The sequence below is a fragment of the Chiloscyllium plagiosum genome, unplaced genomic scaffold (genome assembly GCF_037043375.1).
Source record: "Chiloscyllium plagiosum isolate Xiang-an unplaced genomic scaffold, Cpla_swu_hap1 HiC_scaffold_27, whole genome shotgun sequence".
Taxonomy (NCBI): Eukaryota; Metazoa; Chordata; class Chondrichthyes; order Orectolobiformes; family Hemiscylliidae; genus Chiloscyllium; species Chiloscyllium plagiosum.
In genome coordinates, this window is record NW_028270165.1 from 59,820,897 (window position 1) to 59,889,734 (window position 68,838).

The 68,838-nt window shown below is 45.7% G+C and overlaps 2 non-coding genes and 2 pseudogenes across 2 annotated transcripts; all 4 read left to right on the forward strand.

The window, feature by feature from the left end:
- Positions 1–26,101: 26,101 nt before the first annotated feature.
- LOC148144303 (uncharacterized) lies at positions 26,102–37,946 on the forward strand (annotated as a pseudogene).
- A 2,552-nt stretch (positions 37,947–40,498) lies between these two features.
- Positions 40,499–41,346, forward strand: LOC148144304 (uncharacterized; annotated as a pseudogene).
- Positions 41,347–53,921: 12,575 nt separating this feature from the next.
- On the forward strand, positions 53,922–53,995 carry trnan-guu (transfer RNA asparagine (anticodon GUU)). The gene has a single exon. It is a non-coding gene; the product is annotated as a tRNA-Asn (tRNA).
- A 6,588-nt stretch (positions 53,996–60,583) lies between these two features.
- trnae-cuc (transfer RNA glutamic acid (anticodon CUC)) lies at positions 60,584–60,655 on the forward strand. The gene has a single exon. It is a non-coding gene; the product is annotated as a tRNA-Glu (tRNA).
- Positions 60,656–68,838: the final 8,183 nt, after the last annotated feature.

Sequence of the window (68,838 nt, forward strand, 5' to 3'; positions counted from 1 at the left end):
TAAATATCTTCAAATGGCGAGTCTGGGTGTTTCATCCCGAAATATGAAATGGACGTGCAGTTAAAAACAAAAACTGAAATTGCCGGAGCAACTCAGCATGTCAGGCAGCATCTGTAGAAAGAGAATCAGAGACAACATTTCAGAAATCTTTTTTTTCCTTATCCAGGTACAGCCAAACCTGCTGAGTTTCTCCAGCCGTTTCTCTTTCTGTTTCGGATTCTCAGCATTCGTAGTCCTTTACGTTCGAAATTAAATCAATTCAGAAACCCCTTTGTGCTTCCTCAGTGGAGAAGATTTCCGTTTGGGAAACATTTTCCTGACACCATTAAAAACGCTCATCTTCGCAGCCAAGAAAGCGGTAGGAGCGAGAACAACAAACACTCCGTGCCTGGGTGGTCTCCAACCACCAACCTTCCGATTAACAACTTACAGGCTGGCCAATTGCGATAGAGAGATACGTAAAAGCACAGCTTGCACAGTCTGTTAGAGGAGGCGGTTCGTCAATGCATAATTCTGTCTGTCGTGCCTAGCATGTACACTGTCCTCTACAGTTTTACTTTTATATGCTAAAGCCTGGGCCATTCATTGTGAAGACATGGGGACAGTCTGATCCCACCATCTGCAGGCACATCCATATCACTAGGAACTAGCTTTCCTACACCGGGGCCATCGCCCTTTGAGCCTTTCAGTGTTTTGCCTGTTCCCGACTTTTCATAGTGACCCGGAACCGAGAAGGGGTTTGAATTCCTGATGTGCAGCAACGAGAATTTTTTCAATGTCTCAGTTCAGTTCATGTCCCGAGAATAATAGAGTCAATCTCCCGGCCTCTTAAACAAGGGGACGGTGTCTGGACTGTCTCTGCTCAGTCGGACAGTTCATTCCTTCATTCTCCTCTAATTCCATTTCCCAAAGAGTTTCTAAAGAGTCACAAAGCGGGAGACTGGGATTTCTGTTTTACTTCATGAACATTTTTCCACCTGCTAACTGACAATATTTTGCCAAAATCTCTTCCCGATTGTAACACTTGCATCATGTCCAGGCATGAGGTATTTCCACTTTTGGGAATGTTCTCTTTGGAGCAAAGAAGGTTAACTGGAGATGTCCAGGGGCTGTTGGCAATGATGGGAGAACAAGTGGTGGGAATGGGCAGGTTAATGATCAGAAGAACCTATTGCCACTGACGAGGGTCAGTTACTAGAGGAAAGGGATTGAAGTTCTTTAATGGAAAGCCGCATTTGTGTTGAACAAACACAGGGAATACTACAGAAAGCCAACGGGTCGAGCAGCATCTGTGGAAAGGTAAACAGAGCCGACGTTTTGAGTGTGCTGCGGTTTTTGTTCAGAACACGAGTTTCCTGCATGGCAATAAATTCCCAGACGTGAGAAAACGTGGCTTTATTGAGACGGGTTTTGTGAAGTTTGAGCGATAATGCAACCAATAGGAAGTCATTTAAAATCGCCAGCGAAGAAAGCATAGTCAGCAGGTTACCACACTGGGCGGGAGAACCCCAAAGGGTGTCTAAGGCAGCAACGTAAATGTTCGGTCACAAGTGGAGGCCTAATATTTCTCATGGAATGTTTCCAACAGGAAAGGTGAGTATTGGGCTTGTCAGCCTATTTCAGCTTCCCCTCCTCTGACAGCGCTGTGACGTGAACAAAATTAAATCTATGGTATTGAATGACATAGCGTCGGATGATGTGGAGTCTGTGTGTGTGGAATTGAGGAACCACAAAGGCAAAAAAAACATAATTGGAGTTGTGTATAGACCTCCTAACAGTGGTCAGGACCAGGGTCGCAACATGTACCGGGAAATAGAGAAGGCGTGTCAGAAAGGCAAAGTCACAGTGATCATGGGAGACTTCAATATGCAGGTGGACTGGGTAAATAATGTTGCTAGTGGATCTAAAGAAAGGGAATTCATGGAATGCTTACAGGATGGCTTTTTGGAACAGCTTGTCATGGAGCCCAGAAGAGAGCAGGCTATTCTGGACCTAGTGCTTTGCAATGAACCAGACTCTATAAAAAATCTTAAAGTACGGGAACCCTTAGGAAGTAGCGACCATAATATGGTAGAGTTCAGTCTGGAGTTTGAAAGGGAGAAGGCACAATCTGATGTAATGGTGTTACAGTTGAATAAAGGTAATTATGAGGGCATGAGAGAGGAACTGACTAAAATAGACTGGAAGCAGAGGCTAACCGGGAAGACAGTAGAGCAAAAATGGCAGGAGTTTGTAGGTATAATTGAGGACACTGTACAGAGGTTCATTCCCAAGAAAAGAAAGATTATCCGGGGAGGGATTAGACAACCTTGGCTGACAAAGGAAGTCAGGAAATGTATTAAAGAAAAAGAGAGATCCTATAAAGTGGCTAAGAACAGTGGGAAATCAGAAGATTGGGAAGGATACAAAAGCAAACAGAGTATAACAAAGAGTGTAATAAGAAATGAGCGGATCAAATATGAAGGTAGGCTAGCCAGTAATATTAAAAATAATAGTAAAAGTTTCTTTCAGTACATAAGAAACAAACGACAGACAAAAGTAGAGATTGGGCCATTTCAAACTGATGCAGAAAGCCTAGTGATGGGAGATAAGGAAATAGCAGGAGAACTTAACAAGTACTTTGCGTCAGTTTTCACAGTGGAAGACATGAGTAATATCCCAAAAATTAAAGGGTGTCACGGGGCTGAGTTGAGTATGGTTGCCATTATGAAAGAGATAGTGCTAGAAAAGTTAAAAAGTCTTAAAATTGATAAATCACCTGGCCCCGATGGGATACACCCTAGAGTTCTGAGAGAGGTGGCTGAGGAAATAGCAGAGGCATTGGTTGAGATCTTTCAAGAGTCACTGGAGTCAGGAAAGGTCCCGGATGATTGGAAGATGGCTGTTGTAACCCCCTTGTTCAAGAAAGGATCAAGGCAAAAGATGGAAAATTATAGGCCAATCAGTTTAACCTCGGTTGTTGGTAAAATTCTAGAATCCATCATTAAGGATGAGGTTTCTAAATTCTTGGAAGAGCAGAGTCTGATAAGTCAACATGGATTTAGTAAAGGGAGGTCATGCCTGACAAACCTGTTGGAATTTTTTGAAGAGGTAACAAGTAGGTTAGACCAGGGAAACCCAGTGGATGTGGTCTATCTAGACTTTCAAAAGACCTTTGATAAGGTGCCACACGGGAGGCTGCTGAGCAAGGTGAGGGCCCATGGTGTTCGAGGTGAGCTGCCGGGATGGATTGAGGATTGGCTGTCGAACAGAAGGCAGAGAGTTGCGATAAAAGGTTCTTTTTCAGAATGGCAGCCGGTGACGAGCGGTGTCCCGCAGGGTTCGGTGCTGGGGCCACAGCTGTTCGCATTATATATTAATGATTTGGATGAGGGAACCGGGGGCAATCTAGCGAAGTTTGCCGATGATACGAAGTTAGGTGGACAGGCAGGTAGTACTGAGGAAGTGGGAAGGCTACAGAAGGATCTAGACAGGTTGGGAGAGTGGTCCAGGAAATGGCTGATGGAATTTAACGTGAGCAAGTGCGAGGTATTGCACTTTGGCAAAAAGAATAAAAGCATAGACTACTTTCTAAATGGTGAGAAAATTAATAAAGCCAAAGCACAAAGGGATCTGGGAGTGCTAGTCGAGGATTCTCTCAAGGTAAACATGCAGGTTGAGTCCGTGATTAAGAAAGCGAATGCAATGTTGTCTCTTATCTCAAGAGGGTTGGAATATAAAAGCAGAGATGTACTACTAAGACTTTATAAAGCTCTGGTTAGGCCCCATTTGGAGTACTGTGTCCAGTTTTGGTCCCCACACCTCAGGAAGGACATACTGGCACTGGAACGTGTCCAGCGGAGATTCACACGGATGATCCCTGGAATAACAGGTCTAACATATGAGGAACGGCTGAGGATACTGGGATTGTATTCGTTGGAGTTTAGAAGATTAAGGGGTGACTTCATCGAGACGTACAAAATAATACATGGCTTGGAAAAGGTGGATGCTAGGAAATTGTTTCCGTTAGACGAGGAGACTAGGACCCGTGGACACAGCCTTAGAATTAGAGGGGGTCAATTCAGAACAGAAATGCGGAGACATTTCTTCAGCCAGAGAGTGGTGGGCCTGTGGAATTCATTGCCACGGAGTGCAGTGGAAGCCGGGACGCTAAATGTCTTCAAGGCCGAGATTGATAGATTCTTGTTGTCTAGAGGAATTAAGAGCTACGAGGAGAACGCTGGTAAGTGGAGCTGAAATGCGCATCAGCCATGATTGAATGGCGGAGTGGACTCGATGGGCCGAATGGCCTTACTTCCACTCCTACGTCTTATGGTCTTATGGTCTTATGATGTTCTCAGGGACATTTACTAACGAGAGACAGTGAAAAGAGTCTCGTTCCTGCAGATCAGGAATTGAAACCGTAGGGCGGCTTCAGGACAATGAGAAAGATTAATTGGGGTGTGTGAAGAAGGTGTGAGCTGCATTTCAAACAGGTAGCTGGAGTCAGATGCGTCATCCATTGCGCCCCCATGCTGCAGAGTTCTGACGTTAACACGGACATGCGCAGCAATGGGAACATTCACAAGGTGAACAGCCAAAGATAATCACCATCACTGCTTCCTTCCATCGTCCCAACTTTGTGAAGCAGTATATTTCATTGGGAAATAAAACACCTTTGTTCTTAGGTGCCTGCTTCATTTTGATCACGATTTCAAGCCTCTCACTGTTCTAGTCTCATTTCCAAACACTTGACTCATTGCCTCAAACGAAGCTCTGCGGGTATCTGCTTGTTCCACCCTGACAGGCAGTGGGTTGCAGATTCCTACCAGTCCCAATGTGAGTGAAATATCTTTCCCCCTCCACTGATTAGAATTTTAAAGAAGAAACCGGGAAACAGTCTCCCTTTCTTATTGACGACATTTCTCAACTCGAGTCGGCAAGGTTCATACCTGCGTGGGGAAACAGCAATAGATCTCAAGTCCATCGCATTAACCACTCGGCCCACGAATAAAGAACCACACTGACAGCTTCATTTCCCAGGTCACTCTGCCTGTGGAGCTGAGAAAGAGTGAATTATTGCTGGGTTTGTTTGAATCCAATCACTTCACAGGTTTCGAAAGGATTGAATATCTGCACATGGAGAGTCTGGGTGTTTCATCCCGAAAAATGAAATGAACTTTCAGTTAAAAACAAAAACAGAAATTGCAGAACTCTGTTTTCTCCGACCGGTACTGCCAAACCCGCTGAGTTTCTCCAGCAGTTCCTCTTTCTGTCTCGGATTCTCAGCATCCGCAGTCCTTTACGTTAGAAATTAAATCAATTCAGCCTCATGTGCAGGAATGAGAATCCTTTCAATTTCCCAAAAAAATCGGCAGAGATTTCAAGGCGTTTGGAAAAAAAGTAAAAGTGACACTAGGAAGAACATTTTCGCACAGGGAGTGGTTCGGATCCGTAAATCCCTGTCTGACCGTGACAAAGAGGCAGATTCAAAAACACAAAAGGGAATTCGGTGGTCATGTTCAAAGTAACAATGTGGAGATTTACAGGGAGAAGGCAAGGGAATGATACGAATAGAGACTCTCATTTACTTGCTGTGTAGAACCAGCAGAGCTAAGGTGGGCCTCCAAATGCGCTGTGACACGTGTTGTGATTCAGAGTGAACTCACAGTTCGACCAACGGAAGGTGGGAATTTAGAAAAAGTTTATATTTACACAATCTCCTCACGTCAGCGCAACAGCAAAATGGTTTAATTATCCACCAGTGGAGGGAGCCCTGTTCCTGGAGATGGGACAAACAGCTGACTCAGGGATACCAGTCCACATTGCTACCTTTGCTGCCAGTTCAGTGGGAGAACATTGGAGGGACAAAGGCGTGAATAACGATCTGTGTAGGAGGGTGACTAACTGTTAATGGAGACTGTTCCTGGCTAACAATAAGTCGTGTGTAACAACAGACTATGTGATAACAAGGCCTCGTGTGGGTGTGGTAAGGATCAAGGGCATGGGGGAGTTCGGGTCCAAACAATATTGAACTCGATGTTGAAGACTGGAGAGCCATAGGATCTTCTGCAGGCAGAACCAAGATAATTCTGCGAAGTAGTCACCCAGTTTATGCTTCATGCTACGTTGGGGAAACCACACTGTGAGCAACGAATGCAGTAGACTAGTTTGTGGCAAATGTGCAGGTAAAGTGCTGCTTTACCTGGAAGATATGTTCGAGCCCTTGGATATTCAGGAGGGAGCAGGTAAAGGGGCAGGTGTTACGCATTCGGCGGTTGCAGGGGAAAGTGCCTTGGGACAATGGGAGGTGGGTGTGGGATGTTGCGACAGAAGGAAGAGTGGACCCGAGGTGTAAGCCCTGCCCATTTACTTCCTCTCATATATAAATCCGTGAAGTTGAAAGAACTTTCCATAGAATGATTCAGTTCCACGTGACTCATGAACTAATTTGTATTCATGTTGCGGGGCCAGCATCATTATTGTGCAGCTGCAGGCCATCGTCGGCGGCTCGCCCTGTAACGTCACGGCACGGCTGGAAGCCCTCGGGCAGTTTATCAAAGAAACCTCCCTGTGGGTCAGGGCAACCTGCATCGGGAAGCACTGGGATGGTCAACCACCACCAGTTCACATGGGGAACAAATCTCCACATTACACAGCCCTCGAGGCAAACTTCCTTTCCTTCGACTTAAAGTTCAAGAGTCCTCAAATTTCTTCCAGGTGTTCGCTAAATATATCTATGAACACTTTGTTAAAGCTGGAACGTTGCGAGTGTTGAAATTTTGTGCTTTTGGCGAAATCACAGTTCGAAAAAATAGAATGTGGGAATTTAGACAGAGTTTATATTTGCACGACGGCGATATGTCTGTGGGTGCGTGATGGGAACATCACCCAGAAGGGAAACTACTTCTCCTATTCAGTCAATGTCGTCTTTACCAGCTTTCCCATATAACGGCGCTCTGTTCTGCACCCCGCCTTCTCATCTCTTTCCCAAAAAACGTCGACATAAATATTTCACATTGATATTCTGGCCCAATGTGCACAGTTGAGATGATACCCTCGTGGAGATCTGAGTGGTCTTCTGTTGTTCTCTGTACCCTATGTTGAGGAGGGCAATGCTTGTCACTGGTTACTCCGGTGTGAGAGAAAAGTTTAGAAATAAAACTGTTCAACTTTCTGCCAGTCGAGCGGGCCCGGGACAAACAGCAGCAGGGAGACAGAATGAGAAGCAGCTGTTCTGGAAACTCTTTGCCGCTTGCAATTCTCAGAGCAATGTCAAATGTATTTCACACTGAGCAAGACCCAGCTGGTTGAAGACGTGGAGTGGCAGTGGCGGCTTGCGATCTGTGTCGCTCGTTCGTCTAGGGGTATGGTTCTCGCTTTGCGTTTTCCCCTGCGAAACATCCCGGGTTCAAATCCCCAGCGAGCCCGCGTTTCCTGATTTGTGCAAAAGTGCCCGATTAACTTTCTCAACCTCGCTAAACGAGGTTGGAGAACGAATTGGGCAGAAAGCAAGCAAGGAAGTGAAATGATGGAATATTGCGTTGACTTCAGTGGTGCCGTGTTTAAGGAATGTCAGCAATGAAGCAAGATTGGAACATTAGGACAGCTCTCCTCGGAGAACAGAAGTTTGAAATCTGGCCTGATTGAAACTTTCCAAGTCATGCGGGATCCAGGCAGAGAAAGTAATGCAGTTAAAGTGCTCCCACGCCTGAAAGGATCGGCAATGATTCGGCAGTTTTAAAGTCACGAGGAAAAGAACTAAAGGTGACATGAGGAAGAACGCTTTCGTACAGGGAATGGTTGGGGTCAGTAAATCCCTAACTGACATTGACAAAGAGGCAAATTCAACAGACGCAAAAGGAAATTCGGCGGTCATGTTTAAAGTAACAATGTGCAGATTTACGCTGAGAAGGCAAGAGAATAGAGAAACACGTTTACTTACTGTGTTGAACCAGCAGAGTGAAGGTGTGCGCTGTGACACATGTTGTGACTCAGAATGAAATCACAATTCGACCAACAGAATGTGGGAAGTTAGAAACAAGTTAATATTTACACAGCCTCATTTTGTCTGTGAAACAGCATATTACACGACAGTAGTGGAGATTAGATTAGATTACTTACAGTGTGAAAACAGGCCCTTGGAACCAACAAGTCCACACCGAAGCGTAATCCACCCAGACCCATTCTCCTACATTTACCCCTTACCTAACACTGCAGGCAATTTAGCCTGGCCAATTCACCTAACCTGAACATTTCTTTTGGATTATGGGAGGAAACCGGAGCACCCGGAGGAAACCCACGCAGACACGGGGAGAATGTGCAAACTCCACACAGAGTCGCCTGAGGTGGGAATTGAACCTGGCGCTGGTGCTGTGAGACAGCAGTGCTAACCACTGTTCCACCGTGCCGCCCACTTTCGAACGTGCATGCCGCGTGTCAGACGAAAACCTGAAGTGTTCTGTGGAAACCGGGAGCGTGCTGGGCCCATAACCCAGCGGTCGATGGATCGAAACCATCCTCTGCTATTGCTCAATGTCTCCTTCAGCAGCTTTCCTTTGTAATGGTACTCTATTCTGTATCTTGCCTTCGCACCTACTTCCTGAATATCCTGTATCATACCGATACACTCAGGAAACTCACACGGTTCAAGTAACATGCTTTTTGGAGGTCTGAGTGGTCGTTTCCTGTTCTTCGTCGGTTTCCTATGAACTGATTCGCAAAACCACTTCTTTGAGGTGCCAATGAGCTGATAAAGTTGAAACACATGCCTTGCGGTTTCATCCATTCCCTGCAGTAATTCGCCACGCCGGTTCGGACGTGAATGACAAAAGGATCAGCATGTCACAAACCGTATCACCACTCAGACACAGCCCCTTACTATTAGGACAGATATCACTGATTGTGAATAACCTCAGAGAGAGAAAAGTGGCAGAGAGTCGCCGTGGACTCGATGGGCTGAACGGCTTCTGTCTGGGCGAGAATGATGTTATGTGTTTATGCTGTCCCACTGCCTGTCTCTGGGACAGAGAGGCTGAGGGAGCGACAATGGTTCATTTAACAGTCCCTTCCGTGTTGGACTGCCTGCAGTCCCTCAGCTCAGGGCCGTGGGGATGACTCTCAGTGAGTGAAGGTTTCACTCGGATTCTCTTCATCTTGGACACTTGGGGCTCAGATGTTAACTGCTGCGCGGTCGCAGCGATGAAAGCGATGCCCACTTTGCAATAGACTTCCTGTAAGATTACTGCGTGAAGACGAATTCTAGAAAACCAAGCAGGCTGCACAACAATGTGCTCATATGAATTTACTTGAGGGAAGAGTCCTCGGTGTCCATTTCTCTCTGCCCCGCCAGCACAGCATCTTTCTATCTCTCCGATAACAGACTTTGGAGGAAATTCATCATCAAAGTTACTCACTTCCCACGCATTAGTATAAGTGATACCTCTCACCCCAAGGGATTGAGAGAGAGAGCAGAAGAGCGAATGACTCTTCCCTCCCTCCAGAAAAACGGACAAGTAGAAACAAATTGGTTTAATTATCCGCCAGTGGAGAGAGTCCAGTTCCTGGGAATGAGACAAGCATCAGCGCCCCGGGGACAGAATGACAAGCAGATCTTCTGGAAACACTTTGCTGCTTGCAATTCTTGGAGCAATGTGGAACGTATTTCACACTGAGCAAGTTTCAGCTGGTTCAGAGTCTCTAGTGTACATTGCTGTCTGAGTTTATATTTGCACATCGGCGACATGTCTGCACAACAGCACATGACACTACAGCAGTGAAGATCTTTTGACGTCATTCTCGAACATGCAAGTCACACGCCAGATGGAAAGCTGAATACTTCTCTGGAAAAGCTACCGTGCAATGCAGGGGAATGGCACAGCGGGTGCATGCTGGGATGATAAACCAGAAGCGAAACCATTTTCTCCTATTCACTAAATGTCGCCTTTAGCAGCTTTCCCGTATAACGGCGCTCTGTTCTTTTCCTTGCCTTGTGATTTGCTTCCGAAAACTTCGGGTATCTGAGTTAAATATGTCACATCGATACACAAGTCAAATTTACACAGTTGCTCTGGCACCCTTGTGGAGCTCTGAGTTGTCTTGTCCTATTCTCTGTCAGTGTGTCCTGATCTCGTGTGAAACCTCTTCTCTCAGATGGTAATGAACCGGTGAAGTTGAAACACATGACTTTCTGTTTTTGTTCATTTCCTGCAGTAAAGAAACCAACGCCCGTGTCACAAAAAACTTTCTGCAGGATCGCTGTGTCAAGACAAATTCTGAACACCAAGCAGGCTGCACAAAAATGTACTCATATCAATTTACCTGAGGGAAGAGTCTCCGGTGTCCATTTCTCTCAGTCTCCATCTTTCTGTCTCTCCGTTAGCAGGATCTTTGGAACAAGTTCAAAGTTGCCCATTTCCTATGCATGACTGTAACTGACTTATCTTGCCTCAGGTAATAGTGCGAGAGAGCAGAAGAGCGAATGGGCTCTGCCTTCCACCAGCACAGCTTGCAAGTAGAAACGAAATGGTTCAATTATCCACCAGTGGAGAGAGCCCGGTCCCTGGGGACGGGACAAACAGCAGCGTCCTGGGAGCAGGGAGACAGATTGAGAAGCAGATGTTCTTGAAACTCTTGCCAGCTTGCAATTCTGGCAGCAATGTACAATGTATTTCGTACTGAGCAAGTCTCAGCTGCTTCAGGAGGTGGCTGCACCCATGGCTGGTGGCTGGTTAGTCTGGGATATGATTCTAGCTTTGGGTCTTCCAGCGAATGCAGACGTGTGAGAGTTCCTGGGTTCCAATCCAAGGCGAACTCTCATTTCTTAAATTGACCTGAGCAAAAATGCCCAATCAATTTTCTCAAAAAGCCGCTTCGTTAAATAAGATCGCTCTGCCTGAATTAGGGACGGTGCAGAGCTGCCATTGCAGTGAACACGGTGAAGAGAAACACTTGTTCAAAGTGAGAACAAGTATTGCAGATTTTTCGCCCGCGCAATCCGAGTCTGAATGAATCCTCCACTTGTATTACGCTCAATTCTGAGGGTGACACTTCAGGAAGCGGGGAAGTGAAGTGATTGCAGATGGCGCTGAACAGGTTAACGTGAATGGTCCCGTCCTGAGGAATGTCAGCAATGAAGGGAGATTGGAAAGTTTGGGGCAGCTGTCTTTGGAGAACAGAGGGCTGAAAGCTGGTCTGATTGAAGTTTTCCACGTCATGGTAGTTTTAGACAGAGAAAATAATGCAGTGTAAATGCTCCCAGGCCTGAAAGAATCGAGAATGATTTGGCAGAGATTTAAAGTCATCAGGAAAATAAGTAAAAGTGACATTAGGAAGACCGTTTTCGCACAGGGAGTGGGGTCAGTAAATCGCTGTCTGACAGTGACAAAGAGGCAGATTCAATGGACACAAAAGGGAATTCGGTGGGCACGTTCAATGTAACAATGTGCAGATTTACAGGGAGAAGGTGATTCTGAGTGAAATCGGAGTTGGACCAACAGGATACTCCATCACAGCAATGAAGGTGTTTTGACGTCATTCTCGAAGGTACATGCCACAATGCAGATTCAAAACTGAGTATTCCTTTGAATCACGGAGTAATTTGTTTACAGTTATTCAGTTGAGGTGAGTGGAGTTGACCATTGGGAGCCACTCCAGTTGTTAGGTCGAAGCCGTTTTCTCCTGTGTGATAGTCCCACCAGCACTCCAATTTGCTGTGCTTCCAGTCAGTAGATGCAGATTACTATCCGATACTGATACACAGACCACGATGACCCAGCTGTGGTGACAAGCTTGTGAAGATCTGAGTGCTCTTCTCCTGTCCTCTGTCTGGCTGCTATGACCCGAAACATCAAACCTCTCTTCTCCGAGATAGAAATAAACTGGTGAAGGTGAAACACATCAGTTGCGGTGTGTCCCATGCGCAGGAGGCCCTGCAGTAATTCCCCACGCTGTTTCACACAGCAGCATCCTCTCGGTGAATTACTCTTGGCAAAAAAATCGATTGAACCAAATCAGTGTCCGCCACTGGATTTTACTGCCACCGTTTATAAAATTCAGGCTCACCGTTAATGTGGAGAGAAACCGTCAGACTAGAGTTTCCGCTTCTCCTGTTGAGTAAAGATAATTTTAACTGTGTCCAGTGAGAGGAAAGGATTTGCTGTTGGTGGGAAACATTTCTATCTGAACTCGCTATCACTCTCCTAATAGATTGAAACAAAAAGCTGGGGGTCTCTGCATATGTTGTAAAATTATCGGCATTACATTAATTCACACCGCGCTGTCATCAACTGAACGAAGCGGCTGCCCAGAGGTAGGCGGCTGTGTTTAAATCCCGTGATGAACTGGGGGAGCTGAGCATTTACTCAAACAATGGGCACACCACCTCCCTGACACAGTGTTCACAAATCAAACTGACAGCAAAGCTTCACGTGTGATCGAAAATTTCCGCAAAGAAGATTTGGCTCAACCGATATCCGGAGTGAACGTACTCCTTTCTTGATTTGAAATATAAGAAGATGACGTCAGTGAGCCTGACGTGATTCGAACACACAACCTTTTGATTTGGAGTCAGACGTGCTACCGTTGCGCCACAATCTCATACATGGCCCAGAGCCTCTACTCATGCTTAAGGGAAGTAATCGCACAGCAATGACTTTACGTGATGAGTAACAACGGAGATCAACAGTTCATGTGTGTTCTGTCTCTGCCCCCTCTCCTTCTGTCTCTCGAAGTAATTTCCAACTCTGCCTCAATAAAAAGGTGAAAGAACTGTGGATGCTGTATATCAGAAACAGAAAACAGCAGTTGCCGGTGACCCTTCCACAGAACTGATGGTGATTGGGAAAATGTTGGTTAAAATGCTGGAGATATTGTGGGAGGAAGGCGGATGCAGTTAATGATAGATCAGGACAGAGCTTCAAGCGAGGGAAGAACTGTGGACAGGAAAGGGAGTTGATAACGATCTGCGTGGGAGGATGAATGGAGACTGTTCGTGGCTAAGAATAGGTAGTGTGTAATGACAGACTATGTGATAACAAGGCTTGGTGTGTGTGGAAGGGACGAGGATACTATGGATTTCAGGCCCGAGAATTATTGAATTCGATATTGGGAACAGAGGGATGTAAGGTCTCCAAGTGAAATATTCGGTGCTCTTCGTTCTGCTGGTGCTGAGCTTCGCTGGAACACAGCAAACCTGAGACAGAGATGTTGGCCAGGGAACAGGGTGGGGTGTGGAATTGGCAGGCAACTGGAAGCTCAGGGTCTTTTTTGCAGGTAGAACGTAGATGTTCTGTGCAGCAGTCACCCAGTTTATGCTTCGTTTTCCCCAATGTCGATGAGACCACATTACGAGCAGCAACTGCAGTCGACTGGGTTGTGGGAAGTGCAGGTCAAGTGCTGCTTCACCTGGAAGTTAAGTTTGGACCCTTGGATAGAGAGGAGGGAGCAGATACATGGGCTGGTGTCAGACATTCGGCAGTTGCAGGGGAAAGTGCCGTTGGTCTATTGCGGTGGGAATGGGGTTAGGCTTGGAGGGAATGAAGGAAGAGTGGACCCAAGGTATAACTCCTGCCCATTTACCTATCTGCCAAATAGAGGAATTTGTTAAGTGTGTACAAGGAAATTTTCTAATTCACAATGTGGATGTACATACTGGCGAGGGTGCAAAACCTAAGGGCCAGTAACCATAATTCTATTAACTTTAGAACAGTGATTGAAAATAATATATCAGATCTAAATGTTGAAGTTCTAAATTGGAGGAAGACTCAGGTATTAGGCAAGATCTTTCAAAAGCTGATTGGGGGCAGATGTTCGCAGGTCAAAGGACTGCTGGAAAATGGGAAGCCTTAAAATATGAGATAACAAGAGTCCAGACGCAGTATATTCCTGATTCGGAGATGCCGGTGTTGGACTGGGGTGTACAAAGTTATAACATCACACCACACCAGGTTATAGTCCAACAGGTTTACTTGGAAGCACACTAGCTTTCGGAGCGACGCTCCTTCATCAGGTGATTGTCTGATGCAGGAAAGGAAAGGCTGGTAGGTTTGGGAATGCTGGATGACGAGAGAAAATGAGATTTTGGTTAAGATAAAGAAGGATGGTATATATCAGGTATCGGCAGAGAGATCGAGTGAATCCTTAGAGTATAAAGGCAGTACGAGCATACTTAAGAGGGAGATCATGAGGGCAAAAAAGGGGACATGAGATAGCTTTGGCAAATAGAGTCATGGATAACCCAAATGGTTTTTATAAATACATTAAGGACAAAAGGATAACAAGGGAGAGAATAGGGCCACTCAAAGATCAGCAAGGCGGCCTTTGTGTGGAGCTGCAGTAGATGGGGGGCGGGGGGGTGGGGGGGGGGGGGGTGGGGGGTTGCGAGATACTGAACGGATATTGTGCATGAGTGTTTACTGTAGAGAAGGGCATGGAAGATCTAGAATGTGAGAAAGTAGATGGTGACATGTTGAAAAAATGCCCATATTACAGATGAGAAATTGCTGGATATCTAGACATGCATAAAAGTGGATAATTCCCAAGGACCTGATCAGGAGTACCCTAGAACTCTGTGGGAAACTGGGGAAGTGATTGTTGGGCCTCTTACTGAGATATTTCTATCATCAATAGTCACAGGTGAGGTGCCGGAAGACTAGAGGGTGGCTAATGTGATGCCACTATTTAAGAAAGGTGGTAAGGAAAAGCCAGGGAACTATGGACCAGTAAACCTGACATCCGTGATGGGCAAGTTTTTGGAGAGAATCCTAAGAGACAGGATTTGCATGTATTTGGAAAGGCAAGAATTGATTATGGATAGTTAGCATGGCTTCATGCTTGGGAAATCATGTCTCATGAACATGATTGGGTTTTTTGAAGAAGTAACAAAGTGGATTGATAAGGGCAGAGCGATGGACGTGATCTATATGGACTTCAGGAAGGCGATCATCAACGTTGCTCATGGGAGACTGGTGAGCAAGGTTTAATCAAGGCATGCAGGGACAACTCGCCATTTGGATACAGAACTGGCTAGCAGGCGGAGGGTTGCTTTTCAGACTGAAGGCCTGTGACCAATGGTGTGTCACAAGGATTGATGCTGGATCCGCTACTTTTTGTCATTTATATAAATGATTTGTATGTAAACGGAGGAGGTATAGTTAGCAAGTTTGTAGATGACACCAAAATTGGAGGTGTAGTGGACAGTAAGGAAGGTTACCTCAGATCACAACGGGACCTTGATCAGATGGGCCAATGGGCTGAGGAATGGCAGTTGGAGGTTAATGTGGATAAATGTGAGGTGCTGCATTTTGGAAAATCAAATCAGAGCATGACTTTTACACTTAATGGTAAGTTCATTGGAAGTGTTGCTGAACAAAGAGACCTTGGAGTTCAGGTTGATAGTTCCTTAAAAGTAGAGACTCAGGCAGATTGGATAGTACAGAAGGCGTTTGGTGTGGTTTCCTTTGTTGGTCAGAGCATCGAGAATAGATGTTGGGAGCTCATGTTGCCACTGTACAGAACATTGGTCAGGCCACGTTTGGAATATTGCATGTAATTTTGGTCTGCTTCCTATCGGAAAGATGTTGTGAAACTAGAAAAGGTGTAGAAATGATTTACAGGGATATTGTCAGGGTTGGAGGTTGGAGGGTAGGAAGGTTTTATGGGGATTTGAGCCAAGTGCTGGCAAATGGGACTAGATTAGGTTAGGATATCTGGGCTGCATGGATGAGTTGGACCGAAGGGTCTGTTTCCGTGCTGTACATCTGTGTCACTCTGTGAGACTCCATGGGATTCTCTGCCCAAGAGAGCAGTTGAGACAGCTTCATGAAGTTTATTGAAGACGCAGTTGGATGGGTTTTTGCATGGTAGGGGAATTAAGGGTAGTCGGGATTGTGCAGGTTGTTGGAGCTGTGATCTTAATGAATGACGGAGCAGGCTTGTCCAAATGGTCTACTCCTGCTTCTGTTACTTTGAATCTGTAACACTGCATTTCCCGCGGCAGTAGTTTTCCCACGGCACAAAGGAGGTTTTCTAAAGTATATTTAAACCCCTTGCTTTGCTTGAACTCAAACTGTATTGACTTGGAGGAGAGTGGGATTTGCAAAGTGCCCTCCCCTCCACATGTGCCTCAACTGCAGGACAGCTGTCCGGCCCGCCCTCCATTGTTGACGTCACAATGCGGATGCAGCCCTGTCAGTTTCAGAGTGAAACTCCCTCCCTCTGGGCAACATCTGGGAGCAAAGCAATGTCTCCCCCTTTCCATATACCATCCTCCAGCAGCGGGGGGGGGGGGGGGGGGGGCGGGATTGGGGAAGGGGAGGTAGGGGTGGGTGAAACACTGTTCACTTGTAGCAACTGGAGTTAATCCAGGGAGGGAGCAGACACTCCAAAGGTGCTCAAATACCTTTTATCTCTCTTAAAGCTATTTTCCTTGTGTATTCCCTCAGTTTGGCACGTATACAGTTTGCACCCTAGAAAAGGATGGCTCCTTTCCTCATGTTCACAACTAAAAGGTTAGATTCTCAAGAAACTGAGCAGCATTTAAAGGATTGGCACATTGCTCAAAAAAACGTAGGTCGCATGGGGCATGTGGCTCGTTGGTCTAGGGGTATGATTCTCGCTTCGGGTCTTCTGATGCCTGGGCATGCGAGAGATACCGGGTTCAAATCCCGTACGAGCCCTTGTTTCTTGCACTTCCTTGTGCAAAAATGGCCAGTCAATACTCTCAAAAAGCCGCTTCATTAAACGAGATACCGTTCGAATGAACGCGGCAAGGGCAGCACTTATTCAAAGAGAATACGTGCTTTACTTCACACAGAGGGTGGTGGGCGTTTGGAACGCATTGCCAGCAGACGTAGTAGATTCATTTAAGATGCGTCTGGATAAATGCATGAGTGGGTGGGGAGTAGAGGGATACAGATGCTTAGGAATTGACCGACAGGTTTAGACAGTACATTTGGAACGGCTCAAGCTTGAAGGGCCTGTTCCTGGGCTGTAAACTTTCTTTCTTCTATATGGTGTATATCTGATATTGTTGGCTGTTGTAAAAGTTTCTTTGTAATTATTAGTCACCTTCTAATGTAGTAATGGAGTTACGTCCTTTTTTTGTCATATTTTTTATTTAATAGGTCAGCAGGAAGTCATTCAGCAATTTTACTGCCTTTCTTTTCTCAAGCAGCCTGAACATTTCATTTTCATATCCTTGATTCAGCTCCATTTCCAGCATCTTTGTAGGCAGTTTGTTCCATGTTATTATCACTGAAATGAAGTTTTCGTCTATGCACAGCTAAGCCGATCTGGCTGCATGAGGGTTTTCAGGTTTCTGTGGCCTGGATAATATGTGATCAGCAGACATCTCTCAATCTGCAGGAATTGACACCAATGTTATGTTCATTAACTGTACTGACAGTGATCACTTCTTTTGTGATTTTTCTTTGCAGGAAGAAGTGCAGAAAGAAATCTGAAAACAAATGATACATCAACTTCTGACAGAGCCACTTGATTCATTGGGACTTGAATATCAGCAGCCATTCCAATCAAGAAGGCATGTTTGCTTTTGTTTATTTGAGAGATTTTGGACAGTCCTGTTGCAGGAAGAATACTGAGACACCGAGTGAGGGAGATTCAGTGCACTGACTGTGAAAAGTGCTTCAAACCATTTACTCATCTTGGAGGAATCAAAGTTTCACGCCTCAAGGTGGGAAAGGCTATGTACCCGTTCAGTTTGTAATTTCAATCCCAGAGCAACACAAGGAAAGCTCCCTCCAAAGGAGAAACCTTGGAAATGTGGGGTCTTTGGGAAAGGATTCCCTTCCCCAACCCTGCTGGAAACCCACAGACGCATTCACACCGGGAGAGGCCATTCACCTGCTCAGTGTGTGGGAAGGGCTTCAGTCGGATCAGCCATCAGCAGACGCATGAGTGAGTCCACAAGGGAGAGAAGCCATTCATATGCCCCATGTGCAGGCGGGGTTTCACTCAGTCAGCTGCACTGCTGACCCACCAGTGGGTCCACCCTGGAGAGAGGCCATTCACCTGCTGTAAGTGCCGGAAGGGATTCACCTGCTCCTCCCACCTGCGGAGGCACCAGTGAGTTCACGCGCCATCACAGGGGGGTTGAAGGAGCGATGGTCGAGTGCCAAGTGCCTATGCACGAAACGTCGATTCTCCTGCTCCTTGGATGCTGCCAGACCACCACACTCTCGACTCTGATCTCCAGCATCTGCATTTTTCACTTTCTCCTCGAGGGCAAGGTTGGACTTGTCTTTTATTCACTCATTCACTCCTTACAGCCTGTCCTTTGTTGTGGCCTAACTGCACATACATCAATGCAAGTTTCAGAAAGATTTTTGCAGCTTTACTTTTGAAAAAAATAACATTCTTCCCGACTGTAACGAAGTTTCTGAATATTTGGTTTTAGTTATTCTCAATTTTAAAAATCAGCTATTTCTCACATGCCGTGTTTCCCAGGTAAAGCCATTACCATCCATTCTCTCTCTTCCCTGAGAAAGACTTCATACAGCGATCAAAGAGGGCTGAGGCACGAGAAAGGACGATTGTGGGGGTGGAGGGGGTGAAGGGGTGGCTGGTGGTGGTGGAGAAGGGAGGAAAATTGACAGGGGAACAGACTGGTGTTCAGAGGGTTGGGGGAGAGAATAGAGGGTGCAGTGTGAGGAGAGAGAATAGGCAGGGGGCAATGGATGGGGAGAAAATGGACAGGGGGGCAGAATGTGAAGAGAGTGACAGCACAAATGCCACCTTCTCCAGGACTCGTGTCAGTGTCCCACGAACTGGAACCCACTCCTCCCACATTTCTCAAAATACGCGTGGCCAAGGCAGTGGAACCATATCATCCCTACAGGCCATTCACACCGACCTTCCCAACAGCATCCCACTGAGACTCACTCGTTTAGGCTACAGCCCTGCAGTTCCCCATGGCTATTTCCTGACGAAGGGTTTTGCCCGAAACGTCGAGTCTCCTGCTCCTCGGATGCTCCCTAACCTGCTGTGCTATTCCAGCTCCACACTCTCGACCCTAATCTCCAGCATCTGCAGTCCTCACTTTCGCCCAGTAAGGGGTGAATGTTCTATTCCTAGTCTTATGGATCTTTCAAAATCTTTCCCACACACCCTAAACCTTTACCCTCTAGTTTTGGAATACCTCTAACCTGGGGAAAAGACAGAAACGTTGACCAGCCAGACAAAATGCAAAAGAAATAAAATGTCGAGGCACAGGGGAAAAAAATCGGCAAAATAAAATAGCTTCGGCATTTTTCTTTCGTATTCGCATTTGGACGCTTAATATTTGTCATGATCGTGAGGTGCCCGTGTTGAACTAAAGTGTACGAAGTTAAAAATCACACAACACCAGGTTACAGTCCAATAGGCTTGTTTGGAAGCACTAGCTTTCGGAGCGCTGTTACTTCATCAGGTGGTTGTGGAATATAAGATCATAAATTCTGTGTCTTACGATGTTATACTCTACAATCAGCAGATGAAGGAGCAGGGCTCCGAAAGCTAGTGCTTCCAAATAAGTCTGTTGGACTATCACCAGGTGCTTTGTGATTTTTAACTTTAAAATTTGGAACAAATTCCTGCACACTGAGCATGCTCCACGGTGTCAGCAAGCACTGCGCATACTCTTGGGTGTCCGCAGAAACGGCGCGCGAGCTACTTTCCATGGAGCAGTGGAGAACCGGAAGGAGTCTGGTCCTCCTGCCAATCAGAGCCGGCCATTGTGGAAATGCAGAGGTTGGACCGTGAGCTCTGAAGCTGCTGCTGCTGCTCTTTTCTCTCTGCATAAGGTTAAACTTCACCCCAGACTGTAACTTCCTTCCTCTGTCTAACATTTGTGAGTACAACAGTGTTTATCACCACGTTTTCATTCTGGGGTTCAAGAGTGAACCGAGGGAGCGGCCAGACTCTGGAAAAGTTGATCCAGGTCTGTGTGTCAACTTGCAAACACATGGAAAATGCAGTCCCACATTGTGAAGTTATAGCCTTTGCAGTGTAAAAAAATAGCAGGAAGGAGGTGCATTGTTTAAATGGTGATATGTTGAGATGTGGCGAAAGTGAGATGATGGAGATCAGAGTCGAATATTGTGGCGCTGTAAAACCACAGTAGGTCAGGCAGCAACTGAGGACGAGGAGAGTCGACGTTTCGGGCACGAGCCCTTCATCAGGAGTGATGTGTGGATAGACAAAGGGCCCTCAGTGTCATTCCACACCAGTCACTGCCAGTTGTCAGAAAGTGCAGCAAGCAATGAGCAAAGCAAGTGGTATATCAGCAAGAGGAATTGAGTTCAGAAGTGGGGATGTCTTCCTGCAGTTAGGTCGGTTAGTGAATGTATTCAAGGCTGAGTTCATGTGACTTTGAAGAACAAAGAAGTTATGGGAGAATGCAAGAAAATGGTTTTAAAACCAGTACAGAACAGTTACAGAGTCATACAGCACAGAAACAGACCACTCAGTCGAACTAGTCCATTCTGGCGGCGTTCTGAAACTAAACTAGTCCCACCTGCCAATGATTGGCCTATATCCCTCCGAACCTTTCCTATTCATGTACTTATCCAAATGTCTTTTAAACATTGTAACTGTACCTGCATCCAGCAACTCCACTGGACGTTGATTACTCACACGAACTACTCTTTATCTTTAAAAAAAAATGTGCCCCTCATGTCTTTTTAAAATATTTCTTTCCTCACCTTCAAAATATGCTCCCTAATGTTGAAACATCCACACTCGGGAAAGAATACCTGCCGTTCACCTCATCTATACCTCTCATGATTTTATAATCCTCTCTAAGGTCACCTCTCAACCTCTGATGCTCCAGTGCAAAAAGTCCCAGCCTATCCATCTAGATGCAGGTATATTTATATCCAGTTATGAACTGTTCAATGCTGGTGCCAGCTGGAAAGACAAATGACCTATTCCTGCTTCCAATTCTCTCACTGTGTCTAGGACAGCAAGAGACCATACAACATAGGTGCAGAAATTAAACCATTTAGTCCATCAGATCTGCTCCACCATTCAATCACGGCTTATACGTTTCTCAACCCCATTTTGGAATATGGATTTTGGAAAGGCAGATCAGGGCAGGATCTACACATTTATTGGGGAGTGTTGTTGAATAAACATACCATTGAGTGCTGGTTCATAGTGGAGTCGCAGGTAGACAGGATAGCAAAGAAGGTGTTGATATATTTGCTTTTATAGGTCAGTGCATTTCAATACAGATGTTGGGAGGTCATGTTGCGGCTGTACAGGACATTGATTAGGCCACTTTTGGAATACTGCATTCGGTTCTGGTTTCCCTGCTACAGGAAAAGTGTTACGAACCTTTGCAAGGATTTGGAAAAGATTTACAAGGGTATTGCCAGAGTTGGGGGGTTTGATCTATATGGAGAGGCTGAATAGGCTGGGCTGTTTTCTCTGGATCATTGGGGGCTGAGGGGTGACTTTATAAAAGTTCATAAGGCGCATGGATAGGGTGAATAGCCAAAATCTTTTCCCCAGAGAAGGGGAGTCCAAAACTAGAGGTCATAGGTCTGAGGTGAGAGGGTAAATATTTAAAAGGAACTTTACAGGCACCTTTCTCACGCAGAGGGTGTTGTGTGTATAGAATGAGCTGCCAGAGGAAGTGGTGGAGACTGGTATAATTAAAGCATTTCAAAAGGCATCTGGTAATAGGGAGAATTGAGAGGGGAAGGGGTTATGTGCTGACAAATGAGACGATGTTAATTTGGGATATCTGGTCAGCACGGACAATTTGGACTGAAGGAAAGCAGAAGTGTCATTGTGAAGACTGGACTTTCAGAGCAAGTTTCAAACATGTTTTGTCCATACTGGGAGCAGAACCTACAATGAAATCTTTCATTTGTGAGACAGCAACTGAGTGAGTGAGGACATTCAGGATATTGGTGGAAAGTGGGAATTTGTTGCAATGTGGAGTTGAAGTGATTTAAGTAAAGTGTGCTGAGCAGGGAGCCTAGTGAAGGGTTAGGTGAGTTTTTGTTTTAAACTGCTCATTTCTTTCAGCCTCCAACATTGTATTTCCAGTGCTGTCCATCAGTGGGATTGGTGAATCAGTAACTGGTATCGTTAGAAGCCTTACGACTTTCAGTACTGCAGGTATAGCATTGTCTCATCAGCTTTGTAAAGGTTACTGGCAGCAGCGGGAGGTGTGGGCTGGGATTCACGAGAAATGATTAAGCAGTTAGATAACCTACGTACAAGAGGGCAGGGTGGGACTTGTCTTTCGATTTGCAGAAGGTGGGAGGTTCTGGTGCTGCAGTCAATGGCAAACACAACTGCGGTAAATCATAGAATCAATACAGCGTGGAGGCAGGCCATTCATCCCATCAAGTCCACACTGACCCATCCGATGAGCATGCCACCCAGACCCACCCTATCAAGTCGTTTCTGCCGGTGAGTGAGACTCGGTCCCAAGATTAGGGGGAGTAGGTTTAAGACAGAGGAGAAGGAACTGCTTTTCCCAGAGAGTGGTGAATCTATGGAATTCTCTGCTCAAAGAAGCAGAAGAAGCAGCCATATTCAAGACATAGTTCGATGGGATTTTGTATGGTAGGTGAATTTAGGATAGTCAGGATAATGCAGGTACGAGGAGCTGAGACGATGGATAGATGAGCCATGATCCTTATGAATGGTGGAGTAGCTCAATGGACCAAATGACCTACTCCTGCTTCTATTACTGCAAATGTATAAACATGCATTTTTTATGGACAATCCGTATCAAGGCAGGTGAGCAATGTAGTGATGTGGAAATGAACATCAGAGAATGATAGAAAGGGACACGGAAAGTAAATGTCCCAGTCCAAAGATGTGCAGGTCAGGTCAAATGACCATGCTAAATTGTCCATAGTGTTAGGTTCATTAATCAGAAAGAAATGGGTCTGGGTGGGTTACTCTTCAGGGTGTCGGTGTGGACTTGTTGGGCCGAAGGGCCTGTTTCCACACTGTAGGGAATCGAATCTAATCAATCAAAACTGGATTCTACAGAACACAAGAATTGAAACTGAAGACTGTATGGCTGAATGTGTGCTGCAATGTTACACAACTGAATGAATTGACTGCACACATTGAAGAGAATAATTATGATCTGAGACTCCAAACAGGGACGTGGCTTCAGGATGACAAGGATTGGATCTGAATATTGAGGGGGTACGTGGCATTCAAGTTGAATAGGAAGCGAGGTAAAGGTAGAGGGTTGGCACTGCTAATCAAAGCACTAATAACAAATCTGGTGTCAGCTCGGATTTCAGGTCCTGATTTCTCTGTCCCCTTCTCCCTGTTCCCACAGAGTAAGATGTCTGTTCTCAGCTCAGCTGGCTTTCTGCTGAAACTTTGAGCCCCTTTTACACCTTCCAGAGCAATAAAACATTCAGTCGATCAAGGCCCAATCCACAATATTCTCAGCCTGACAACCATCCAGACTGAGAGAGTCATCGGAGCAGGGAATAAAACAAGAAAAATGAAACAAAATTAGACATAAATGCACATTTGGTGCTTAAAGTGTGTTCATTAGATAGTAAACCAGAATTAGGGGTCTCCCAGGATTCTTATCATCCCCTGCTTGAGGAATTCTCTCTCCCTAACAATATTTACATCAACAGAAATAAAGCATCTGTTATCAAATAGACATAGAGATATACAGCACGGAAATAGACTTTTTGATCCAACACATCCATGCTGACAAGATGTCCTATATAAATCTAGTGTCCCATTTGCCAGCATTTGGCCCATATCCCTCCAAACCTTTCCTATTCACACATCCATCCAGATGCCTTTTAAATGTTGTAGTTGTACCAGCCTCCACCACTTCCTCCAGCCTATTTACTCTATTCCTGCCCCTCATGATTTTATAAATGTCCATAAGATCACCCCTCAGCCTCCGACATTCCAGGGAAGCAGCCCCATCCTATTCAGGCTCTCCTTCTTCCACAAACTCTCCAACCCTGGCGACATCCTTTTCAATCTTTTCTGCACACTTTCAAGTTTCACAACATCGTTCCTATCCTATAGTAGGGAGACCAGAATCGAATGCCATAATCCAAAAGTGGCCGAACCAATGTCCTGTACAGCTACAACATGACCTCCCAACTCCTGTACCCATTCAATGAGACAAATGGCCTCTTTCTGCACTGCAGCGATTTAATGATTTGATTTTGTATCAGAGTCAATTTCAGTCACTATCTCTGGTTTATGGTGTGTCAGGGTGGGATCGCTGGTACCAGAATTGCATGCAATACTCCAAACGTGGCCTAACCAATGTCTTCTACAGTCGCAACATAACCTCCCGACTCCTGCACTCAGTGCACTGACCAATAAAGGCAGGTATATCAAACACCTTCTTCACTTTGCTGTCTATGTGCGACTCCCCTTTCAAGGAACTGTGAACTTACCATCGAGTCAAGCAGCATGATCATGGACCTTTGGTCCAACTAGTCCATGCCAACGATAATCCCAAACTAAATCAGTCTCTCCTGCCTGCTGTTGGCCTGTATCCCTCCAAACCTTTCCTATTCATGTACTAAAACAAATGTCTTTTTATTGTACCCGCATCCACCGCTTCCTGAGGAAGTTCATTCCACACATCAACCACCCTCTGTGTAAAATTAGTATTTGAATGGCAAGGATGAAGTTGAATTGAAATGGTTCATTAAAATCAACAGCTTCTACCAAACCCCCTACAATAGGTATGGTAGCAACTCCAACTCTGGAGTCTCTCAAATCGATATTTCCATGGAGTGGAGGGGGGAGTAAAGTGTTGGATTCACAGAGGTGGGCGTCTTCTGAGAGTGTAAAGCTAAAATTAAACCCCGTGCTTTGCTTGAACTCAAACCGCATTGACGTGGAGAAGAGCGAAAGGAGTTTGCAAAGTGTCCTCCCCTCCCCATGTGCCTCAGCTGCAGGGCAGCGCAGGAGCAGTGCGCCCCCCCCCCCACCCCATTGTGGACGTCACAACGTGGAGGTAGCCCTGTCAATTTCAGAGTGAAACTCCCTCCCTCTGGGTAATATCTGGGAGCAAAGCAAGGTCTCTCCCTTTCCATTCCTCATCCTGGGAGGAGGGGGAGAGAGAGGCGTGGCGGGGTGTGGTGTGGGGTGGAGACTGTTCACTTGTAGCAACTGGAGTGACTCCATGGATGGAGCAGGCTCTCCAAAGGTGCTCAGATGCTCTCTGTCCCTCTCAAAGGTATTTTCCTTGTGTATTCCCTCAGTTTGGCACGTAGAGAGTTTGCACCCTGGAAAAGGTTTACTTCTTTCCTCATGTTCAGAATTATAAGGGTAGTTTCTCATGGAACTGAGCAGTATTTAAGGGATTGGCACATTGATTTCAAATGTCGACATCTGTTGCTTCATATGGTGTATATCTGATATTATTGGCTGTTATAAAAACTTTGTGACTATGATTTTTCACCTTCTAATGCAGTAATAGAGTTACGTTCTATATCTCTTGTCTCTTTTTTATTTACAAGGACAGCAGGAAGTCATTCAGTAACTTCACTGGCTTTCTTTTCCCAAGCAGCCTTGACATTTCATTATCATATTCGTGATTCAGCTCCATTTCCAGCACCTTTGTCAACAGCTTGTTCCAGGTTATTGCGATCTAAATTAAGTTGTCCTCCATGCACACTTAAGGCTATCATGTTGCATGAGGGTTTTCTGCGTCCTGCATAATATATGGTCAGCACTCATCTAGCAATCTACAGGAATTGCCACCGATGTTATGTTCATTTAACAGTACTGGCAGTGATCACTCAATTTGTGATTCTTTTTGGAGGAAGACATGCAGAAAGAAATCTGAAAACAAATGATACATCATCTTCTGACAGAGCCACTTGAATCATTGGAGCTTGAATATCAGCAGCCATTCAATTCGAGAAGAAATGTTTGCTTTTGTCTGTGTGAGAGATTTTGAACACTGGTGTGGCAGGAATAATATTGAGACACCCGAGTGAGACAGATTCAGTACGCTGTCTGTGAAAAATGCGTCAAACAATTTACTCAGCTTGGGGGATCAAAATCTCACCCCTCATAGTGGGGAGAGACTATGTATCCATTCTGTTTTTAATTTCAAATCCAGCGCGACACAAAGAATGCTCCCCTCATGGGGAAACCATGGAAATGTGGGGACTGTGGGAATGGGTTCCCTTCCCCATTGGGGCTAGACACCCACAGATGCGTTCTCACTGGGGAGACGCCGTTCTCCTGCTCAGTATGCGGGAAGGGATTCAGTTGGCTGTGCAGCCTACAGACACACCAGCGAGTTCACACTAGGGAGAGGCTATTCATGTGCCGCCATTGTGGGAAGGGATTCATTCAGTCGTCCCACCTGTAGACACACCAGCAGGTTCACAGTAGGGAGAGGCCGTTCTCCTGCTCTCTGTGTGGGCAGCGATTCATCGATGCATCCCACCTCCCGAAACACCAGCGGGTTCACCTGGGGGAGAGGCCGTTCACCTGCTCTGAGTGCAGGAAGGCATTTGTCGATTCTTACACCCTGCTGACCCACCAGCAGGTCCACATCGGAGAGGCGCCATTCACCTGCCTTAAGTGCGAGAAGAGCTTCAGTCATGTGGGCAACTTGTGGAGGCACCAGCCGATCCACACCAGGGAGAGGCCATTCACATGCTCTGTGTGCGGGAAGGGGGTTCACTCAGACATCTACACTGTAATCTACCAAAGGGTCCATATCATGGAGAGGGCGTTAATCTGCTCTCAGTGTGGAAAGGGCTTCACCTGCTCCTCCCACCTGCGGAGCCACCAGCGAGTTCTGGAATTTTTTGAGGATGTAACTCTGAAGATGAACAAGGGAGATCCAGTGGATGTAGTGTACCTGGACTTTCAGAAAGCTTTTGATAAAGTCCCACACAGGAGGTTAGTGAGCAAAATTAGGGCCCATGGTATTGGGGGCAAAGTACTGACTTGGATTGAAAATTGGTTGGCTGACAGGAAACAAAGAGTAGTGATAAGCAGCTCGCTTTCAGAATGGCAGGCGGTGACCAGTGGGGTACCGCAGGGATCAGTGCTGGGACCGCAGCTTTTTACAATATATATTAATGATATAGAAGATGGTATTAATAGTAATATTAGCAAATTTGCTGATGATACAAAGCTGGGTGGCAGCGTGAAACGTGAGGAGCATGTTAGGAGATTACAGGGTGACCTGGACAGGTTAGGTGAGTGGACAGATGCATGGCAGATGCAGTTTAATGTGGATAAATGTATGGTTATCCACTTTGGTGGCAAGAACAGGAAGGCAGATTACTACCTAAATGGAGTCAAGTTAGGTAAAGGGACAGTACAAAGAGATCTGGGTGTTCTTGTACACCAGTCAATGAAGGCAAGCATGCAGGTACAGCAGGTAGTGAAGAAAGCTAATAGCATGCTGGCCTGGAATATTGTGTGCAGTTCTGGTCTCCAAATTTGAGGAAAGACATTCTGGCTATTGAGGGAGTGCAGCGTAGGTTCATGAGATCAATTCCTTGAATGGTGGGACTATCTTATGTTGAAAGGTTGGAGCGACAGGGGTTGTATACCCTTGAGTTTAGAAGATTGAGAGGGGATCTGATTGAGACGTATAAGATTATTAAAGGATTGGACACTCTGGAGGCAGGAAATATGTTTCTGCTGATGGGTGAGTGCCGAACCAGAGGACACAGCTTAAAAATAAGGGGTAGGCCATTTAGGACAGAGATGAGGAGAAACTTCTTCACCCAGAGAGTGGTGGGTGTGTTGAATGCTCTGCCCCAGGAGACAGTGGAGGCCCAGTCTCTGAATTCGTTTAAGAAAGAGTTGGATAGAGCTAGCAAGGATAGTGGAATCAAGGGTTATGGAGATAAGGCAGGAACAGGATACTGATTGCGGATGATCTGCCATAATCATAATGAATGGTGGTGCAGGCTCGAAGGGCAGAATGGCCTACTCCTGCACCTATTGTCTATTGAGTTCACATGCCATTGCAGGGGGATTGAAGTTGTGACGGCCGAGTGCCATTATCGACTGGACGATCAACTCAGTTCCGGGGATTCCCGGGGTTTGAATCCAGCCGAGGCAGATGGTGGGATTGGAATTCGGTCAGAAATTTGGAGTTCTGAATCTAATAATGAAACCATTTTTGGGGGGGGAGAAACTGCCATCTAATTCACTCATGTTCCTTTTAGGAAAGGAAACTGCCATTGTGGGAAAGGATTCACTCAGTCATCTCAACTGCATCCTTTATCCGGTCTGGCGTACACCTGACTCCAGACCCACAGCAGCATAGTTGACTCTTGACTGCCCCCCCACCATGTCAAATGAGTGGGAATAACTAAAATGGATACAGTGTGTGGGTGGAAATTGCTGAGTGAGGCAATACTTCCTTCAGCTTAAGGCTGTACCAAGAATCCAATTATAAAGGGACAACTTGGTGCTGACCAACAGTAAAGGAAGTGGAGTTGGGAGGAGTGTGTGAGCTTTGAGCTGTTTAAAAAAATGCTTCTTTTCATACACTTTTTTTTTGCTGGGGAGATCCGAAGCTGTAACAAAGTTGGGTGGCAATAAAGGTTACTTGAACTTAACCCCAGTCTCAGACTGTCAATGAAAGCTATGAGATCCAATAGGTTTTTGTTTTAAAACTGCTCATTTCTTTCAACCTCTTGCACTAAGTTTCCAATATCGTGTATCAGAAGGAGCAGTGAATGAGTAGCTAATATTGTTAGAAATTGTAAGTTTTTCATCTCTGCAGGTATTGCATCGTTTCATCGACATTGTAAGGTTTACTGGCAGCACCGGGAAGTGTGGGATGTATTCACAAGAAACAAAGTTAAAAATCATACAACACCAGGTTATACTCCAACATGTTTATCTGGAAGCACGAACTTTCGGAACACTACTCCTTCATCAGGTGTTTGTGGAGAAGGATCATAGGAGAATTTATAGCAATAGATCGCAGTTTCATGCAACAGAAATGATATAGAACAAGTTAGATTGTTGTGAAGTCTTTCATCTTTGAGAATGGGTTGCAGGTTTTGGTTCATTAATATGTAAATCCCAGAACTTGTTTGAAGACACATTCTCGAGACAACTTAAGGTCTGTATCCCAATCTTGAGTGAGACTGGTTCTATTTCCAAAGTAGGAATTTATAAAATCTCACATGGATTAACGGCCTGTAGATTGTATTTGGCTCAAAAAGCGCACAATGTATCTGCAAATACAAAATCACACCAAAGGCTTATATGTAAGTGCGCATGCATGAGAGTATAGGTGAGTGTGTGCGTGCTTGATAAAGTGTGCGAGTGATAGAGTATCAGCCTGTGAGAGGGTGTATTTGTGTGTGTGTCTGAGAGGGATCTGTGTGAATGTGAGAGTGTGTGCTTTGTGTGGGTGTGAGAGCGAGTGACAGTGAAGTGGGGTTACCTGTCATGTGACATGAATCCAAGGTCCTGGTTGATGCCATCCTCATGTGTTCCGAACTTGGCTACCAGCCTCTGCTGGGCCACTAAAACTGAATAAGCAGTTACATAGCACACATTGTAGAGGGCAGGGTGGGACTTGTCTTTCGATTTGCAGAAGGTGGGAGGTTCTGGGTGCTGGAAACTAGGGAAAACACATGTTGGAGGACCTTCGCCTCAGAGAGATGCAGCTGGAAGCCAGGCTGCAGACACGTTGGGGGAATCATCAAACCCCCTATACTGTGAAAATAGGTCCTCTGGCCCAACAATGCACATTGACCCCCCCTCAGAGCATCCCACTCAATAACCTCCGCAGCTAATCCCTGAATTTAGAACACCCAATCCACTCTAAGCTGCACATCTTGGGAGGAAACCAGAGCACCAAGAGATGGGGGGAGGGGGAGGGGGGTAGGAAAGTGCAAACTCCACACAGACAATCACCCTGAGGGTGGCCTCGAACTCAACTCCCTGGCACTGTGAGGCAGCTGCTGCCGCACCACCTACAGTCTTGGATTGAAGGAATCGATTGGCTTCATGCCAGTCCTGGTGACACTCCAGCCCGTTTGGGGAATTGAATTTGCTTCCACAGAGTTTCCACGGTGCAGGGGTCATTGCGTCTCAGCAGCTTCAACGATCCAAAGAAGGGCTCGTCTACGGCGAGAACACTAGTCCACATTTCGCTGCAGAGTTGAAGTTCTCTGCACAGCCAGAACCCTGGAACACTCCCACGCAGGCTGCGTATAATCACGGGGCTTCTCAAGTCACGTTGATGTTCGAAATAATTTCCCCTCCTGGATTCAAACGCTGCTGATATTCAGGCCCTGAGTAAATTTCTTGTGCACGCCTGAACAGCAAATCCTCCTCTGCTAATACCTTGAGAAAACAGATCATTGCTGTCAGTGCAGGGCAGGAAATAGGATAAGAGAATTTTAGTTTGTACCGAGCAGCCTTCCCTATCTCCTACCCGAAATCTCTGTCTCCCATTTCCTCCACCTTTCAATGGATTCCAACTCGAATTCATCCTTCCATCCTCCTGTTTTTGCCCAGCTCCCCTCACCGGAAAGCGCTGACTCTCGGTTCAGTTTCTTAGTCACTTCTTGCCGTTCCCAGTATATTGCCCACATCTTTATTTACTTTTTAAAACAGAAAGGCAGTGGTTTGCTGATGCCAGGATCTGAGGGTAATTGCGTTCACGCTCCAGATTCTCTCTCGCGTCTTTCACAAAAATCTGCACTGCGCATGTGCAAAGAAGGGGATGCTGGGAGTGGGTGGGACGCATTCACCAACTCCCCATTCAATCAAGATCCAATCATGCCCACAGCGCCTCCTGTCTATTCTCTCTCGCTATCCCAGCTCCCCCCCCGTCACACACGCCACCCTCTGCACCTCCGTCCATTCTATCTCCATACCCTCTGCCCCCTGTCCAGTCCAGTCTCTCGTCCACCCTCTGCTTTCCTCCATCCAGTCCCTCTCCCCACACTCATTCTCCCTCTCCTCCCACTCTCTGCCCCTCTCCATTCTCTCTCTTCCCCCATCCTCTGCTCTCCATCCATTCCCTCTCTCTCCCCCCACCCTCTCCTAACACTCATTGTTGCTCTCTTTCTCCCCACCCTCTGCCCCCCCTTCCATTCTCTCCCCACCCACTGACCCACGTCCATTCTCTCTCCCCACACTCTGCACCCCCATTCTCTCGCTCTCTGACAAACGCTTTGCCCCCCACCCTGTGCACCCCCAGGGTTTCTCTAACTCCAATGCTCTGTCCCCGTGTCCATTTCTCTCTCTCTCTTCCCCGTAGCCTCTGTTTCCCGTCCAATTTCTCGACTTGCACCCCCACCCTCATCCTTTCTTGTATCAGCCCATCTCAGGATCGAGAGAGCGCGGATGGTGATGACTCTACTTGGGAGATGGGAGGGTGTGGTGTGAGAAATGGCTGATCTTTAACATTGAGAATCGCTAAAATGATATTTTCAAAAACATCAGTAAAGGTTGAAAGCAAATTCAATTATTTTTTAAAAAAGCTCCAGACATTTTTCAGAAACTTGCATTGAAATCTGTGCAATTAGGCCACAGTTGAGGACAGGCTGTAAGGATGGAATGGCCAATTCCTCATCTTGTGAAGTTGGTTCAGATTAAGTAGTAATAGAGTCATAGAGTTGCAGAGCATGGAAACAAACCTGTCGGTGCATGCCAACCACATATTCTAAATTAATCCGGTGATCCATTTGCCACCATTTGACCCATATCTCTCTCAACCCTTCCTATTCATATACCCATCCAGATGCCTTTTAAATGTTGTAATTGTTCCAGACTCGACCACTGTCTCTGGCAGCTCATTCCATACATATACCACGTTCTGCATGAAAATGTTACCAGTTCGGTCCCATTTAAAGCTTTCCCCTCTCACCCTGAACCTATGCCCCTCCAGTTTTGAATTTCCTCTACCCTGGGGAAAAGACATTCAAAAATTGAGCAGCCAGACAAAATGCAAAAGGAATAAACTGTTGAGCCCCAGGAAAACAAAAGAAGTGTGGCTCCAGCCTTTTTTTCTCTCCGATTGGCAGTTGGACCAGCATCTCCACTGGGCATACTGCGCATGCTTCTCGGTGTCAGGAAGCATTGCGCATATACGCTGGTGTCAGCAAAATACGACGAATGCTCTTTGCTGTTAGCGGAAATGGCGCGCAACATTCTTCTGATCGCCCAATGGGAAGCTCTGAAGGACCGGAAGGAGTGTGGTCCTCCTGCAATTGAGAGCCTCCCCCAAATTGTCTGAATGCGGAAGTTGGACAATGCGCTTGTGAAGGTGTTGCTGCTCCTCTCTCTATGAATGAAGATTTAACTTCATCCCAGACTGCAACTTCTTTCCTCTGTCCAACATCTGTGAGTACAACACACTCTTCTCACCCCTTTTCCATTTTATTTTTTCACTCTGGTGTTCAGTTCTTGACTTGCAGCAAAGTTGGTTCAGGTATGTGTCTCAATTGGCAAACACATGGTAAATGTAGTAACGCAGTGTGAAGTTATAGCCTTTCCTATGAAATAAAAACAGAAAGGAGGTAAATTGTTTAAATGGTGATATATTGGGATGTGGAGTAAGTGAGGACTGCAGATACCGGAAATCAGAGTCGAAAATTGTGGCGCTGGAAAAGCACAGCTGGTCAGACAGCATCCGAGGTGCAGAACAGTCAACGTTTTGGGCAAAAGCCCTTCATCAGGAATGATGTGTGGATGTACAAACGTGCCTCAGATACCTTCTGCTCAGGCTTTCTACTCCAGTCAATGCCAGTTGTCACATAGGTGCAGCAAGCAATCAGCAAGGCAAATGGTATATTAGCAAGAGGAAATTAGTTCAAAGTGGGGATGCCTTCCTGTAGTTTGGGACATATTGAATATATTCAAAGCTGAGTTCATCTGACGTTTGAATGTCAAAAATAGTTATGGGGAAGGCAAGAATTTAAAAAAAAAATGATTAGAAACTTTTTCAAATCTCTCACAGCACCTCTATATACAAAAAAGAACAATACCAAAATACAGAAAAATAGCAGTACAACAATGTCATATTATGATACTATTAATAATGAGCTACCTATTATTCTACTAGAACAAACTTAGCTTAAACTAAACTACAATCAAATTGAATAAAAATAAAATTAAACATAATTTAAGTTAATTTGAATTCCATCACATTACTTTATTCTATTTCACTCACCACACCTCCATTAAGGCTCCCATCCATGGGAGCACCAGTTATTGCACCCGTATTCCTTTCACCCAGCCTTGCCCTCCCAGGGCCCATGAGCGCCCGGACTGATTCCCACTTGATCAGCAGTATTAATTATACCACCGCTCTAATTAATACTGCTGATCAGTCTGCATCAATATAATTTAGAAAGGGCTGCCACGTCTTGTAAAACTACTATTTTGTGGTGCACCATATTTGTGAGGTCATCTTGGGGGGGATGCTCCATCACCAGCATATGCCACCCTATAAGCCCTGGGGGTTTTTCCAACATCCAATTAATTAAAATGTTCTTCCTTGCACAGTGCTTAAGAATGTTACACAGTCTGTTCCTGTGTTCTCCAAGAGAAGGCAAATTTGGCAACCCCAGAAGAAGAAATACCGGATTCACATTAACTTCAATCCCCCAGGATGTCCTTCAGCTCCCTCACTATAGCACTCCAGTATCTCTGGATCTTACAACATGACCAATAGCAGTGTGTGAGTGCCTATACTAATTTTACATTTGGGACACCCTGGTGATGTGCCTATCTTGAACTTAGCTCGCCTCTCTAGCGCCACATAAGCCCTGTGTAAAATCTTCAATTGCATGCCCTGTGCTTTGTTACATATTGAAATTTTCCTTACATTTTCCCATATATCTTGCCATACTTCTAATGAAATATCCTATCCTAGCTCCCGATTCCACATCCTAGAGAGTCCCTCCACATCCCCTAAGGTACGTCCCTTCTGTAAATGATACAACGTACTAACTGAAAGAGCACCTGTACACAGAGTACTCTTTACTCCACATTTGACCTGTAATGCTAAGCCAGAAGCGTGGTATTCCTCTGTATATAATCCCTTAGCTGAAAGTACCGGAAAAGGTCCCTATTAGACAATGCATATTTCTGACTTAGCTGGCTAAATGACATCAAGACCTAACCCTCGAATAAATCTCTCAGACAGAAGATTCCCTTATTCTCCCAGGACTGAAAGCCGGAGTCCATTGCCCCAGGTTTAAATACTTGGGCTGCCACCAGTGGGGTAATCAGTGAGGTCATCAGCCAATTGCCCTTGTCTTGCCTCATTATCCTCCAGGCTTTCACTGTATTTAAAATGATTGTACTCTTACACTGCTCAGTCTCGGATTTCATCTTATCAATGAATAATAGATTAAGTAGGGGACATCTCAACTGCAATGCTTCAACGTCAAGCAAAATCGACCCCGAGTCCCCTCGTGCCCAGTCACACACATATGCTAAGAAAGCGCAGATTTGATATCTCTTCAAGTCCAAAAGGTCCATTCCTCCTCATCCTGTGAGAGCTGCAATTTGATAAACTTAATTAGGGGGCGGCTGCGACACCAAATAAAAGAAACGAGCCAACCATTGAGCCTCAGTAATACTCATCTGGGTAGCAACAACAGGAGCATTCTCATGGGGTACAATAGGCGAGGAAGAACATTCATTTTAATCAGAGCTATTCGGCCTAACCATGAAAACGGTAATCCGTCCCATCGCTGCAAATCCTGCTTTATCCTCTCCAGTAATTGTACATAGTTAGCTTTTTACAGCTGGTGGAAGGCAGGAGTAATAAAAATTCCCAAATGCAAAAACTCTTTTGACGACCATCTAAACAGGAACTGCATTCCATCCTTCAGATCAGGCACCTCCACTAATTCTCTCCCCCCACCCACCCAAATAAATTAATTGTTCGAATCAATCGAGGAACGGACTCCTCCAGATTGGCCAAGAACAAAAGGACATCATCAGCATATAGGGTAATCTTATGTTCCCCCATTCCCACTCCTGGCGCCACTATTTCAGGAATCCTCCTGGTAGCTTCAGCTAATGGCTCAATTGGCAAGGTAAATAGCAGTGGTGAAAGAGGACGCCCCTGTTGACTACCTCTCCCAGTATTAAAGTTATCTGACTTAGTGCCATTTGTGATGACTGCTGCTTTAGGATCATTATACAACACCACCACCCACCTAGCAAAGGTTGTACCCAGACCAAAGCGCTTGAGGACCCCAAGCAGGTACAGCCATTCTATCTGGTCAAATGCCTTTTCTGCATCTAGGGAGGTCACCGAACCCAGGATCAACCTTTGCTGGCATACCTGCACCATGTTCAGTACCCTCCTGATATTGTTGGAGGAGCTACGGCCCTTAACAAAACCCATCTGATCTTCTTTCACAATACAGAACAACACCTTTTCCAACCTCAGGGTCAGCGTCTTGGGTAGAATTTTAAAATCTACATTCAACAGTGAAATGGGTCTGTATGAAGCACATTCTTCGGGCTCTTTCCCCTCCTTTAAAATGAGGGAGATATTAGCCTTCCTAAGAGAGGGCGGAAGATAATCCTGTGCATATGAATAGCGATACATCCCCACCAACATATTTATGAATTCCTTATAGAATTCACTTGGGAATCCATCTGACCCCAGTACTTTGCCACCTTGGAGATGTTTTATTGCATCCTGCACCTCCTGTATCGTCATAGGCCCATTCAACAGAAAACCTGTTCCGCGTTTATACTAGGGAGATGCAGGATCTCAAAAAAGGCCTGTATTCTCGCTGCACCATGTTCATCTCCCTCCGACCGATATAACCCTGCAAAGTATTCCCTAAATCTTCTTTAACTCACGGGTAACTGCACCAGCCTTCTCTCTAACAGACATAATAGATTGGGAAACATTTTTCTTTCTGGCCAGATATCTACCTGGCTTATCTACAAAATCAAACAATCTTTGTTGAGCAAAGCAGACCTTTTTTTTCCCAGTGTGTGCAATGAGTTGGGAGCAGCCCGGAGAGCTGCAGCTTGACCAGTGAAGGCCTATTGTAATATACTTCCTCAGCTATCTGCAGACGGGTCTCCAACATCTGTTGTTACTCCTTCCTCTGCGTCCTTCTCGTCATTGAATAAAAAATAATCAGGCCTCATAAAGATGCCTTAGTGGCCTCCTACAGTATTTCCGGATTACTGGCCGTACCCGAGTTGATATCCCAGAAGGCTCTGAACTCTTGTGATGTACTCAACAGATTTGCTATCCCTTAACAGGAATGGGTCCATGCACCAGTGCTGTGCATCCATTCCACCACTCTTGATTTTACCATCTAATTACACTGGCACATGGTCCGAGACAGCAATAATGCCAATTTCACAAGCCAATGTTCTGTCCAAGCAATCCAATGGCATTAAAAAGTGTCAGTTCCGATGTGGTACTTGTGTGGGTTGGAAGAGAAAGTAAAGTCTCTTCCATTAGGGTGGAGATGCCTCCACACATCCACTAATCCCAACTCCTCACACATGTCCACCAACTGCTTAGGTTGCGCGGGTGTACCTGCCTGGCCCTTTGGCACCCTGTCTACCTCGGGATCTATTAGGCGATTAAAATCCCCTCCAGTGACCATGCGGCGTCCCCCAAGACTCATTAATTTAGCAACTGCATCAATTAGAAATTTAAGAGGGTGCACCGGGGGGACAATACACATTCAGGACGCCATACTCTTCTCCATGTATGAGAGCTTTAAGAATGACGGACAGTCCATGTTTGTCCTTAATTTGCTCAATTACCTGGAAAGGGAGGTTCCTTCTTACCAGTATAGCCACTCCTCTACACTTGGAGCTAAAGGAGGAGAAGAATACCCTATCATAACCTCCTTGCTGCAGTTTCAGATGTTCCTTATCAGTTAAATGTGTCCACCCTTTCCTTCCTGAGGCTTGACAGCACCGTCTTTCTTTTTAATGGGGGAATGGCTCCCTTTTACATTCCAGGGGCACCACCTGAATGAATCAGTAGCCATGGTCATCCAGGGCAGCCCGTGGTTTCCCAAGAGGAGGAAGCTTATCTGAGGTGTGGTGAGCAACAAAGACATTAACTCTATAAAGTCTAAAAACTGCTCCTATTCAAAACTACTATAAATAAAAATCTAACCACCACATATAACTTAAGCAAATGCGCAAATAACCCCCAATTATGTAGAGATCTCCCCCCTCAACCCCCCAACCCCACCATTGCCACCATCCTGCCTCCTTCCCACTGAGGCTGTGCCCCAAACTCCAGGCAATTCACAGATTGAAAAAAACATGTTATTTACATTCTGAGAGTTAACAATGGTTGCCCATCTCCCCACACCCCTTCTCCATACATCTTAAGCACAGGTATAGCCACCCCCAATCCAAACACAAAAGGACAGCAGTAAAGAAATGGCCTCAGACAATACCTAACTGACTGATATACTATATAATTCCAGTTTTACGTCAAGGCAGTACGTATAAAGCCGATAACCACAAGAAAAGGGGCAAAAAAGTAATGATGTCCCTCCCGCCTTCACCCCGACTCGATTTCTTTAATTCAGAGAATTTGCAAAGTCCTTCGCCTTTTCTGCTGAATCAAAATTATATACCATCCCTCCATGAGAGAAACGCAATACGGTCAGGGACCTCAAAGAATATTTTCTGTTCAGATCCCTTAATTTTCTCTTAACTTCATCAAATGCCCGTTTCTTAATCCAGGCTCCCGAGAAGTCCTGAAAATATATTATTCTTGAGCCTTTGTGCATTAAAGCCTGTGGATCTCTTCCCAGTCTTCTTGCTGTTACAATCACTAACTGTTTTTCTCTTTTATGCAGGAGGCGCACTCGGACCACGCGGGGCTGCGGGTCCGACCCGGACCTGCGCATTTCGATCCGGTGGGCCCGCTTCACACTCAACAGGCCCGACTCCAACTCCAGCCCCAGGAATCCAATAAAGTCTTCGCCTCCCTCACATTCCAGAAGACCCACGAGCTGTAAGATATTTCTTCTACTTTAGTTTTCCAGGTCGTCCACTTGCTCCTGAAGGACCCGAACCTGGTCTTCCAGCGTTTAGATCCTTCCTCCTGAGACCTCCGCCACGGTCTTGATGCCACGGTCCTCTCCTCCGCTGCCTATTCTCTTCGGGCCAACATTTGAATTTCCTGCTCCATGCTTTTCCAGTGTGGCAGATAGCGGTTCCACCGCTGCTTCAATCTTATCTCAGAGTTTGGCAAACACCGAGAGTAACTGCTGCTGCCCCATTAAACCCAAAGGGTCTGCCCTGGGAGTTTGAGCAATGGCTCCAGGCGCCCCCGATGCAGTAGGGGAGAGCCCTACCTGCTGCACCCCTGTCGGCCCTTTTCCTTCATTTGCTTTCATTCTGGTCCTAAAGCTGTCAAACCACAATTATAGCAGCTCTAGACGTTCAGTAAGTTTATATTAGCGATTGTTTTCTCCTACGGATGGTTAATGAGGTGGGGGGAGGGGGTAAAAGTCCACCTTGCCGGGGGTATGGCACAGAGCCCAGCACAGCAGACCACTCAAACCACCGCCATCTTGGATTTCCAAGAAAATGGTTTTAAGACCAGTACAGAACAGCTGCACGGTCATACAGCACACAAACAGACCCTTCGGACCAACTAGTCTATGCTGACTATGTTCTCAAACCCAACCAGTCCCATCTGCCAGTGATTGGCCCATATCCCTCCGAACCTTTCCTGTTCATGTACATTTCCAAATGTCTTTTAAACATTGTCACTCTACATGCATCCACTACTCCCTTTGGACACCCATTCCACACACAAACCGGAGAAAGAAATGGAGCTCTTCATATCTTTTTAAAATCTTTCTCCTCTCCCCTTCAAAATTTGCTCCCTAATCTTGAACGCCCCACCCTAGGGAAAGGACACCTGCCTTTCACCTCATCTGTACCCTTCATGATATTATAATCCTCTATAAGGTCACCTCTCAATCTCCTCTGCTCCAGTGAAAGAAAACCCAATCTATCCACCTGGCTGTAGGTATATTCATATTCAGTTATGATGTGTTCAATGTTGGTGCAGGCTCAAATGGCCAACTCCTGCTCCCAATTCTCTCACTCTGTGTCCAGGACAGCATTAGGAGATTGGGAAAGGGGAGGGATAGATATCTTGTTTGTTTTTATTTTTAAAATGCACTTGATTCCCACAAATAAAATCAACAGGTACAAGTACAGCACATGCAGTGTTCCTCATTGCAGCTTCAAGGTTTTGTGTCCTCTTCTTACGCGTTGGCTCCAGCACATTCAGCATACTTCCCCCGCCTCCCCCCCCGCCCCCCCCCCCCCCACCCTCCCCATCCCCGCCCTGAGCCGTTGATGCTTCCATTGTTTATAAAATCAAGAGAGGAATGGATAGGGTAAATAGACAAGGTCTTTTCTCTGGGAGTGTAGAACTATAGAGTAATAGGTTTAGGGTGAGGTGGCCCGGGGAGGGGGCGAGGAATTTAAAAGGAACCGAAGGGGCAATTCATGCAGAAGACGGCGCGTGTAAGGAAAGAGCTGCCAGAGGAAGTAGTAGATGCTGGTATAATTATGACACATTTAAAAGGCATCTGGATAGGTTTATGAATAGGAAGGGTGAAGAGGGATATGGGCCAAATGCTGGCAAATGAGACCAGATTCAGTGAGGATATCTGGTCAGCATAGACCATTGGACCAAAGGACCTGTTTCTGTGCTGTATATCTAGATGACTCTGGTTTGCCATGCCAGTCTGTTCAATTTCTCTCTGGTGTCATAGCCTTGATGTCTCATTCTAAAACTCCCCTGTGGGGGCACGTTTACCATTTTGTGTCTGATTGGTTGCCAAGAAGCTACATTGCCGGTTCATCCTGAATTTACACACTATATTTTTGCTTCCAAAAATCAGACCTGCTCACTCTCAACAGTATCCCAATGTCGTGGAAGATATTAATTTTCAGGTGCAGATATCCAAAATTCAGAGAGATGTCAGTTGTGACTGTTTTGTTCTTCTGTCCCTGTCAGATCCTGAATCAGCAATTTCAGGAGAATTAGAATGGAGTGAGAACAGAGGGGGAGAGAGAGAGAGAGGGATGGTGCTTTCAGTTTTGTGGAATAATAAAACAAAAGAATGTTCTGCAGAAAGTAGAATTGCATGTTCTGAATTTTTACCCTGGACTGACAGTGTTGACTTTTGTAATCTCTTTTCAGACTATTTGATCTGAAGATGAAGTTTCAAAATCAACACATGAAGGGCTGATGCCTGAACCATTGACTCTCCTGCTCCTCAGATGCTGCCTGACCTGCAGTTTTCGACTCTGATTCTCCAGCATTTGTGAGTCACTCAATCCACCGGGACTGCAACAATTTTCAACTATGATCCAATTGGTTCCTGTTTCAGTACATTTTCAGCATCAGTGGGACTGGAAGAGAGACCCTACTGTTGCAGCAACGCACTGAGTGTGGAGCCTGAAACAGTTATCTGGCCTGGAAAGAGGAATTCGAGGCAGGGAGGGGACATACACGCGTTTGTGTGCAACTGTAGCTTCGGCCATGGAGAAACCATGGAAGTGTGGCGACTGCGGGAAAGGCTTCCGTGTCCCGTCTGCCCTGGAGACACATCGGCGCAGTCACACCCGGGAGAAGCCATTCTCCTGTCCTAAGTGCAGGAAGGCCTTCAGTGATTCCTCCGCCCTGCTGAGGCACCGGCGGGTGCACACTGGGGAGAGGCCCTTCAGCTGCCCTAAGTGCAGGAAGAGCTTCAGCGATTCCTCCGCCCGGCTGAGGCACTTGCGGGTTCACACAGGGGCGTGGCCCTTCAGCTGCCTCAAGTGTGGGAAGGCCTTCAGCGATTCCTCCGCCCTGATCAGGCACCAGCGGGTGCACACGGGGAGAGGCCCTTCCGCTGCCCCGATTGTGGGAATGTGTTCACTCGCTCCTCCCACCTCGTGATTCACCGGCGGGTCTACACCGGTGAGAAGCCCTTCCCCTGCCCCAAATGTGGGAAGGCCTTCAGCGATTCCTCTGACCTGCTGGCTCACCAGCGGGTCCACACCGGCGAGAGGCCATTCACCTGCTCTGTCTGCGGGAAGTGCTTTACACGCTCTTCCGACCTGTTGAAGCACCAGCGGGTCCACACTGGGGAAAGGCACTTCAGCTGCTCTGTGTGCGGGAAGGGCTTTGCTGTCTCCTCCACTCTACTGACGCACCAGCGGGTCCACACTGGGGAGAGGCCGTTTGCCTGCCTCGAGTGCGGGAAGGGCTTTGCTGTCTCCTCCACTCTACTGACGCAACAGAGGGTCCACACTGGGGAGAGGCCGTTTGCCTGCCCCAAGTGTGGGCAGAGGTTCACAATGTCCTGCAGCTTGAACAAGCACCAGCGGAAGCACCAATGCTCCTAACAATCAGATTCTGCCGGTAACGCTGCTGAGGGTCACCCCCAGGACTGATCCTCCTGCCCTTTCTGACAGTGGGGGTAGTGGGAGAGTTGGTAGGCTTTTTTGTTTTCTACTGGGGGAGTGGGGCGGGGGAAGGGAGGGTGGTGGCTCAGTGGTTAGCACTGCTGCCTCATAGCGCCAGGGACCCAGATTTAATTCCATCCTCAGGGTGACTGTCTGTGTGGCGTTTGCATGTAATTCCCCGCTGTGTCTGCGTGGGTTTCCTCTGCGTGTTGCAGTGTCTTCCCAAAGTGCAAACGTGCGCATGTTTGGGCGAATTGGCCAAGCTAAATAGTCCCATAGTGTTCAAATATGTGCAGGTGTGGTGCATTAGTTAGGGGTAAGTGCAGAGTGATAGGGTAGGAAAATGTGTCTGGGTGAGTTACTCTTCAAAGGGTCGCTCTGAACGTGTTGGGCAGAAGGGCCCGTTTCCACACTGTAGTGCCTCTATGTTTCTATGAACCTTGCTTCCAGTGGGCGCTGCTGCTCATTGAGCCCAAGACCCGCACAAACCTACGACCGCAAGACCATTGGAGCAGAAGTTAGGATATTTTGACCCATCGAATCTGCTCCACCATTTATTAGAGACAAAATAAAAAACTGCAGATGCTGTAATCTAAAATAGACAAACAGGAGGCTGGGCACAATAAGGCAGGCAGCACCAGCAGGTGGAGAAGTCAGCATTTCAGGTATTATCCCTCAGGACTGAAGAAGGGTTCTACCCGAAACGTTGACATCTCCATCAGAAATGATTTATCAGTATGTTGTTAGAACTAGAGGGCATATGTTTAGAGTGAGAGGGGAAGGATTTAAAAGGGACCGAAAGGAAAAACTTTTCATGCAGAGTGTGGTGCGTGCATGGAATAAGCTGCCAGAGGAAGTGGAGGAGACTGGTAGAATTACAGAATTTAAAAGACATTTGGTTGGGGACATGAATAGAAAGGGTTAGAGGGATTTGGGCCAAGTGCTGGCAAATGGGACTAGATTAATTAAGAATATCTGGTCCGCGTGGACGAGTTGGACTGAAGGATCTGTTTCCGTGCTGTACCTCTCTATGACTACCGGTCCTGATGTAAGTTTCGAATTTAGTAACTTTGAATAATTCAATCTTGTTGAATTCACCTCCTGGAAGGTTTCAAATGAAACCCTCCAAGCGATATGATTTCACTACGCCGAGTTGGATAAAGTATCCCATCAAGTTCACATGAATGCGCAGTTGAAGAAGTTGAAGTCAGAAGTCACACAACGCCAGTTTACAGTCCAACAGGTTTATTTGAAATCCCAAGCTTTGGGAGCATTGCTCCTTCATCAGTGCTGCTCCTTCATCACTTCACCTGATGAAGGAACAGTGCTTCGAAAGCTCATGAGTTCAAATCAATCTATTGGGATTCTCACCTGGTGTTGTGTGACTTCTGACCTGTCCACCCCCAGCACCTCCACATCAGAGTTGACGAATGAGATCAGACTTTATTCAGCATGATTTAGTGAGATATTCATCTGGATGTCCTTATGCCTCAAACATCGATTCTCCTGCGCCTCGGGTGCTGCCTGACCTGCTGTGCTTTTCCAGCACCACACTCTCAACTCTGATCTCCAGCATTTGCAGTCCTCACTTTATCCTGGTTCATGTGGAAACTCAACACTGTCAGAGTTACAAAGAGATTCCAGTCATAGAGTACTATAGCACAGAGACAGGCCCTTCAGCCCAAACTGGTCCATGCTGACCAAAATGTTTGTCAACACTAACCTCATTTCCCTGCACTTGGCCCATATCTTTCTAAAGCTTTCCTACCCATGTATTTTTGAAACGCCTTTTCAATGTTGTTAATGTACCTGCTTCAACCACTTCCACTGGCAGCTGTTTCCCCAGGCGAACTACACTCTGTAAATATTTTGCCCCACATCTTTTCTTCCATCTTTCTCCTCTCACCATAAAACGCGTCCTTGCTCTTGAAATCCTTCCTCAAGGGAAGAGACAGCTACCATTAACCCAAATCTACCCCTCATGGTTTGAAAATATTGCCTCTCAACTTCCTCTGCTCCAGTGGAAAAACATCCCAGCCTATCCAGCCTAAATTCTAATTTGATAATAATGGCAGTGATGATTTTGGCTGTGTGTGTGTCAAGGATCTCTCCTTTCTAAGCCAATGCTGTGCCTCTTAAGTTCACCTGATCTTAAAACGAATGGCACCCCATTCATTTAAAATGTCCATGTTTTCTGTGTAAAGTCGGTCCTGGTCGGCAAATAGGCAGTGGTGTCTTATATTCCCGTAGACTTCTTTTGACCGGGTTCATATGCTCTGTTTTGAGATGTATGAGTAAATCTTCAGAACAAAAGATTAATGCAGCCTTTATTCATGTCTCATTATTAAAAACACTTTCTCCATTTACAGATGTGATTGAGAAGCTTCTCCCAATGAATCTTTGACTGATAACAGCATTTGTCAGGCTTTTGAAAGTCACTGCAGCTCTGTCATAGCACAGGGGAGGGCTCTTTCAGACACAACGCGTCATGTAGAAAATTCTCCCACATTAGTCGAGCAAAGTAGACGTCTTTTTCAGACATTATGAAACTTGAAAGGGTTCAGAAAAGGTTTGGAAGGTTGTTGCCAGGGTTGCAAGGTTTGAGCTACAGGGAGAGGCTGAATACGCTGGTACTATTTTCCCTGAAGCTTTAGAGTCAGCCAGAGACATCTGTTGAATCAGAAAACATGTCTTTCTGCAGCAGCTTTAGACAGACTGCTTGCCAAAACCAAAACCAGGGGAAAAGAATGGGACAACTGCCCTTTCATTGTAGAAGCGTTTTAGAAAAATAAAATGTCAAACCCTTTTCCCGGATTGTTGCCTTAGCCAGTATCTGTTAACCATTAGTGAAAACCTTAATCCTAGATGAATGGGAAGCCTTTTACAACCCCTCCTGAAAATAAACCAACAACGTAATCTTCTTAAAGGAGGAACATGATCACAACAAAAAGCACTTGAACTGAAACATTTGTAACAAAAGGCTGTACAGTTAGCAGGACAAGAAAACAGGTTTTCAATTTCACCAATCAATTTAAATCAGCCCCATTGGCTACCAAAAATTTATTAAATTTAAATCCTAAAGTTTTGACAACAGGACCAATCCTATCATAAAGAATTGGCGGTCTCAGTCATCTGTGTATTAGATAAAGCATCATTTAGAAAAACAGAGAAGGACATTCCTGACGGAGGAATCGGAGGAGGCATCCCCGACAGAAAATGGCGCAGAATATTCCGGAAGACACATAACCTGGTTGTAATCTGAGAGATTAAATTCTATTTTGTGTCATCTGAGTGGGACATGTATTGATTGGAAAAGCATACCAGAAGAATCTTGATTTATTCCAGAATACTCAGTAGTTAGGAAGGATTTCTTCAGTTTGTTAGTAGTTTTGTTCATTTGTTCACCGTGAGAGTTGGTTAAATAAATTGCTGATTGTCGGTTGTAAAGTGTCAGGGATTTACTTTTAACACTACAGCAGGTTACACCACTTATCACACTGACTTTACAGATTAAAGGGCAACGTGCCACTCTTTGGACGTTTCAGTTTGAGATCTTGGTGAGGGGGAGGGGGGGGGGGGGTTCAGCCTTCGCTTTGTAACAGTATTGATAACATTCTCTTGAATGCAATGGAGTCAATATTAATCCAAGCCTCTTGTTGTGGTTGTGGGTGAATCACCTTAATTTGGCTCCTGACTCAGAAACCGCACAGACAATCAACTGCTGAAATAATGATTTGCACTTTATTGCACGTCGCAACCACAAATAAAACCTCTCAAGTTCATTCAGCTTCACTCCCCAAACTTGGCTATCACCCAGTTGATGTCTGAAGTTAACTGGTTTTCCACCGACGGTGCCCATCTCTGGAAGTTCCAGGGGTTTGATGCAGTATTATTCTTCTGAGTACTGCTGCGGCTGCATCATTCTGGAGTTGAAGTTTGGTGGCGTTTCCTCAATTTCCAATCTGTGGTGTGACTTTTGTTTTTAAGACTCTAACATCACCTCACATTGCTGGAGACCTCAGGTCTGCAGCTTACCTTCTTATCCTTGAGGGTTAGCTGTCTGTTTGAAACAGCCTGCCATGCAATTAACCCCTCTATGTCAGGGCTTTCCTTCTGCAGGCAGAATTAATTGTTCTTTTGTCACACCATTATTAAACAACATTATCTTGCCTGTCCCAAGAAACAACTTATTGTGTTGCCTCCTTCTTCCCATGGATGTTCATTAGCAGAAATTAAGCCATTTATCGTATTGAATCTGCTCTGCCATTCAGTCATGGTTGATATTTTTCTTAACCCCATTCTCCCTGTAACCTTTGAGCCCCTTGATACTCAAGAATGAGTGAATGGTGGAGCAGACTCAATGGGCTGAATGGCCTAATTTCACTTCCTGTGGTGTCACAGTTTCTCGTCGGCCCTTTCGTTTCTTGGTCCAGAAAGAGTTATTGTTGGCTCGTGAAGTTTGGGAAGCTCTGGAGTTTACAGGTGCACACCACTCTCCTCTCTGCCTCCTCCCAGAATAACGATTCCTCCTGAGATACTGGCAGTTCTTGAGATCCCTGGATATCCAAGAATACAAATCAGTGTGTCTGGAAGTCTCTGCTGCTACCCTGGAACAGAAGGATTATGGGGAGAAAATTCAGAAATCCGAAGAGCAAAGAGACTTGGGACTTCTAGCCCAGGATTTTCTCAAGGTAAACTTACAGGCTGAGTCAGTAGTGAGGAAGGCAAATGCAACAATGGCATTTATTTTGACAGGACTTGAATATAAAAGCAGGGATGTACTTCTGAGGATCTTTCAGGTTCCAGTCAGGCCACAATTGGAGTCCTGTACACAGTTTTGGTCTCCATATCTCAGGAAGGATGTACTGGCCCTGGAACATGTTCAGAGGAGGTTGATGAGAAAGGTCCCAGGATTGAAAAGCTTAACATATGAAGAACATTTGAGGACTCTGGGTCTCTACTCAATGGAGTTTAGAAGATGACAAGGGAACTAATTGAAACCTACAGCATACTGAACAGCTTAGACAGAGTGGATGTTGGGAAAATGTTTCCATAGGTAGGAGAAACGAGGACCCGAGGGCTCAGCCTTCAAGTAAAGGGAAGACCTATTGGAACGGAGATAAGGAAAACTTCTTCAGACAGACAGTGGTGTATCTATGGAATTCACTGCCCCAGAAGGCTGTGAAGGCCAGATCGTTGAATACATTTAAGCTGGGGATAACTAGTTTCTTGAGGATCAAGAGGATCAAAGGTTATGGGGAGAATGGGGTTGAGAAACTTATCAGCCATGATTGAATGGTGGAGCAGACTCAATGGGCTGAATGGCATAATTTCTGCTCCTATAATCTTATCATATGCTGATGTGTGGAGGGGTGAGAATGGGGGAAAAGAGATAAAGAGGGGAACACAATTAAAGTGAAGCTGGGTACAGATACATAGGAAATACAATAATTGAACGATAAATTTCAGACCACATAGAAGCACTCGCATACAGAGGGATCTGGCCATATAGATCTCCAAAATTGGCAATACAGGCGGGTAACGTGATCAAGAAGGCACACAGCACGTTTGCCTTGAGTCTAAGAGTTGACGAGTTATGTTACAGCTATTTATTCCGGCCACATTCAGAATATTGCGTGCAGTTCTGGTCCCTACACTCCCAGAAGGACATGGATGCTCTGCGAGAGGGTATAGAGAAGGTTCACTAGGACACTGCCTGGTCTGGAGGTCTCATTATGAGCAGAGAATGGGATAAACCTGGATTATTTTCACTGTGAAGATGGGGCAGAGAGATAACCTCAACAAAATGATGAGACACACAGATTGACTGGACGGGGGTGGCATGGTGGCTCAATCATTAGCACTGATGCCTCACAGCACCAGGGAAACTGGTTCGATTTCAGTCCCAGGTCACTGTCTGTGTGGAGTTTGCACATTCTCCCTGTGTCGATATGGGTTTCCTCCGGATTCCTCTCACAATCCAAATGTGTGGATTCGGGTGGAGTGGCTATGCTAAATTACCCCAATGCCCAGGGATTGGCAGGTTAAGTTGGATTGTCCGTGCTTAAATTGCCCCACAGTGTTCAGGAATGTGAATGTTAGGTACATTAGTCAGGGGTAAATGTCGAGTAATAGGGGTAGGGAAATGGGTCTGTGTGGATTATTCTTTGGATGTTTGGGGTTGGGCCAGATAGTCTGTTAGATAGTCAGAGGCTTCCCCCACCCCACCCCCAGGGTGGAAAAGTCAACTACAAGAGGGCACAAGTTCAAGGCGAGAGGGGGACAGTCAGGGGGAGAATTGAAAGGGAAGATTTTTCACACAGTTGGATGGTTGATGCCTGGAATGCACTGCCAGTGGACGAAGTGGAAAGAGGCACCTTAGCAACACTTAAGGTGTATCTGGACAGACACATGAAGGGGAGGTGAATACAGGGACAGAAACCATGCATCGGCAATAAATAGCAGGTCGAAGTTAGGATTAAGAATTGGCACAGGCTTGGGCGGGGAGGGGGTAGGGGGTAAAGTCAACTTTCCAAAAGCAGGGGATACCTGTATGGTGATGAAGGGGTGGGTGGAGGCTCAGGTGGAGCATAAACACTGACAGAGCCCAATTGGATTGACTGTGGTGGAGACTCAATGGGACAGAGACAAATGTATCTATTTCAGATCTCCCTGCACTTCAGCCGCTTCTGTGGACTGTTTCCGTAGGGAAGGTGCAATCCCAGGCTCAGAGAGCATCAGCCCCCACTGGAAGTAAAGTGGGTGAGAGAGCGGCCATTCAGCATAAAGGAACCCCTTGCCCCTCCCACTTCACCCACTAAACAGGGTTCAAGATGAGACTCTCAGCAGCGGTAACAGCAGAGTCCAACCCGAATCCCTGCGCCATCTAACTTATGAAGTTGCTGGTGTCTCCACAAGTTGCACGACTGGGTGAAGCCCTTTCCATACACTGGACAGGTGAACGGCCGCTCCTTGGTGTGGATGCGCTGGTGTTTACGCAGGGTGGAGGAATCACAGAAGTCATTGCTCCAAACGGGACAGGTGAACGGCCTCTCCTCAGTGTGGTAGCGGAAGCTGAGCAGCAGGTGATACGACTGGGTGTAGCCCTTCCCGGACACAGAGCAGGAAAACGGTTTCTCCCCGGTGTGCATCCGCTGGTGCGGCAGTAGGTGGTGTGACTAAGTGTAGCCCTGCCCACACACGGGGCAGATGAACGGGTTCTTGTTGATGTGGACCCACTGGTGGGCCAGGAGGTGGTGTAACTGAGTGAAGCCTTTCCTGCACTGAGTGCTGGCGAACAGCCGCTGCCCGGTGTGCAAACGCCGATGAATCTCCAGTGTAGATGGCGAAGGGAAACCATTCCCACACTCCCCACATTTCCACGGTTTCTCCATGGTGCAGGTGCCCTCGTCTGTCTCAGACCATAACAATCAGTTGAAAACTCACTCACGCTTACAGCATGTGTGTGGTGTTACTGGTGAAACCTCTGATAATTGGAACACTCATTCAGTCTGTAAAGCTTGTTACAGTCCCTACTCTGGTGTGAGGGTATGCGAGACTCTGAGTTTCCAGTCATACTTACGTTTAAAACCTAACTAAGCAGACAGGCCTTTTCCCCTTTGTTTTCACGGCCATCAATATCCACGTCCTCGTGAATCAAGTGACTGTCAGACTTTGATGTGATGTTTGGTCTGAGATTTCTTACGCCAAATTCTTCTCTTGTAATATTCCAGTGAAGTGATTGCAAGGGTCATCACAGTCAGTCCATGATAGAAAATCTGAACGTAATTCTAGCTACTGTGGAACATTCTTTCCTCTCAATCCCAAAGATCTTTGTGTCGATCTATATGTAACTGTAAACCGACAGGGTTATGGGGCAGACTGCATACCTCCACGAAGAGTTCACATGGACTCAAGTTGCTGAACGGATATCTTTAGTGCAGTATTGACACTCTTACTGAAGATCTACAATATGCTGCAGTACGATATTACAAGCCCAGGAACAACTGCAAATCAGACAAGGTCTTTTCAGAAGTTGGACCCTGAACTTCTGAATCTGCTGCTGCTCTTCCTCTCTCTCTCTCTCTGAATGAAGATTGATCTTCACACAGACTGCAACTTCCTTCCTCTGTCACAATATTTGTGAACAAATCCATTTTTTTTGAAGGATGGCCTGTTTCCTGATCATCACAATTAAAAGGGTGTCTCCCCCTGATATGCAAAGTGACAGTCAGTCAGGGGAGGGCAGGGTCACGTCTTGTGTTGTGTGGAATCTGTGACAGCTGCAACAATTCATCCCAACTCCTGTACTCAGTGCTCCGACTGATGAAAACAAGCATGCCGAAAGTCTTCTTCACTGCCCTGTCTACCCATGACTCCACTTTCTAGGAGCTATGAACCTGCACCTTTACATCTCTTGGTTTGAAATACTGCATATGAAACAGATTTGGTGTTTGTTGGTATGTGTTATTATTTGGTGCTTATCTCGGCTCTAATTCGGTATTTTATACTGAATGCCATGACTGATGAAGGCCAGTGTGCCAAACGTTTCTACCTGTGACTCCACTTTCAGAGAACTGTGAACATGTACTCCAAGATCCCTCTGTTCCACTACACTCCTTAACGTCCTGCCATTCACCATGAAATTCCTACCTTGATTTGACTATACAAAATGTAAGACCTCACACTTATCTATATTAAACTCCATTTGCCATTAACCTTAAACCTATGCCCTCTAACTTTGGACTCCCCGAACCCCAAGGGAGAAGACCTTGCCTATTTACCCTACCCATGTCCCTCATGATTTTATAAATGTCTTTTATGTCACCCCTCAACCTCCAAAGCTCCAGAGAAAATAGCTCCAGTCTATTCAGCCTCTTCCTGTAGCTCAAACCCTCCAACCCTGGCAGCATCCTTGTAAATGTTTTCTGACCCTTTCAAGTTTCACAACACCCTTCCTGCAGCAGAAAGCACAGAATTGCATGCAGTATTGCAACAATGATGGCACCAATGTCCTCTCTGAAGAGGGTTTTAAAACAATATTTATGACTACAAGCAAATCAGGTTAGTTGGGCATGACTTTCCCATAGCAGTTGGTTTTGGTTGTCCTTCATTAACCTATGCTTTATAATATATAAGAAAATATTTTGAGGGATGGGATTGTTGCTAGCACGTCCAACATTTGCTCCCCATCCCTCATGGCCTTTGGACTGAGCAATTGGCTACATGCTAGAAGGCAGTTGAGAGTCAACCACATTGTAGTAGGTCTGGAGTCACGTGATGTGAGCGTGTGCACGCGTGTGTAGGGTTGTGAGTGGTAGATTTCCCTCCCTAAAAGAACACTTTCACAACACTCTATAATGATTGGACAAAAATAACAGTTCTGGTAGCATCTATGAGGAGACGACAGTGTTACTGTTTTGAGTCCGGTGGCCCTTCAAAATTAGGCTGGATTCAAAACATTAACTGTTTTCTTTCCACAGATGCTGCCAGACCTGCTGCATTTCCCCAGCAATTGTGCCTTTTGTTGCTGATCTCCAACATCTGCAATTCATTGTCTTAGCCAATAATGGTTTCCTGGTTGCCAGTACAGAGACAAACTCTCACTTCCAGATCTTTTTATTCGTTGAAAATAAAGTCCACTAGCATCCATGATGGGATTTTAATTTTTGTTCTCAGAAGACCGAGATCTCTGGGCTACTTAACCAGTATCACGAGATCACAATCTTCCCTTCATTGACAGTGACATTGACAATCTTGTCCTGAATATTTTTCTTTATTCATTCATGGAACGTGACACTTGGTCTCCCAAAAAATAACCAAGTGCCAATTCAGAGGGCAGTTAAGAGTCAACCACATGACTTTCGATTAAGGGTGACACATTCACCAAACTGGGACAGGACTGAAGATTTCCTTCCTTAAAAAAAAGGTTATTAGTGAACAAGATAGGTACTTATGACAATTGATAAGATCACCAAAGCAGCGATAAGTTTATATTCCAGATACATAAATTGATTTCAAATTGCATCGGGGCCATAGCAGCATCAATTTGAAACTCCAGATGTTAAATCCAGGAACAATTCCCAAATGCCACCAACTCCCTACAATCTCTAGGCTTCCCAACACTGACTGGTCTGTAATTGCCAGTTGCATGCTTTTCCTCCTTACTATTTACTATTCAATTCAGCCCATTGAGTTGACTCTGCCATTTATTCAGATCACGATAATTCTGGGAAACATTTACTCCATTTTGCTGCCATTTCCCCATAATCCTCAATTCCCTTACTGGTTAAAAAAAATCTATCTCAGCCTTGAATGCACGTAACAACCCAGGCCCAGACTCACCCACTTTTCCACGTCTAGCCTGTCAAGTCGCCTCAGAATCTTGTACGTGACAATAAGGTTACCTCTAATTCTTCGAAATTCTAATAAGCACAGGCCCAACCTATTCAGTTCTCCTCATAAGACATTCTTTCCATCCCTGGTATCATCATGGTCAACCTTCTCTGGACTGCCTCCAATGCCAATATATCTTTCCTCAGGTAAAAGGCCCTAAACTATTCACAGTATTCAGTTGTGGCCTGACTAATGCCTTACATAGATTCACTATAACCTCCCTACATTTCTACTCTATTGAAAAGGCCAACCTCCAATTAGCCTCCCTATTACTCACTGAAAGTGGATGAAGAGATTCGTGGTTGTGATTCCAAATCCCTCTATCTAATGTCATCCTCACCACCTGCTTTCACATCAACTGTGTCTTCTGCAAATTTAGCAATAGTACCTTCACTTTACTTATCCAAGTAATTCGTATATATATTGTAAATAATGTTGGCCCCAGTGCTGATTCCTGTGGTACACCACTAGTTACAAGTTGTCATCCTGAACATGTCCCTTACCACAACTGTGGTAGTTAGCCAATCCTCTATCCATGCTAACATACAGCCTCCCAACACTGTGGGCTCTTTGCTTACTATTTCATGAGATGTGAATATCATTGGCTGTGCCAACAACTCTTCCCAAACTGACTTTGAAAAGGTGGTGCCGAACTGCCTCTTAAATTGCTTCACAAATATGATGTGGTCTGCAACAATGTTCAGGAGTGATTTCCAGCATTTTGGTCAATAACAAAGAAACAATGCGATATATCTTGCAGTCGGAATCCTGTGTTCACACTTGTCTGTTCTTGGTGGTTGAGGTCATGACTTGGAAGGTGCTTTTGAAGAACCACCACTCATGCAATCAAGCCAGACTGATAGATTGTGGCCCGAGACTCTGCCATTTTGACTTCCCTCATCAATCTACATTCTTTCCAGCGAAGTTTCAGTCTCCACCCGCCACGCAATGCCATCTGTTACGGCTTAAAAGATAAGAATACACATGATTACCGACCGTATTTTGGGTTGTATAAATATTTGCCTGCCAGAATTATTTTCCAAAAGACTTTAATTAAACTGGGTGACTGCATGAAATGGTTTGTTGGTCAGACTATAATCATCATCATCCAAGGAGACAATGCCAGTAATACCATTGAACTCTTTTTGTTTAAAAAGCACAAGTTCTTGATTTATTTTTACAACTTACTAGCATTCACACCTGCATATTCAATGTCAAACTCAGACAACATAAATGAAATTACACCATTAATTTTGTTTTACAACAATCCAACAGATTAATTAATGATACACAGTGAATACCAAGGCTGATTAATGTGAAATGAAATTTGACTGAAAATGTAAAATCGAGATGAGAGATAACAAATGGGGGAAGGGCGGAAGGCAGGAAATGCAGCATCATAGAAGCTGCTCCTCCAGGGAGTGTATTTTATAAACTACAACTGCAAAATATAAACAAACACTCTGACATGATCCTCTGGTTTTCATGTAAACCATACCCCTTCCAGTAGGTACCATTTAAATAAGTTAATAGATACAAGCCATGAGCAAATCCAGCCTCCAGCCGGGCCCGCCGCTTCTTGGAGCTCAGAGAGGGGTTCCCACTCATTCATTCAACAGGAGGCGGCTCAATTTATTGTAATGGGCACGGAGGGTACAGTGGTCGTGTATCATGTTGAGGAGGAAGCTGTTTCCTCTCATTCAACAGAAGTGGACCTATTTACTAGAGTTTTTTGTGGTGCAGCTGTAGTCTCCCATAGAGCCCTGAGGCTCAGGTTAAAATCCCACTGCTCCAGTGTGTGTAATAACATTACTGCCCAAGCCACGTGCCAATTGGCAGAGGGATAAGAAAATTAGGGAAGTAAACACGTCAACCTGTTCAATGCTATCTCCAATCATTTCACTTCCTGTCCAATTCGTACTACAGGGAGCCCAGCCTCGTTTCACGGAGGTTCTTTTTGAGAAGTTTAATCGGGTATTTTTGCACAAGTCAAGTTAAGAAAGCCGGGATCTCTCGCAAGACTGCGCGGGAGACAACAATTGTAATTCGAGGCGGGGTGTCTGAATTATGAATTCACTAATAGCCTCATCTAAGCGATGGTGCAGCCCTCGCCAGCCTCTGTCTCTGTGGCGCAATTGGTCAGCGCGTTCGGCTGTTAACCGAAAGGTTGGTGGTTCGAGCCCACCCAGGGGCGTTGTGTTCGCTGTTCTTCACTGGCTTCGAAGCTGAGCGCTTTTAATGGGGTCAGGAAAATGTTCCCCAAACGGAAATCCTCTCCACAAAGGGGTTTCTGAATTGAATTAATGTCTCACGGAAGGGACTGCGGATGCTGAGAAGCCGAGACAAAAAGAGAAACTCGGCAGGTTTGACAGTACCTGTCGGAGAAAACAGAATTTTGAAATGTTGTCTCTGATTCTCTTCCCACAGATGTTGCCTGACCTGCTGAGTTCCTCCTGCAATTTCTCGTGTTGTTTTTAACGGAAAGTACATTTCACCTTTTGGGATGAAACACCTAGACTCGCCATGTGCAGATATTTATTCCTTTCGAATCACTGTGAAGTGATTGGATTCAAACAAACTCTGCGATGATTCACTCTTTCTCAGCTCCACAGGCAGACAGACCTGGGAAGTGAAGTTGTCAGTGTGGTTCTGTATTCGTGGGCCGAGTGGTTCATGCGATGGACTTGAAATCCATTGCGGTTTCCCCACGCAGGTGTGAGCCCTGCCGACTACAAAATGAGAAATGTCGTCGAAAAGAAAGGGAGCTTGCTCCCCGGCTTCTTCTTTAAGATTCAAATCAGTGGAGGGGGAAAAGTATTTCACTCACATTGGGACTGGTGGGTATCTGCAACCCACTGCCTGTTCGGGTGGAACAAGCAGATACCCGCAGAGCTTCTTTTGAGGCGATGAGCCAAGTGTTTGGAAATGAGATTAGAACAGTGAGGGGCTTGAAATCTGAATCGAAATGAAGCAGGCACCTGAGGACAAGGGTATTTCCTTTGCCAGTGAAAGATACTGCTTCACAAAGTTGGGCCTGTGGAAGGGAATCAGTGACGGTGATTATCTTTGGTTGTTCACCTTGTGAAGGTTCCCATTGCTGCGCATGTCCGTGTTAACGTCAGAACTCTGCAGCATGGTGGCGTCAGGTACGCACAGGGCCGGGGCGCAATGGATGACGCATCTGACTCCACCGACCTGTTTGAAGTGCAGCTCACAGTTTCTTCACACACCCCAATTAATCTTTCTCATTGTCCTGAAGCCGGCATACGGTTTGAATTCCCGATCTGCGGGAATGAGAATCCTTTCACTGTCTCGCGTCAGTAAATGTCCCTGAGAACATCGGAGTCACGTCACAGCGCTGTCAGATGAGGGGAAGCTGAAATAGCCCCACACGCTGCTCACGGGCACACTTTCCTTTCCCCAACTCACCGCCTCAACCACTGCGGCTCCTGGGAGTGGAAAGGAAACAATCACCAAAACCCAGTCTTAGCTTTGTGTATCTTCAGAAAATAAGCAAAGGTTCATCCCTTCGGATTTTCTATCCTGGGATGACAGGGATGGGTTTTGTCACTCTTTTGTAGGACATTGCAAGTGGATGTTTTGCAGAAAAGCACCACAATGCCATCTGATTAATCAGGACCTGGATGTTTTCGGTCTTTGAATGTAAGTGTTGTGCTCCAGAACTTTGTTGTTCACAGTTTATAATACTTATCTTCCCAGTCCCCTGTATCACTTATCGAAAATGTTTAATTTGCATCTTGTAATCCTTTCACTGTCTGCTAATGAGGATAGCGTTTCCGTGTTTTACCTAAATTATCTTGACCTTGCATACCTCAAGCCACAAGCTAATTTCACGAGAATACTTTTCCAGTTCAAAAGCCAACTGTTAATGATGGCTCTGTTTCTTGTCACGTATCCAATTTCAGATCGATGTTGTTAATGTCCCTTTTATTCCTTCAGATCCAGGTTTCGCTCACAGGGCTAGAACAGAACTGTCACCAAATACATTTACCAATCTACGTTCATCCTATCGATTGTATTTGCATCATCAACACTTCTCATCAAAATAACTCGAGAGACTTTCACCACAATTTTCTGTGAACAGTTCCACATTAGCTTTGCTGAATGATTCCCAAATTTCTTGAAGTGGCTCCTTATTTTCGGCCCTGATTATTAATCTCTCTATGCATGGGAATGGATCCTTCCCACCCGTTCTATCACTCATCAATGTGTGTAGTTCAGATCGATCTCCCATCAGCCTCCTCTGTCCTGATCAAATCCAGGGGAACAGGATACGTTGGGACTATGGCGCGGACAGGAAAAGCCCAATACTCACCTTTCCTGTTAGAACCATTCCATGAGAAATTTTAGACCACAACTTTGGGCGTGTAGTTGTCGCCGAACACTTAAGGTGCTGGCGTAGAGATCCTTTGGGGCTCCCCCGCTCCGGGTGGTAACCTGCTGACTATGCTTTCTTCACTGGCGATTTTAAATGACTTCCTGTTGGCTGCATTATCGCTCAAACTTCACAAAACCCGTCTCGATAAAATCCAGTTTTCTCATGTCTGGGAATTGATTGCCATGCAGGAAAATCGGGTTGTGAACAAACAACGTACCAGCCTCACAACGTCAGCTCTGTTTACCTTTCCACAGATGCTGCGCGCCCTGTTGGCTTTCTGCAGTATTCTCTATGTTTATTAGGCACAAGTGCTGCTTTTCATTCAAGAACTTCAATCCCTGTCCTCTGGTAACTGACTCTGGTCAGTGGCAATTGATTCTTCTGATCATTAATCTGCCCATTCCCACCGCTTCTTCTCCCATCATGATCAACAGCTCCAGGAAATCTCCAGTTAACCTTCTTTGCTCCAAAGCGAACATTCCCAACCTTGGGAATGTCTCTCCAAAATGGAAATTCCTCATCCCTGGAAATGAATCATGGCGTACAATTGGGAAGATGTTTTGGAAAAATATTGTCAGTTACGAAATGGAAAAATGTTCATGAAGCAAAACAGAAATCCCAGTCTCCAGCTTTGTGAACCTTGAGAAACTCTTTGGGAAGCGGATTTCGAGGAGAATGAAAGATGAACTGTCCGACTGAGTAGAGACAGTCCAGACACCGTCCCCTTGTTGAAGATTGCGGGAGATTGACTCTGATGTTCTCGGGACATGAACTGATCTGAGACATTGAAAGAATTGTCGTTCCTGCACATCAGGAATTCAAACCCCTTCTCGCCTCCGAGCCAATGAGAGAACTCGGGAACAGGCAAAACACGGAAAGGCTCGAAGGGTGACGGCCCGGAGTAAGAAAGCTAGTTCCTCCTGACATGGATGTGTCTCCAGCCTGTCCCCGGTGTCTCCACAATGAATGTCCCAGGCTTTATTATGGAAAAGTAAAACTGATAGACGACAACTGGAAATCGAGGCCGGGAGGCTGAATTATGAATTCACTAATAGCCTCCCCTAAGCGATGGCGCAGCCCACGTCATCGCCTGTCTCTGTGGCGCAATTGGTCAGCGCGTTCGGCTGTTAATCGAAAAGTTGGTGGATCGAGCCCACCCAGAGGCGATGAGCTTCTGGTTGCCTGTCACTTTAACACGCCACCCTGTTCCCTGGCCCACATCTCTGTCTCAGACATGCAGCAGTGTTCCAACAAAGCTCCGCTCCAGTTGGAAGACCAGCGGCTCATTTTCCGTTTGGAATCCTCCAGTCTTCAAGGTCGAGTTCAATATTATTTGGACCCGAACACCCCCATGCCCTTGATCCCTACCACACCCACACGAGGCCGTGTTATCACATCGTCTGCTGTTACACACGACTTATTGTTAGCCAGGAATAGTCTCCATGAACAGTTCGTCACCCTCCGACACAGATCGTTATTCTCTCCTTTGTCCCTCCAATGTTCTCCCTCTGAACTCGTGGCAAAGAGAGCAATGTGGATTAATATCCCTGAGCCAGCTCTTTGTCCCATCTCCAGGAACCAGGTTCTCTCCACTGGCGGATAATTAAACCACTTTGTTGTTGCGTTGACGTGAGGAGATTATATAAATATAAACTTTTCTAAATCCCCACCTTCCGTTGATTGAACTGTGAGTTCACTCTGAATCACAACACGTGTCACAGCGCAATTTGAGGCCCACATTAGCTCTGCTGGTTCTACACAGCAAGTAAATGAGAGTCTCTATTCGTATCATTCTCTTGCCTTCGCCCTGTAAATCTCCACATTGTTACTTTGGACATGACCACCGAATTCCCTTTTTTGTTCTTGAATCTGCCTCCTTGTCACGGTCATACAGGGACAAGAAAGTGTTCTTCCTAATGTCACTTTTACTTTTTTTTCCAAATGCCTTGAAATCTCTGCCAATTTTTGGGAAATTGAAAGGATTCTCATTCCTGCACATGAGGCTGAATTGATTTAATTTCTAACGTAAAGGACTGCGGATGCTGAGAATCAGAGACACAAAGAGGAGCTGCTGGAGAAACTCAGCCGGTTTGGCAGTACCTGTGGGAGAAAACAGAGTTCTGAAATATTGTCTCTGATTCTCTTTCCACCGATGGTGCCTGACCTGCTGAGTTGCTCCTGCAATTTCTGTTTTTGCTTTTAACTGAAAGTTTATTTCATCTTTCGTGATGAAACAACCAGACTCGCCATGTGCAGATATGTAACCCTTTCGAAACCTGTGAAGTGATTGTATTCAAACAAACCCAGCAATAACTCACTATTTCTCAACTCCACAGGCAGAGAGACCTGGGAAATGAAGCTGTCAGTGTGGTTCTTTATTCCTGGGTCGAGTGGTTAATACGATGGATTTGAGATCGATTGCGGTTTCCCCACGCAGGTGTGAACCTTGCCGACTATAGTTGAGAAATGTCGTCAAAAAGAAAGGAAGACTGTTCCCCGGTTTCTTCTTTAAGATTCACATCATTGGAGCGGTTGGAAATCTGCAACCCATTGCCTGTCAGGGTGGAACAAGCAGATACGCACAGAGCTACTTTTGAGGCTATGAGCCAAGTGTTTGGAAATGAGACGAGAACAGTGAGGGGCGTGAAGTCGTGATCGAAATGAAGCAGGCAGCTGAGGACGAATGTGTTTTATTTGCCAGTGAAAGATACTGCTTCACCAAGTTGGGACAATGGAAGGGAAGCAGTGACGGTGATTATCTTTGGCTGTTCCTCTTGTGAATGTTCCCATTGCTGCGCATGTCCGTGTTAACGTCAGAACTCTGCAGCATGGCGGCGTCAGGTACGCACAGTGCCGGGGCGCAATGGATGACGCATCTGACTCCACCTACCTCTTTGAAATGCAGCTCACAGCTTCTTCACACACTCCAATTAATCTTTCTCATTGTCCTGAAGCCGGCATACGGTTTGAATTCCTGATTTGCGGGAATGGGAATCTTTTTACTGTCTCGCGTCAGTAAATGTCCCTGAGAACATCAGAGTCACGTCACAGCGCTGTCAGAGGAGGGGAAGCTGAAATCGCCCCACACGCTGCTCATGGACATATTTCACTTTCTCCAACTCACCTCCCCAACCACTGCAGCTCCTGGGAGTGGAAAGGGAACAAACACCAAAACCCAGTCTCAGCTTTGTAAATCTTCAGGAAATTAGAAATCTGTTCATCCTGTTGGATCTTCCATCCTGGCCTGACAGCGTTGATTTTAAATGGCTGTCCAGTCAGTGCCGATTCGTTTTGGCTGAAAAACATCTTCCTTATCTCATCCCAGCATTTCTTGCCACAGAGAACTGTGCGGCAGAGTTCATGTATATATTTCCTTGTATGGTATTTTGTAAATAACATTCGTTTGCGGGTTGTTTGTATAGGCTATTCCAGGTTCATTAGCCGCTGTTTAAGTGTGTTGGTAGGTTTGTGGGCTACCATGATGCTGAGAGCGTTGAGTTGTCTGGACATCATTTCCCAGATCTCTTTTATGTAAAGTAATGTGGCTAGGGTTTCTGCACACGTTGTGTCTGCTTGTGTCAGTTTGTTGATGTGAAATCGACATACTGGGTTTATTGGGTAGGCAAAAGTGCGGATTGCAGATGCTGGAAACCAGAGTTTAGATCAGAGTGGTGCTGGAAAAGCACAGCAGGTCAGACAGCTTCCGAGGAGCAGGAAAATCGACTTTTCGGTCAAAAGCCCTTCATCAGGAATGGAAGCAGGACGCCTCCAGGGCGGAGAGATAAATTGGGGGGTGGGGGTGTGCTGGTCCGAAGGTAGCAAAGAGTACAATAGGTGAATGGGGGTGGGGATGGAGGTGAAAAGTCAGAGAGGAGGGTGGAGCGGATAGGTGGGAAGGGAGATTGGCAGGTAGGACAGGTCATGAGGATAGCACTGTGCTGGAAGTTTGGAACTGAAGTAAGGTGTGGGGAGGGGAAATGAGGAAATTGGTGAAGTCTACATTAATGTTCTGGGTTTGAATTTATCCGAGGCGGAAGATGGGGCGTTCTTCCTCCAGGCATCGGGTGTGGAGGGAGCGGCGATGGAGGAGGCCCAGGACTTGCATGTCCTCGGCAGAGTGGGAGGGGGTGTTGAAATGTTGGGCCAGAGGGCGATGGGGTTGATTGTTGCGGTTGTCCTGGAAATATCCCCTCAAGTGCCGTGACTGGACTCTGCGAGGAGTCTCCAGCCTCCCCAATGTAGAGGAGACCGCATCGGGAGCAATGGATACAAGAAATGACATTGTTGGATGCACAGGTGAAAGCTTGCTGACGACCGCGGCCCAGGTTCGATTTCCAGGCAGGAAAGTAAATTTTAGGAGAGCTGACAAGAGAAATCCGCATCTCCCTGGTGGTCTAGTGGTTAGGATTTGGCGCTCTCACCGCCGCGGCCCGGGTTCGATTCCCGGTCAGGGAAACCATTTTCAGGGGTGCAGGCTACCCATTCTTCTTAAATGCGCTGTGTAATTATTTACAGTCGTTCCTGGGTGCTGCAGTGTGTCGTGGCTCGTTGAAATAGTGTCCTGATTCAGATTTGTTTGTATGTGGAGGGATGATTGCTTCTGTAGTTAAGTACTTGGTTCGTGTGTGTTGTTTTCCTGTAGAGGCTGTTTTGAATTTACCATTGACTGTTTGCTCTACTGTGACATCTAGAAATGGCACTTTGTTGTTGTTCTCCTCTTTTGTGAATTTTATGTCAGCGAGGATATTGTTGATGGTGTTGTAGGTTTCCTCTAATTTGTTTCATTTTTTGATGACAAAAGTGTCATCACTGTCGTGGACCCAAAGTTTGGGTGGGTCGTTGGAAGGGCTGTTTGTTCGAGTCTCTGCATTATTGCTTCTGCGAGGAATCCTGATACTGGTGGTTTCATGGGTATTTCGTTGATTTGTTTGGAGGGCTTGTTACTGAATACGAAGTGGGTGGTAAGACACAGTTCTACGAGGTTGACAGTGCTATCTTTGCTGATGAAGTTGGTGCTGTGTTTGTGTCTCTGGTTCTTCGAGTAGTGTCTCCAGTTTTCTTTGGCCAAGTTGATGTTAATGGATGTGAACAGGGCTGTTATGTCAAAGAACAGCATTATTCCATCCTCTTCTATCTTAGTGTCTTTGGTGTTCAGGAATTCTTGGATGGAGTAAATGGAGTGGCGTGAATCTTCGACTTGGTGTTTTCAGTGGAGGCCTTTGACTAGTCTGCATATTGGTGTTCCAAATGGTGAAGCTTTGGGCCTGAGGGGGGCTCCTGGTTTGAAGAGGAGAACAACAACATAGTACCATTCTTCGATGTCACAGTAGAGCGAACAGTCAATGGGGAACTTCAAACTAGCGTCTACAGAAAAACAACACACACAAACCAAATATTTAACCACAGAAACAATCATCCCAACAACCACAAACGTTGCTGCATCAGGACATTATATCAACGAGCCACTACACACTGCAGCACAGAGAAACTCCGAAGAGCACAAGAGAAATACGTATATAGTGTATTTAAGGAGAACGGGTCCCCAATAAACCCAGTCCGCCGATTTCTCATTGATGCTTCCAAGCTGACTTTCAAAAATTCGTTTGGCCGTCCATTCTTTCCTGTTTGTTTTTGGCGGGTTTTGAAAGCTTTCGCAATCCTCTGACTGAGTATTGGAGTTGGGAAGTTATGTTGTGGCTGTACAGGACATTGGTTAGACCAGTTTTGGAATATTGTGTGCAATTCTGGTCTCCTATCAGAAGGATACTGTGAAATTTGAAAGGGTTCTGAAGCACCAGTGGGTCCACAGAGGGGAAGAGGCCCTTCTGCTGCCCTGAGTGTGGGAAGGCCTTCAGTGATTCCTCTGCCTGCTGCCGCACCAGTTGGTCCACACCGGGGAAGGCTGTTCTCCGGCCCCAAGTGCGAGATGGCCTTCAGCAGTTCTTCCCACCTGCTGAGACACCAATGGGTCCACACTGAGGAGAGGCCGTTCTTCTGCCCTGAGTGCAGGAAGGGCTTTGCTCTTTCCTCCGACCTGCTGGCCCATTGGTGAGTCCACATGGGGGAGTGGTCGTTCAGTTGCCCTAAGTGCAGGAAGTCCTTCAGCAATTCCTCAGTCCTGCTGAGGCACCAGTCCGTCCACACCGGGGAGAAGCCGTTCTCCTGCCCCGAGTGTGGGAAGGGCTTTATCCGCTCCTCCACACTGCGGAAGCACCAGCTGGTCCACACGGGGGCGGGGGGGGGGGAGGGGGGGTTGGGGGGAGGCCATTCTGCTGACCTGAGTGCGGGATGGCCTTCATAAATTCCTCCACCCTGCTGAAACACCTGTGTGTCCTTCAGCAGTGGGAGGCCCTTCAGCTGGCCCGAGTGCGGGAAGAGGTTCATGTTTGCTTGCAACTTGCGGAAGCACCAGCGGGGGCACTGCTGCTCATTGAGCCAGGGACTGCACATTGCCAATGAAATGATCCAAATAAACCTCAGACCGCAAGACCATCGGAGCAGAAGTTAGGCCATTGGGCCCGTCGAGTCTACTCTGCCATTCGTTAGAGACAAAATTAGTGCAGATGAGATTAGCTACAGGAAATAGGCCATTTGTCCCAACAGGTCCACACAAACCCTCCGAAGAGTAACCCATCCACACCCATTTCCCTCTAACTAATGTACCTAACTCTATGGGCAATTAAGCATGACCAATCACCATGACCTACACATCTTTGGTTTATGTAAGAAGACAGGATCGCCCAGAGAAAACACATGCAGACACTGGGAGATTGTGCAAACTCCTCACAGACAGCTATCCAAGGCTGGAATCAAACCTGGGTCCCGTGCGCTGTCAGGCTGCAGTGGTAACCACTGAGCCACTACATATTGCAACCCGAAGTTGCAAGCAGGAGGTTGGGAGAATACAGCCTCAGAATGTGGAGTAGTCAGCGTTTTGGGTATTAACCCTTCTTCAGGACTGAAACGTTAACTTCTCCATGAGAAACGATTTATGGGAATGATGCTGGGGGTTGTAGGGTTTGAGCTCCAGGGAGAGGCTGAATAGGCTGGAGCTGTTTTCCCTGGAGCATCGGAGGCAGAGGAGTGACCTAATAGAGGTTACAAAATCATGAGGGGCATGGACAGGGTAATAGACAAGGTCTTTTCTCAGGGGTGGGGGAGTCCAGAACTAGAGGGCATAGGTTTAGGGTGAGAGGCGAAATATATTAAAGAGACAACGTCTTCATGCAGGGGGTGGTACATATATGAAATGAGCTGCCAGAATATATGGGTCAGGTGCTGTCAAATGGGACTAGATTAATTTAGGATATCAGGTCAGCATGGACAAGTTGGACTGAAGGGTCTGTTTCCATGCTGTACGTGTCTCTGACTACTGGTCCTCATGTAATTTTAAAATAGGGTCCAAGTAACTTTGAATAGTTCAATCTTATTGAGCTCACTTCCTGAAAAGTTTCAAATGAATCATCTGAGCGATACTGTTTAAACATGCTAAGTTGGACAAAGTATCCCATCAAGTTCAACACAAACCCAGAGTTGAAGAAGTCAGAAGTCAGAACACCAAGGGGACCAAACTGATCACAATATTCCAGGTGCAACCTTATCAACGTCCTGTATAACTACAACATAACTTGCCAACATCTATACTCAATTCCCTAACTGATGAAGGCCAGTGTGCTGAAACCTTTCTTCACTGCCTTGTGTACCAATGTAATCAGAGATATAGGACCTACTTTAAACTGATCCACAATCCAGCTTCTGGGAGCCCAGAATCAGAGTAGTGCTGCGTGAGTGTGCTGGGCACATAACCCAGAGGTCGATGGGTAAAAACCATGTGATGCTATTGCCCAATGTCTCCGTAAGCTGCTTTCATTTACAATGGTGCTCTGTTCTGTATGTTGCCTTTGCATCTGCTTCCCAAAGCTTCTTCAGTGGAGGAGTGGCAGCTGGAGCCCAGGAGTTCAACGACCCGCCGGAGCTTGAGGAAGGTCCAAGCTCCAAGAAGCGGGGGGTAAGGCTGGAGGCTGGATTTGCTCAAGGCTTGTATTTTTAACTCATTTAAATGGTACCTCCTGTATGGGGCTATGGTTTACATTAAAACCGGAGGATCATATCAGAGTGTTTATATTTAGCAGCAGTAGTTGGTAAAATACACTCCCTGGAGGACCACCCTCTATGATGCTGCATTTCTTGCTTTATGCCCTTCCCCCATTTCTTATCTCCCAACTTGGTTTTATGTTTTTTTGGTTAAATTTAATTTCATATTAATCAGACTGGGTATTGACTGTGTGCTATTAATTTGCTTCTTCGAATATTGAAAGTCAAAATTAATGGTGTAATTTCATTTCTGATGTCAGAGTTTGACATTGAATGTGCAGATGTGAATACCAGTAAGTTGTGAAAATACATCAAGAACTTGTGGTTTTTAACAAAAAGAGCAGTTCACTGATATTCATGGCATTGTCTTATTTGGGAGTGATGATTCAAATCTGACCAACAAACCGTTTCATGCAGTCACCCAATTTAGTTAAAATTTTCATTAAGTTAATTAAAGAAAAGAACTCTGGCAGGCTAAGATTTATGCAATCTATTTATAAGATTATGTCCATTGCTTGCAATATGGTCTCATCCACATTGGGGAAACTGGACGCCAACTCGCGGAACGTTTCAGGGAACAGCTCTGGGACACTAAAACTAAACGACCGACGCCCTGTGGCTGAACGCTTTAACTCGCTCTCCCATTCCGCCAAGGACATGCAAGTCCTGGGCTGCCTCCACTGCCAAACTCTTGCTACCCGACGCTTGTAAGAAAAACACCTCACCTTCTGACTTGGGACCCTCCAACCACATGGTATCAATGTAGATTTCATCAGTTTCCTCATTTCCTCTCCCCCACCTTGTCCCAGATCCAACCTTCCAATTCGACACCAACCTCTTGACCTGTCATACCTGTCCACCTTGCTTCTCACCTATTTGCTCCACCCTCATCTCTGACCTATTACCATCAATCCCTACCTCCATCTACCTATTGCATTCCCAGCTGCCATTCATCCAGCCCCACTTCCTTCCCATTTACCTCTCAGCCCCCTTGGGCCACCCTTTATTCCTGATGAAGAGCTTATGCTCTAAACCAAGACTGTTATGAAACAACATTCTCAACAAATAGGAAATAGCTCCCAAGTCAGATTTCATTCCCTCTTCTGTTTCCCAGTTCTTTCAGAAATAAGAGATATCTTTTTCTTCCACTAGAAAGTGATCTTCCACTTTGCGCTGTCTGAAGTGTTATGCCACATTATTACTTCAGCCACCTTTTAAGAATCGTTTCAACCTGTTTTTCTAACAATTGTGGAGGTGACCAAAAGCAAACATTTCACTCCTCCTCAATGCCCCATTTCTCCTCCTATGAGCCATTTTGTCATGTTGTCTATGTTACAAGCAGCCGAGTGCACTTGGTTTCTGAATTGAAATTTGGCCATTGAAGTGATCAGAATTAATATATATCGATGGATAGCTGTGTCTGCACTAACTGTAATTATCCACCAATACGATGTCGTTTGTTCCACCAAAACTGGAAACAATGATTTGTGATTATATTGCAGTCGGATGTAGAAAATCATCCCAGCGATCTTCACGTTATTATAGTTTACTGTGGCCATACAGCATTGCGAGGCAGTTTGATGTGACTAAAACTTGGATGGAAAGAATGTAGATTGATGAGAAGTCAAAATGGCAGTGTCTCTGGCCACAATCGATCTGTCTGGCTTGATTATATGAGTGGCGGCTGTTCAAGAGCAACTTCCACTCCATCACTTCAACCAGCAAGAGGAGATAAGTGTGAACACAACATTCCAACTGTGACATATACGCATTGCTTCGATGTTATTGATCAAAATCCTGGAACTCGCTCCTGAACCTTTATTATAGACCACATCATATTTGTGAAGCAATTTAAGAGGCAGCTCACCACCACTCTTTCAAGGACGGTTTGGGAAGACTTGCTGGCAGAGCCAATGATATGCACATGGTATTGGAAACAGTCTAATCGTATGGATAGATGATTGGCTAACCAATGATACAGGAGGGATAAGGGGCATGCTCAGGATCGCAACTTACAACTAGCAACGTTCCACAGGGATCAGTGCTGGGGCACAAAATTATTTACTACATGTATATGAATTACTTGGATAAGTAAAGTGAATGTACTATTGCCAAGACTGCAGTAGAGACAGTTGATTAGAATGCAGGTGGTAAGGATGACATGAACTCTTCATCCAAGTTCAGTGAGTAATCGGGAAGGCAAAAGGGAGATTGGCCTTTAAATGGAATATAAAAGTAGGGAGATTATAGTGAACCTCCGCCTGGAGGTTTTGATTGAAAGTGCAGTGAAGATTCAACCTGCTGACATTGGATCTGAATCACATGTAGATCAGACCAGGTTTGGACAGCAGGAAACCAGATAAGTTTTTACAACAAACCACAACGATTTCATCATTTGACTCTTAATTCCAGATTTATATTGAATTCAATTCCACCATCTGCCGTGCCAGGTTTTGAACCCAAGTCCCGTGAACATTACCTGGGTGAATGGTCTGGTGACAATAAAGTGGCCATCGCCTCCCCTGAACACATTGGCATATTGTGTTCAGAGGTAACAAAGGAGCAAGAGGTTTCAGCAGCTGCTAAGTTGTTGATATTACACAAGGGAACATCAACACTCTCAGTAATGGCACATACTGAAGCCAGGGCCCTTTATCAGAGGTAAGGGCTCGGGATCCACAAGAAATAGGAACAGCAATACGCCATTCAGCCTCTTGAGCCTGCTCCTCCATTCAGTAGGATCGTGGCTGATCTGGCATTCCCCACATCCACTTTCCTGCCCTTTTCCTGTAACTGTTCATCCCCCCGACTGATCACGAATCTATCGATCCTAGTTTAAATGTGTCAAGAAGGATGTCAACAGAGTTACTGGGGTTGGGGGAGGGGCGGGGGGTGCTCAGGTCGAACTTGGGGACTAAAACAATGGCTTCACACTTCACAATATTTAACTAAGAGAATGTTTATGGTTATCCAATGCTGGAAATTGGGCAGGCATTCAGATGAAATTATTGGTAAATTATGAATGACAGAGGAGTCGGGAGAGAAGTGGTGTTCAGGCACAGTTGGATATCATCAGTATAGATGCCAACACCAGCAGCTACGGTTAAATAAATAAGAACGGAAGACACTGAAAGCAGACCCTCCCAGAGGATACAGCGATATTAGAGAGGGTCAGTACTGTCATTAACTCTGATCAAGGCTGTCCGCAGGTCGACGAGGGAATGTTCATCCCTGTCACCGTTACAAAGGATGTCAAATATGACCTTGCTAAGAACTGTTTCAGGGGTAGAAACCAGACTCGAGGGCTTTCAACACAGAATTCTGGAAAAGCTGGGAATGGCTTATTCAACAATGTTGCATCCAAACCAACACTTCCATTGGTGCGATAATTATAGAAGTGTTTTGGTTTTTATTTAGATGATTCTCAGCAATACTGAGTAAGAAGCAACAAAATTAACACAAGAAATATTGCAATTGCTACAATATGCCTGCTCCCAATAGGAGGCCACCTGGTGTTCACTTAACTGTCTGCAAGGCGCAATATTGGAAAGGAATTATCCAGTTCATAGCTATAAGAGGGGAGACACAGACTGCTTGATACAAAGGGCGGGAGTCGGCCACTCGGCCCTACGAGCCTGCTGCAACATTCAATAAGATCATGGCTGATCTGAATACAACCTCAGCTCCACATTCCTCCACATCCCCGACAATCTGTCACCCACTTGGTTAGCAAGAACCTGTCTACCTCTGCCTTAAAGACTTTGAATTCACTGCCTTTTGAGGAAGACACATAACCATCAGAAAGAAAAAAAATCATCCTCATTTTTGTCTTCTACTTTTAAAATATGACCCTCTATTTTCAGATATTAAGATAGGGATACAAGCTGCATTCAAATAATACCTGTGGTACAGTAAACTATCTCAAAGTGCTTCACGTGAACATAATGAGAATTCCTCATCCTGCTCCTGTGTATTATGGTCTTAAAGCGGAGCAGTAGTCTTAAGAGGTTCTCACAAATTATTTCAGAATCCTGAAGAGGAGTTGTTGGATTGGAAACCTTAACTCTGCTTTTTCTCCACATATGCTTCCAGTCCTGCTGAGTTTTTCCAGTGTTGTCAGTTTTTGTTTCAGTTTTCCAGCATCCACAGTTCTTTGTCTTATTTATCACAGTCATTTCTTGCCTTTCCCAAGTGTCTGGAACTTCATCTCCCTGATCTACAAACTGTTCAGTTACCCTAGAAATGACCACTACCTCCTTATCAGAGTAGATCCCTTTGTTGCAAAATGATTGTTCAATTCTGTGACCAAAATAATTGCATTCGTAATTACTTACAACAGGGACTCTCAATATCTCAGGCAAGAACACAGCCAGATTTTTTCAGACAGTACATTTATGTGATTTGATACAAATCCCTATTCCCTACTTTACCAGCGTGCTGCTGGGAATGGAGGGTTTGAGTTAAGAAGAAGCTGGGACATTTTTCCAACGAAGCCTAGCAAGTTGACAGATAACTTTATAGACATTTTTAAAATCAGGAGGGGG